The sequence below is a fragment of the Pelodiscus sinensis genome, chromosome 1 (genome assembly GCF_049634645.1).
Source record: "Pelodiscus sinensis isolate JC-2024 chromosome 1, ASM4963464v1, whole genome shotgun sequence".
Taxonomy (NCBI): Eukaryota; Metazoa; Chordata; order Testudines; family Trionychidae; genus Pelodiscus; species Pelodiscus sinensis.
Genome location: NC_134711.1, coordinates 42,192,291 through 42,263,821, shown reverse-complemented (window position 1 = coordinate 42,263,821; position 71,531 = coordinate 42,192,291). Strand labels below are relative to the sequence as shown.

The window sequence follows — 71,531 nt, the reverse complement described above, 5'->3', positions numbered from 1 at the left end:
GAGAGGCTAGGTATACATTCCTAAGTTCTAGATCAGTGGTCTCCAACCTTTGTGCACTCAAGATCACTTAAGGGCAACTCAGAATCTACTTGTCCCTTCCCCAGGGCCCCACCCCTTCCTCAAAGCCCCATCCACTCACTCCATCCACCTGCTGTCCCCCACCCTCACTCACTTTCACCAGGCTGAGGCACGGGGCTAAAGAATCAATTCAAGAGAGGATTAATATATGATTAATTATTATGTCAAATTAAAAACTCAGGAGTAAGGAGAACCCAGCCAGCTTGTCATGAATCACCAACTGTTCTGCCAACCAGTTTTGAAATTTCTAAATGACAGATTCATTCTTTGCTTTCATCTCTTTCCATCTTTCTCGAATATCCACATCCCCTTGTGAACAGACGTCATCCGCCCTGGCCACCATGCTTTTCTTAGCCCTCTTTCTCTTGTTTCCTTCTTTCCTCCCATTTTGTTTTTCCATTTCCCCCTCTATGATAAAGTGTATAAACCCCTCACTGGAAGAGATTAAGAAACAACTTTGGGCTCAGAAGGCCGTGCCTCTGCACCTAAGCTGAGTATGCCCAGGTTGTTGTTGGGCTTGAAAAGGCAGCAAGACAGCTTAGTGTGGACTGACAGGCCAGGGAGAGAAATGTGTTCCATGAGCTTGGGCAAGGCATGGACAGAACTCACACAAAGCCAGGGAATGAATGAACCGCAGGTCTGAGGACCAGCACCAAAGAAGGGAGCCCAGAAGGCAGCCCCCCACATGGATGGCTGGGGTGGCCGACTGAGTGACCCAGAGAATCTGACTTGAGGCTGATGCAAGATCATGCAGGTTAAGTGGATCCAAACCAGTTTTACAAGGCCTGGGGTCAGAACTCAGTGGAAGGAGAAATTATGTGTTCCTCTATCTGCCCCTGAATGGTATCCTCTAGTTGGGGTTGGCATGCTGAACTACACCCATTGGGATAACTGCCATTTTGGGCACTAGCCAGTAGTTTGGAGACCCTCCCTTCTGACCACCACCTCCCAGCTCCTTTTCCCCTAGTTCAATGAGCCAATACATCATTTTAATACAATAAAAATCCTTCTGTTTGCTTACTTCTTCCATGTTACTCAGCTGTGGTGACTAAATGTAGACCTGTCAGATTATCTTTACATTTCTAGCCAGTCCATCATTCTGCTTCACAATGCACTATCACATTGTTCCAAGCACTACTCAGGAATGTTGTTAAATCCAAAGCAAGACCTTCCACTGAATTTGTTTTTAATGTAGCAAAAACATTTGTTTTAAAACTACAAAACTGCCACCTTCAGAAAAACCAACCCCCCCATAAAACCCTTCTGACCCCAAACTAAGATCTAATCCTGCAATAAGAGGCACACAGGTGAACCTATGCAACCCTGTTGATCTCCACTGATGTCAATGAGTCTCCTTGCTAGCTTAGAGTTCCATCTGCATAAATCTCACTGCATGACAAGGGCCTAAAACATTTCAAAGACCCAATAATGAATGGATTATAAAACCTTTGCAGAGTTTTGGAAAAAATACAGGATTCTAGGCCATTCCTCATACAACTTTCTCACATAGAGAAGCCTCCACTCATGGGCCTAGACTTAGGAACAGAGCAGGAAAATGCTGCTCCTGCTTCAGTCCCCTCACACATGGAAAAGCCTCTCTAAAAATAAGTTTAACACAACAAAGCTGGAAGGTAAGAGGTCAGTCAACTTTTGCCAGACTTTTCTCTCCCGGTAACTTGTGGCCCACAGCAGGCTACTTTTTCAATTACTTATTCTACTTGCTCTCCTCCATAGTTTGGAAGCACCCTACAATGAATTTCTTGAGGCATTCTGTGGTCTGGAGTGCCCCTGAAGGCATAGCTCTTCCTGGAGCCATACTACACAATAGGGCCATGTCTACACTAGGAAACTTTCAAAATTATTAAATTCGACTTAACTCCCAGTTTTACAAAATCGAAATAGCGTGTCCCCACTGCAGGGAAACCTCAAAATTAGTCCGAGGCAGGCTCTGTTAATGTGAACATGCTACCTCAACTTAGATCCCTAGGAAACACTGGGGAGTAATTACTTTAAATTACTCTGGGAAATAGTTATTTCAAAATAGCGGCACTGAAGCATCCGCACTAACATTATTTCAAAATAACTATTTTGAAATTAGTGTTATTCCCTGAGAAAAGCAGGAACACAGATTTTGAAATAAGCATCCCCTTATTTCAAAATAATGGGCTTGGTAGTGTGGATGTCTGCTAATACATTTAACCCAAGGGAGGTTATTTTGAAATAAAACCCACTAGGGCACAGTGCAGCAAGATGAGAGATACTGAACAGCAGAAAGAAGGGACTGAACATTTTGTATGGATATCTTTGCCTCCTTTGGATCCCTGAGATTTTTGTGGCAACCTGGGTGACAAAGTGTAGAAAGTGAAACTCTGGCCTCTTTCTGGCTCTTTCTCTGTTGGCAAAATACCACAGAAATTCCATTAATTGAAATTCAAAATGTCCACTCCCCTATAGAGAGGAGAATTTTCCTCTTTACTAGGATAGAAATACATACTTCGGGAATAGCTAACATATTCTGAAGTCTTTTCCTGTCTGTTCATCTTCTTTCTTTGCAGTGCTACTATGGCTATTTTGCCTACCTGTTTCACAGGTGAGGGGAGGATGGAGAGGGTATAACAGAGTCTCCTGAATGCAGCCTGAACTGTGGGAACACTGAGCCCTCTGTCCCACCAACCTGGGGTATCCCTCTAACTCTGTGATGTTGTGTCAAGCTATAAACCTTTGCAAAGTACTAAACTTACAGACAGCCACTGGCAGGGACACACCCAACTAAGTTACTTTAATGCTTTTTCAGATATTCATGATCCAACAATAAAGTGACTCCAGCCATTTTCCCTCATCTTTCCAGCCTAGTATCCCAGACTGTCCTACACTGGCCAGAAGCCTGCGTCCACTCAATAATGAGAGGACACTAATCTTTAGAAATTTAGCTGAGATTTCCCAAGCACATCAACTGAGATGTGCTATTTTATTGTAAAATATAAAACAGATTTATTAACTACAGAAAGATAGAATTTAAGTGATTATAAGTGGCAAGCATAGGCACCAAAGCTAGGTATTTAAGAAACAAACATTAATTTGTAGTCCAAGTTCTACAAACTAAACAGGGTTTGAATCAAGCAGTGTCTCACCCTGATAGATGGTACAAACTGATCACAAATCCTCAATACACAGGTTGGGATTTTTTTCCAACCTAGTACAGGCTGGGCCTCTCTGCTCCAGCACCCTCCGGACCTGATGGGTCCTGGATGAGGGATTTTGCCGGACGAGGGGAGGTCATTTCTGGACCCCTTCCACTGGCTTCCCAGCCCTGCTGGCCTCCTAGCCAGCTCTCCATCTCCTGCTGACCCTGCTACTGTGCCAACCCTGCTCGGCAGACATCACTGTCTGGGGGATTGACTAGTTGACTAGTCCCTAACATCCCTAATCTAGTCCAGACCATGGATATTGCTGGACCAGAGAATCCCAGTTAAGAGAGTTTCAACCTGTATAACCATCCCTCAGTATATAGTCTTTGTCCTCTATATACAGCCACTCCCCAAGTTACGACCACCTTCACTTACAACCATCCGTGCTTACTACCAAAGCAGTCATAAATGCAGATTCAAGTTACGAATGGCGATCCGTGCTTATGAACAGTGCGGTCGCCATGTAACTCTATGGGATCTGAGTTACGGACCAAGTGTTGGTCTGTAACTCGTTCATAACTCAGAGAGCGGCTGTATTCCTCTGGGTGTTGAGTTGGGGGGAGAGGAGAAGAAGTTACTTCTCCTCTTCAGTAGCTTCTGGAATGATCATTTGTTGTGATGTGGAGGTCCATCTGCATTGGTCAAGAGTTCTCCATTATCTACATGCTTTCTCTGAGTTTCTGTGTATAGTTCCTGCGATAGTGGTTTTTTTCTTGATGAGTGTTGAGGACCCATTAACCACTATATGGCTACTCCATTGCTGTACCTGAAAGGCTAGTTGTGGTGTTCCCAGCCTCACAACATATTTCAATAACATATCCAGCAGTACTTCATAGCCTCACATATAACGATTGCACACACAATCGTGCCACCAGATTCCTTGTTGTTTTTGCTGAAACAGACTAACATGGCTACCTCTCTGAAACCAAAAGGATACTGACATTCACCAGGTCAAGAGTTTTAAAATATCTCACAAGGCATATCTGGGACAAAACATATCATAATCATATCCCCATAGCCAATGTGGGGGTTCCCAGGTGCTGCTTTGAGATATAAAGTGTCAGAGAGGACTAGAATTAAACACAGCTATTGAATATTGCATTTACACCATCTAATTGTTCTAGCAGGGACAGTCCTCTCACAGCTTGTTTTTCTCACCCCAGGAAAAGGAGAGGAGGAGTCCTATGATTCTCTTAGCTGTCTGAAGACCTTCTCTTGTCCCCAGGATAGCATGTGGTTCTTAGTAGTTGGGACCAAGTTGAAGGGCTCTGCTTGTGTAATCTGTGCATCTACTAGGGAACTATCTCTTTAAGAGACCCTGGTAGGAGAAGTAGGAGTGAGTTGAATGTTACTGTTGCTGGGCAGATTTAGCACTCCACACCAGAAGATTGTGGAGTTGGGTGTGGTAGTCTGGGGTCAGACTTCATGAGCAAGCAGGCAAGGCAGATGCTTTTCTAAGGCCTATGTGAGCTGGGAGAAGCTGAGCCAGGAGCAGAGAACAGACTGTTGTTCCTCACTCTGCAGCAGGTAATGATGTTGTTAACCCTCTACCAGGGATCATGGGCAATGCTACTTCTAGCAAGGAAAAGCTGGGAGGGAAAATACCTTGTGTTAACCAGGGCCGGCCCGAGCCATTTTGGCGCGCCACCCCCGGGCATATGGCACATACGCGGGCTGGCCCCCCCATGGGTGTGCGGGCCCACCCCGGGGGTGCATGGTGCATACGCGGCCTGGCTACAGCCACTGGTGCACAGCCCGGGGCCTGCCCCCGTGGCGCACGGCACATGCACTGCCCGGCCAAGTCTGGCCACCGCAGCTGGCGCGCGCACCAGGCCATGGGGGGAAGGGAGCTGCTGGACGGCGCCGTGGGGGCTGGCACTGTGGGAGCCGGGCACGCAGCGCCTGATGACAGCTATAAGGGACGCTGCACGCCCCTTACAGCTGCCATCAGGCGCCTCGCATTGGTTGGCGCCCCGGGCAGCTGCCTGGCTCGCCCAGCCCTCAGTCTGGCCTTGGTGTTAACTGTATGCTTCAAATGCTGTTTTGATTTTAGCCTAACTGTTTTCACTTTCTCAGTGTAATTTTTTTCAGCTCCTCTGTAAATGTAGCAATGGGGAAAGAGTCATTTTGTTTTTCTCAGTTTTTATATTTTCTTGTAACAGGGTTTCTTTAAGTCTGTTTACTTGTGAGCTAACTGACTAGTTAATCAGTTAGCTGGCTGCTTAGCAGTGTTCCACAGCAGAAGAAGAGTCTGCTAGACTCCAATTGCAGATTCCCTACAAGCGAGTGGAGAGATGATTCAGGCTCAGCATACGAGGCTGCTGGCAACGTGTCCATGAGACGCAGCAGAGTTCCTAGGGGCAGGTCTGGTTCCATGTTGCAGAGTGCTGTGGTGTCCCGAGTGAGGGCAAGCAGAGCACTCCGAACACAAATGCTTTGCTGTCCCTCAGTGAGGTAGACCAGCAAGCAGAGAAACCTGAGAGCTTTCTGTCTGGGATGGGGGGTAGGGTCCCTTTAAGTACAGACCTCGGATAACCTGAGGCAGCAGCAGCCCCACACCCTAAGTCCGACCCTGATGCCCTGCTGGCACTGGTTCCGGCCAGCCTTACCTTCAATTCAGGATCCACTCAATGTGGTCGCGCTATTTCGAATTAGAAAAACGTTATTTCAAATTAGTTTTTGTGTATACATGCGTTATTTTGAATTAGCTTATTTCAAATTAACTAATTCGAAATGTTAATTCGAAATAGCACTGTAGTGTAGACATACCCTTTCAGAGTAGTCTGTTCTCATCTTCCCTGAGCCCAAAGTAGAAAGAAAAGCTGGGACTGCAATGTGGGGCAGGGAATGAGAGAATGAGCAGTTAATGGGGTTTTTTTTTCCCAAAAAATCTCTTTTGAAAGAATCCTCAAAGGGGAAAACTGGGCAACATTGTTCATTCCTGTCTATTTTGCTCACCAATTAGGCCTAATATCTGTTCATACCAATTTTGGTCCATTAATTTCTTTCAAATCTTCAGTTTTTACTGAGCATAATCTTACCAGTCCTCAAGTTACATCAACAGGTATCATTTGTTTTGACTTATCCTGCTCCTTTATCTGTTTCTCTTACATCTGCTTATAATATTCATTTATTGAAAGTGACTCAACCTGTTTTTCATGATTAATTTTGAAGCAGTCAAAAGCCAGAGGATATTGCAACATCCTGTGAACTTTCATTGTCTTTACACATTTGAGCTTATAACAAGGGCACACTGTGGAGATCTAGTCATCACAAGACGCCCCTCTTAAGGTCAATGTGTTCCTTTCACAAAGAGTGAGCGAAGGTCTGATATCATGGAGCTGATATATGTATTTAGGTGAAATATATGGGCCAAAGGTCGGGCCATAGCCCAACGCTACTCAGCTTCAGAAGCCCCAAGGGCCATAATGATACAGCACATGCCGAGGGCCGCAACTTAAGTGTGGTTGCGTATACATGCAAATATATATGCAAATAGCGTCTTTCACACTGACAGGCATGAATACAAAGTTTAAGGCAAGACTACACAACACACAGGTCCCATGTGAGTCAGTTCTGCTGATACTAATAAAATGAAATATTTACCAGATTTCCACCCATATGACAGCACTTTTAAAGAGCAATGACAGTCCAGGGATTTAAGTACTAAAACACGTATCAACAGAAGGCCATTATATTGACTATTTTTTTGTTTTGGCTTCACAACAGTCCAAGGATTTAATTGCTAAAACACGTATCAACCCAAATCGCATATTGAGTAGCCCTGCCATATCCAGTCACCATCCAGTATTAAACAGGATTTAAACATTAAATAAGGTTTGTAGTTTGCTGTACAGAGACTTCAGCTTGCTTAATACAACGGCAAATAATATTATAAATCTCTTTAATCTTTTAATAAAGATAAAGGAAGGAAAATCAATTAAAGCAGTTGAAATATAAGTCTAATGCAAGGCTTTTGTTCTTAAAACATCACGGCTGTGTCTAGACTGGCAAGTTTTTCTGCAAAAGCAGTTGCTTTTGCGGAAAAACTTGCCAGCTGTTTACACTGACCGCTTGAATGTGTGCAAGAACACTGACAATCTAATGTAAGATTGTCAGTGTTCTTGCGCAAATACTATGCTGCTCCCGTTTGGGGAAAAAGCCCTCTTGTGCAAATGTATTTGCGCAAGAGGGCCAGCGTAGACAGCTAAAAATTGTTTTGCGCAAAAAAGCCCCGATGGTGAAAATGGCGATCGGGACTTTCTGGCGCAAAACTGTGTCTAGATTGGCATGGACACTTTTCCACAAAAAGTGCTTTTGTGCAAAAGCGTCCATGCCAATCTAGACGCTCTTTTCCGCAAATGCTTTTAACGGAAAAACTTTTCCGTTAAAAGCATTTGCGGAAAATCATGCCAGTCTAGACACAGCCCACTTGTTCCCTTTACCTGGAGACAGTTTTTAGAAGGAAAAACCTTCTTGTCTGACAGTCTCTAAGATGGCATCTCAGATGCTAATAACTGTCATTTTTGGGAGAAAGAGAAGTTTGTTGAGATGTGCCATAGCAGTTGTTGCGGCTGTTTTTACAGTCCAATCTTGATTTATTCCAGGTGGCGTCTGGGATTCAGCTAGAGCTAATAAAGGGAGTAGAGGCTTCTAGATCCCTCTGTCTGGCTTTGTGTGTGCCGAACATCTCTCAGGATTAAAACAAAGAGCGTCCTCACTGACATATTCTGCCCCTCACCCATTCCTCATAGAATCATGGGCAGGAGAGGGGCCTGCCTGAGGGAGTAGGTGGTGCCTCGTGCGTGCAGGCATAGCCGTGTGCTATGTGTGGCACTCCTCAGTCTGTGTGGGGTCGTGCATACACCCTTGTGCCCAGCCTGCTTCTGGTGGTGGCTGGCAGGGGGAGGAACGCCCTCGTGGAGTGAGGACATCCCTCCCAGGGGTCGGACAGTGTGGGGCCTCCCCCCAGCCTGTGAGCAGCAGCTCACGTGTGCTCCAGGGCTGGCTCTGTAGACCACGTGGTGCACACCGCCGCTACATGTGCTTGAACATGCACGGACAGCAGTATGCTGTCCAGGCTGAGTAATGATCGCACCCCATCCCCTCTGAGCCTGCCTCCTCCACCCTGTGTGTGTGAAAAACTGAGAGCACTCACCTGATGATCCCTCCCCATCATAAGATGATGCCTGGGAGATCTCCATGGCCTAGTATACCAGCTCCAGGCTGAGGGTGACGACGCTGCCAGTGTCGTCCTTCTTCCGCAGCTGTTGCTCCTCATTGTCATGCTCCTCAAGGAGCTTCGGGTGGGCGAGCACGGGTGTCTCCATGTCCAAGTCCACCAGTACGGGTAGGAAAAGTCCTTTCCCACCTTCAAGGATCTGGTGCAGCTCTTTGTAGTAGGGGCAGGAGTGGGGTCCTGCCCTGGAGCAAGAACTGCGATCCCTGGTCCAGGCATACCCTTGCTGGAGCTCCTTCACTTTGCTCCTTACTTGGTCCAAGGTGCAGGATGTGGTGTCCCTTCTGGGCCAGAGCCTTGGCCATCTGGCCGTAGATGTCAGCATTTTGCCTCCAGAAGTGGAGATCCTGCATTGTTTCCTCCTCCCTCCACAACTCCAGGGGGGACAGGATCTCCATCCTGGATCAGGAAGGCACCTGGAATTTGGTGCCCCGGGGTGGATACTCGGAGCCCTGGTGCTGCTACGTGTGTGGGCCAGAGGGGTCTCGGAGGGGCTTGTGGCTGTGCCAGGGGTCAGCTAGCCTTTAGCACTCAGAGCCGTGTGGTCAAGATGCTGTTGCAAGGCACGCTTCCTGCCACACGGGTAGTTCAGGGTGCCTGCAGCTTTCAGAGCTGGCAGGAGACAGGAACTATAGAGCTGTGATTAGTGTGGACGGAGTGTCCACCAGGGCACCTGTGCTTTTTTCTGTAGGCCTCTTCTTTTGAAAAAACTCTTTCGGAAAAGGCGTTCTTCCTCGTAGAATGAGGTTTACCAAAGTCAGAAAAACTCCTGCATTCTTTTGATTTTCTTTTGAAAGAACGCAATAGCAGTGTGGACGTAAGTGAAGGTTTTTTTTTTTTTTTGAAAAACTGCCATTCCAAAAAACCCCTACAGTTTAGATGCACCCTCAGGTGAAGCTTTCATAGTGTTCAGATTGTTTAATTAGAAAAAGGCTCAAGACAAATTTGAGCAGCACCAACCTTCTTTCTGTCACCATGAAGCAATTGATATTCTTCAAAAGAAAAAAAGAACATTGATGATGTGCTAGCTTTTTAGTACACTCAGATACAAAGAAGAAAAGGAGAAGAGCCTAACAAAAGTTCTAAGTAGTGTGTATTATCTTGCCAAACAAGGACTTGTGCTGTGAGGCCATTTTACTGAACAAGGTAAAAATACGCCTTCAACTGGACAGGTTGACTTTAATCAACTGCTTTGTTTTCAGGCAGAATCTGATCTTGATAGTTTAAAATGGCTGATAAAGATTCAAGACAAAGTCACAATTCAGTTATCCAAAATGAGATAATGGAAATCATGGCTCTTAAAATTATCAAGGATATTCCTGGAAAGTGTTATGAAATTATGGTAGATGAAACAAACTATTCCAACAATAAGCATGTGGTTTTATATCTGTGATATGTAGATGATGGCATGAAGAATTCATTTGATTGTACAGTGCTGCCTGCACATCAGTAGACGTGATCATATCCATAATTAAAAATACAATATTGAGTTTCAATTTGAGGATTGACAACTGCCGTGAACACCGCTGTGACAGTTCCGCTAACATGTCATTCTTAATATCTGGGTTAACAACTAGATTGCAAGAGGAGGACTACAAGTTTCATATACTCATTGCTATAGGTGTGCTTTACTATTGATAGGCTGGGAGGTTAGTTAAAATACTATTATCGGAGATACTAAAAATTTTTGCAAAAATATCATGGAGTTAATTAAAAATATTACTAATTGTGGGAGAAAAATCAAATAACTCCAATTGTGTCTAAAGGGGGGACTGTGCAGGAAATAAAAACTCTCTAAAAGAAAACTGCTGTAAGGGTTAAAAGTTTTCCAGGCCTCTCTCCCTGTAACGGAGAGAAATGAAATTAACTCTAATCAAGACCCTTACAATGCCTATCTCAAGTTCATGAAGACTCCTAGTCTGTCACAATTTGTCATGTAAACTCTCTCATGTGCCTTTGTTCTGTAAAACTTACTTCTAGCACTCCTGGTGTGAACAGAAACATCTCAGAGTACTTCTGCTGAGACTCTGATATGTTAAAGAAAAACAATCAACAACTACTGTCTGAACATACTATATAAAGAATCCCTGAAACTGTCTCTCAGGGCTGGCTGCTAACTCTGGTAGCGGTCAGCCTGCATGCATGCATATAAAGTTTTCCTTCTAGGTTTCTCTCCTGCCTCATGGCTTTGACGTCCAGCCTCAAACCCTTCTGGGGGCTCTGTACCCCAGGGGAGCGAGAGTTCCCCCACACTTATACAAGATGCTGTATTTCAGGACATAATATTTGAACTGTTAAGTATATCATCAAGCATCCGTATTCTCTTTCCAACAAAATGGACTTTCTGTGCAAAGCCACTGGCTTCAGTTTTTGAGAACTACTTTGCTCTGTGTGCAATTTGAGAGGTTGTTTAGAAAGTAATAAGAGACCTTGAAATGAGAGCTGAAGATGGTGGTATATCAGCTAAAAAATTATAACTTCCTTGTTTATATTTAGCTAGTTTGAAAAAACATGGTGTGATATCTGTCAAACTTTGCGAAGTTCATATGTTTCAGCAGTAAAAGGCCAATCTCTTCTGAAAATGATACTTCAATCACTTCAGTCCATCCAATCAGCTGAAAGCTACATCTTTTTGGGAACAAATTCTCCAGAAAAGTCAGGGTACGTCTACACTACAAAGTTAGTTCGAACTAACTTAGTTCGAATTAGTTAATTCGAACTAAGCTAATTCGAACTAACGCGTCTAGAACTAAAAACTAGTTCGAATTAGCGTTTTGCTAATTCGAACTAGCAAGTCCACATTGAGTGGACTCTGAACAGGGCTTAAGGATGGCCGGAAGCAGTGCCGGCAGGGCATAAAAGGAGGACTTAGAGCATGGAGATGCTGTCTCAGGCTAGCCGAGGGCTGCGCTTAAAGGGTCCCGACCCCCACCCCGGACACACAGTTCTCAGGGGTGCCCCGCTTGCAAAGAAGTTCTGGCTTGGAGTGCCCGGAGTACCCACACTGGGCACATCACACCACTCGACCATCAGCCCGGCTGCACTTGCCGCAGGCTGCCATCTGGGGAGAGGGGGCAATTGGGGGGCTGCAGGAGAGCTTCCACCCCCAGAAGCCCACAGAGCCAGCCCAGTCCTCCCCATCGGGGGCTCGTACCCCATTCCTCCCTCACCTCCTTCCACTTACCCTTCCCTAGCCCCCCTTCTTATTGATGTACAAAATAAAGATAACGTTTCTTCCAACATTGACTCTGTCTTTATTGAACAAAACTGGGGGAGACTGGGAAAAGGAGGTGGGAGAGGGGAAGAGAAAGGCTGGGAGAGGGGAGGGCAACTAACATGATCAGGGGTTGGGAACAGGTCCCAAATGAAGAAAGGCTACAGAGACTGGGACTGTTCAGCTTAGAAAAGAGGAGACGGAGGGGGGACAGGATAGAGGTCTCTAAAAGCAGGGGTTGGGTGGAGAGGGTGCATTCAGAAAAGTTCTTCCTGAGTTCCCATAAAGAAGGACTAGAGGACACCAAAGGAAAGGAATGGGTAGCAGGCTTCAAACTAGTAAGAGAAAGTTGTTCTTCTTCCCAAAGCAAATAGTTAACCTGCGGAACTCCTTGCTGCAGGAGGCTGTGAAGGCTGGAACTAGAACAGAGTTGAAAGGGAAGTGAGATCAAGTCATGGAGATTGGGTCCATGGAGTAGTCTTAGCCAGGGGGTAGGAGTGGTGTCCCTGCCCAAAGTTTGTGGAAGGCTGGAGAGGGATGGCACGAGACAAATGGCTTGGTCACTGTCTTCGGTCCATCCCCTCCAGGGTCCCTAGGGTTGGCCGCTGTCGGCAGACAGGCTACTGGGCTAGATGGACCTTTGGTCTGACCCAGGACGGCCATTGTAAGCTCAGGGCTCAGGGTCAGGGGTCTCAGTGGACCCCCTTGATTTTCATGCACACCTGCTCCTGGGTGGCCAGGCTGGCAGCTCTCCTGCCCTAGACGGCCACTTTCCTGTGCCTAGTGCGGAGATCGTGGACGAGGTCCACGATGTCCGCACTAGCCCAGGAAGGTGCCCGCCTCTTGCGGTCCAGGGCAAGTTCCCGGGAGCCGCCAGCCTGGTCCCGGCAAGAGGGGGTGGGCTGGGGGGCATCAGGTGGGTGGCTCTGTGCCGTGCCAGGTGCAGGGTCTGCTGGCTGGGTGCTGGCAGGCTTGCACCTGGCACGGGCACCGTAGCCAGCCCGTGCCCCTTTAAGGGTCCGGGGCCGGGAGGGGGGCATAGAGTTTCCCTGGTGTTGGCCAGAGTGGCCACCAGGGAAACCTGGGGAGGTCTAGCCTCCCACTAGTTCGAACTAAAGGGCTACACAGCCCTTAGTTCGAACTAGCTAGTTCGAACTAGGCGTTAGTCCTCGTAAAATGAGGTTTACCTAGTTCGAACTAAGCGCTCCGCTAGTTCGATTCAAATTCGAACTAGCGGAGCGCTAGTGTAGCACCTATTAAAGTTAGTTCGAACTAACGTCCGTTAGTTCGAACTAACTTTGTAGTGTAGACATACCCTCAGAGAATAGTTGGAATGAGGAAAAGAATAGGAAGAGGAAAATTCCCAACAAAGTGCAAATAGGGACAGCTGAACTTAGATACTCAAATGCCGCAAGGAATTTTGTAAGTGCATCCGCTTCTAAGTAACTGATCTACATATCCAGTATTCAATCAAGATCAGTATCAAAATCAGGAGCAGACATGACTGACAGATCTGTTTTCCCAAAGTGATCAATTTTTGCTGTTTGGGGTTAAAACAAATGTATTACAGGTTCGATCTCTCTGGTCCAGCACCCTCGGGACCTGACCAGTCCCAAATGAGGGAATTTGTTGACCCAGAGGAGGTCCCCTGATACCAGCTCCCCAGACCTACTTCCCTACTCACTGCTTGGCCCAGCTGCCCCCCCATCCCCGACTGGTTGCAGTGCTGCTGTGGCCCCAGCATCCTGGACTGCCTGGCCTCAGCCTTGTTATCAGGGCTGCTGCATCCCTGGCTCCAGGTCTGCTAGGTTGCCCCAGTGCAGTGTCTTCAGCCCCAGACCTTGCTATTGGGGCTGCTGCAGCTGTCGCATCTCCAGCCCTGACTCCACTACCGCAGCTGCTGTGACTGCCACATCCCGAGCCTTGCTGCTGGGCCTGCTGCAGCCCTTGCTGCACTACCAGGGTTTTGGCGCTGGTCCCAGCCCCACTGGGCTCCGAGCCGCCAGCCCTCTTGCCACTGGTGCTCCCAGGCAGGACTCCCTGTTCCACGAACACCCATGGTTCTGCTGGACCACAGATATTGCTGGATGAGGGAGTTCTGGTTTTGGGAGGTACCACCTGTAGTTTTTAGATGCAGAGGCAATGAAATACTGTACAACTAAAGGGGAGCAGCAGAACTGTATGTCTTATGCCCTAATTGAAAGAGGGTCACTCTAAATGTAATTTCACTTGCTAAGAACATAAGAACGGCCGTACTGGGTCAGACCAAAGGTCCTTCTAGCCCAGTATCCTGTCTACAGACAGTGGCCAGCACCAGGTGCCCCAGAGAGGGTGGACCGAAGACAACGATCAAGCGATTTGTCTCCTGCCATCTCTCTCCAGCCTCTGACAGACAGAGGCCAAGGACACCATTTTATCCCCTGGCTAATAGCCTTTTATAGACCTAACCTCCATGAAATCATCTAGCTTCTCTTTAAACTCTATTATAGTCCTAGCCTTCACAACCCTAAGCAGGCAGTAGTAAATCCAAATCTAATTGACTGTGGGAGGAGACAGGTGAGGATAGGACTGGACTGGACAAGATAGGACAGATGTTTTTTACATGGTGACCTAGACTCTGTTCAAAGGGTCTTCGATGCTATTTGACTCTCTCCCTCCAGTGTTTAAAGACAGAGCTAACTTGATTGAGTTGAATCCTTGTGTCTTTTCAGTGATTACTAGAGTTGAAATAAGCTGGTTGAAGGGCTGAGCTGTAGAGCTGGAATAGGGACAATATTGCAGTGAAAGACAATGCAGAAGAAGCAGTGAGATTTCCTATTGCCCAGTGAAATCACTAAGCTCGGGGCTGGGTAGTGGAACCTCAGCCCACAGCTCTGCAGTTAAAGGCAGCAGCAGCAGAGGTGACAGCAATCAGCAGAAACAGGGACAGTAATGGAAAGTCCTGGTGGAGGCAACAATGGCACGTCACAGTCACTAGAAATGGAGGCTCTGCTATCTTGTGAGTAGTGATATGTGTCACTTCACTTGGCTTCAAATGATTGTGAGAATTCCACTTTTCTTATTTTTAAATTAAAGTTGGTAGCCTCAAAGTTGCAGAGGAAAGCTTGAAAAAACCTAAAAGAACCCCAAATGTACTGTGTTTTTAATCATGATTTTCATGCAGGGTTTTGTGACCCAGTCCATGATGTATGAATGCTTTTTGGCAATACTGTTCGTGTGTATGCTTAACCTGGCAGCAGTGGACTATTTGCATACTTAAAAATTAGTATATGTAAACGGTTTGCATGTTTGAGGCCAAAATGAGATTTAAATGAAAAGAAATCTCTGCCGATAATGAAAATTTGGGTACCATTTTTGGATATAGCAGATGATTTTAAGGTCCTATTTCTGCAAACCTTTATCTACATGTATCACTTTATGCCTCTAAGTTAGGACTTGTCTTCACTACCAGCCAGATTGACAGGGCAGTGATAGATCCAGTGGGAATTGATTTATCACATAGATGCAATAAATTGACTGCCTATTGCTCTCCCGTGAACTCCGGTTCTCCACCTCAATGAGAAGAGAAAGGGGAGTCAACGGGAGAGCATATCCCATCGATATACCATAGCAAAGACAGCATGGTAAGTAGATCTAAGTATGTTGATTTTAGCTATGCTATTCATGTAGCTGAAGTTGTGTAACTTCCCCTCTAGTGTAAACCTGCCCTAGAGACAATCATTAGGCCTACTCACACAGGCCTGCTGACGGGGTGGAGGGCAAAGGAGATAATTGCCCTGGGCCCATTGATTCAAAGAGGCCCAGGGCTCCTGGCCACCACCACTGGCAGGTGCCATGCACTCTTTAAATTACTGCCAGAGTGCCAGAATGCCACTCCTCACACTCTGCACAGCTCTGAGAACCAAAGCTTTGGCCTGGACAGCGTTGAGGGTTTTCTGTCTCCACACCTTCTGCCTGAGGTCCCACCCCTTCTGGGGGCATAGAGCTAGCCTCCCTACACCTTGCTTGGGGGCCCATGGAAGCTGACGGCCCCTCTGTATTCACATGGGAAATATTTGCAAGTTTGGGTCAACATGTGCAGTGGTTATTGCACATTCATTCTTAAATCTAGTTGAATTGGCTGATAAACTGCAAATTCAGTGTTTAATCCCTGCATTCTTCATCTGTATGGGTAGCATTTCAGATGTCAGCTCAATTATCTGTTAGTTCAGTTGCTTTGGTCGGTTGTCTCCACTGATTTGAAAATAGCAATTTTCTTAATCTGTAGCTTGTTAACTATGCTTCCTATAATTACCTGTTGTATGATATGCCTGCCTGCAATATCCACTCTGTAATTTAAAATGTTTTCTAAGCTTTTGTGGACTGATCTTCAATATGAGTCCATCCACTATTTTAAAAATGGAGGGTTCTTTTATGCTTGCCTGCTTTCAAAATCATAGTTTGAAAAGAGTCCTTTAATTTTAAAAGACACTAATATATCTAGAATGTATCACACCCCATTTTTTTTAAAACTCAGGAAAGTCTTGAATAAAATACAAATGGTGTTGCATTTTGCTCACTACTTGTACAAATCTCTTACCTACTGGTTAACTTTTCATTTTATAGTTATAATGTTTCTGTTTATTTGAAAAGAAAACAATACCTATTTAATGGCATGTCTATCAGGGATGTTTATGTGGAGAGTTAGGCCTTGTCTACACCGGCACATTTTGTAACCAAAACCTGCCTTTTGTTGACAAAACAGAGCATATACGCTACAGTGCAACTTTTATTGGGAAAAACCCACAGTTTGGGCTACAAAAAACTTCCACTACTGTGAAAGGCTTTTATCTTTCCCCCTCCCTTTATTGTCGACAAAGAGCCAGTGTGGACTGTTTGTTTTGTTGAGAGAACTGTCTTCCACTGGTAACCAACAATGCCTACTCTGATGGCTATGCTCAGTGTTTTGTGACTTCTGCTGCCCCTCCCCTTTCAAAGCTCCAGGAAGTATCTGACAGCTGGGTAAGATGCTCTGTTTTCAGAACAAAGAACAAATCATTGGACTGCTTCTGTTCTGCCCTGCAGTAGAAAGACAGCAGCAGAAAGACTGCCATTATGGGGAGGGCAGGAGAGACCGCAGTGCTGCTTTTATATGCCTCAGTACAGAGAGCTCACAAAGCTAGGAAGGAATCTCAAGAAGCACAAGGATCCTTACCCACAGTGCTTCCTTCCCAGCTGTAGCCCCTGCTCCCCTGCCAGTCCAGCTGCCTCAGCCCTGCCAGGCTGCACTCCCATCTGAGGATAGGGCTGTGCTCCCCACTGCACTGCAGGCACCAAGCCCCACTTTCCCCCGCCCGACCAAGGCTGTGCTCCCTGCTGCCTCTGGTCTGGATGGGGCTGCACTCCCTGGCCGTGTCCACACTCAGGGGTTCTTTCGAAAAAAGTAGCCTTTTTTCGAAAGAACTTCCCCTGCGTCCAGACTCAAGCCGCGTTCTTTCGAAATTAAATCGAAAGAACGCGGCTTTTCTTTTGACGGCGGTAAACCTCGTTTCACGAGGAAGAACGCCTTTTTCGAGGGAGATCCGTCGAAAGAACGTGAGTCTGGACGGGGGGAGCCCTTTCTTTCGAAATTATTGGCCTCCAGGAACAAGCCCTGGTGGACAATCTGGGCCATGGGTTGCACGTCTGTGGTTCCTGGCTGCAGCCATTCCTTAAAGGGACAGGCACCCTCACAGCCACTTGTTGCAGACAAGGAGCCAGAGCACACGGCGACTTTGCTGCAGCATGTCACAGCCCCAAGAGCGTCCTGGCCCTTCCTCCGAGCCTTCTGGGGACCCAGCCAAGGGCTCCAAGCGCCGGGCACCATCCTGGTCCGGCGCAGAGATAAAGAGCCTGCTGGAGCTGTGGGGAGAGGAGGAGGCCTTACAGGCCCTCAAAAGCCGGCGGCGAAACGCCGACATTTATGGCCGCATGGCTGAAGCCCTGGCCCAGAAGGGCCACTACCCCCGCACCCAGGACCAGGTGCGCTCCAAAGTGAAGGAGCTGCGGCAGGGCTACGCCAAAGCCAGGGAGGAGAGCTCCCGGTCTGGGGCAGCCCCCCACTACTGCCCCTACTACTCAGAGCTGGACCAGATCCTGGGTGGCAGTGCAGAAGCACTCACACCACGGAGGTTCGTGCAGTCCGGACTGGCAGACCCGGTGGTGGACGCTCCAGAGCGGGAGCTACAGCAGTCTGGAGACGGGGACATGGGCCCAGAGGAGGAGGACACCGAGGAGACGGCGACCCTCACCCTGGAGCCAGTCACCCAGACCTCTGAGGCCTCCCAGGCGTCATCTGGCGCGGGAGAGGAAGCAGCAGGTGAGTACAGTGAGTTTGTGTCACACCGGGGGGGGGGGGGGGGGAGGTAGGTGGGTGGGTGCACAGTGGGTGATGCACAAGGGAAACCTGTCATGCTCAGGCTGATGCCCAGGTCACACACACACACACACACACACACACACACACACACACACACACACACACAGTGTGACCTTCAGAATGTCTGCTTCCCCTGTCTCAAGGGAGAGGGCATGCCCTTTTGGACAGCTGTTGCACACAGGACTGATTGTGATAGAAATGTAGCCATGTTACTCTGATCTGAGGAAGTGGGTCTGGCCCTGGAAAGCTCATCCCCTAATAAACCATCCTGTTAGTATTGTAAGTGCTACAGAGTCCAGTTTATAGGACTGATTGTGTCTTCTTCTTTTCCTCCACAGCCGGACCAGCCGTGGAAGAGGGCCGCAGCACCCCAGCCCCACCTCCATCTCCATCTCGGAGACATGGGAGCCGCAGACACAGGCGTGTCTACGCCGACATCCTCCGGCAGCACGTCGAGGCTGTGCAGGAGCAGAACGCCATCCTGCTCCAGAGGGCGGAGGCAGAGGAGCGGTGGCGTGATCGGCTCATGAATGAGCTGGTCCTGCAGCGCACGGTGCTGTACGCCACCCTGAGGGAGGTCAGCGGCTTGCCTGCTGCTGTGCCTGGTCCTGCTCCTCCAGCACCCCATGACCCCACCCCACCAAACCCCCCTTCCACAACAGCAGCCCTTTCCCCCCTTGGACCTCCCTCTCCCCCAGCCCACCCAGCTCCCCAGCCCCTCTCTCCCCCTGGCCCTCCTCTCCCCCAGGCTTCCACGTCCCAAGAGCCCCCCAGCAGCCAGCCAACCGACAGGTGCATCACCCGATCCCGTAGCCGGGGAGCACCCCAAACACGAGGCCCAGCCAGGAAAGGGAAATCTGCCAAGCCCCGTTCAACCTGATCCCCTTCCCCCCTCCAGGTTTCCAGGCCCCTTCCCCCCTCCAGGTTTCAATCACCCCCATCACCCCAGTTAAAGCACAAACAAAGGGTTAAAGGAACTGTTTGTTTATTGTATATAGTTTGGCAACAACAAAAATGAAGAAAATTTTTGTTATTTTGCCACATTGTTTGATTATATGTACAAAATTATAAATAAGTAAAGAGAACATTTTATTTTGAAACACACCCTGGTGTAAGTGATGTGTCCAAACTGGGTCAGGAGATGGGTTGTGGAGGGAAGCTTCTATTGGGGTCAGGGCCCAGTCCCCCGGCAGAAGCCCCTCAGTGCACTCAGTGGCCTCCACTGGAGCATTGCTCCCGGAGGGCCTCCCGGATGCCAACTGCAGACCGGTGAGCCTGGCGGATGGCAGCTGTCCAGGGCTGGGCAAAGAGCCTCTCCTGGGCATCAGCAGCTCTCCCCCACCCTGGTAGGAAGGCCTCCCCTTTCCTCTCCACGAGGTTATGGAGGACGCAAAACGCGGCCACCACCTCGGGGATGTTGGTCTCCCCCATGTCGAGGCGTGTGAGCAAGCACCGGAATCTGCCCTTTAAACGGCCAAACGCACATTCCACCTGGTTGCGAGCCCGGTTAAGGCGAGCATTAAACTGCTCCTTGCTCGCATCCAGCTGGCCGGTGTAGGGCTTCATCAGCCACGGCATCAGGGGATAGGCGGCATCAGCCACTATGCACACCGGCATGTGCACATCCCCAAACGCAAACTGGCGATGGGGGAAAAAAGTTCCTGCCTGAAGCCTCCGGTACAGGTACGAGTTCCTGAAGATGCGGGCATCGTGTGCCCGCCCTGACCACCCAACACAAATGTCCGAAAACTGTCCACGATGGTCGACCAGTGCCTAGAGGACCATAGAAAAGTAGCCCTTTCTGTTTATGAATTGGGCTGCTCGATGGGGCAGTGCACGGATGGCAATGTGTGTCCCATCGAGCGCTCCTCCGCAATTGGGGAAGCCGAGGGCAGCAAAGCCGGCCATGATGCTGTCCAGATCCGGTAGACAGATGAGCCTGTTGAGCAGCTCCGAATTGATGGCCCTCACCACCTGCAGAACGAGACAGACAACAAAGTGTTAGAAGGGGTGCCTTATGTTTTAGGAGGAGAACCCACCACCCACCTTCCCTCTCAAACACCCCGGGAATCCCCTCCTCAGAACCCCCCCCCCCACAATTCAGGGTGAGTGGAGGAGCTCCCTCCCACTCCCACTCCACTTGGCCCTTCCTGACAGTCTCCCTTCCCCCCACCCCAAACTGTGACTGTCCCCAGACAATGACTTACCTCCATCAAGACGGCCCCGACAGTAGATCTCCCCACTCCAAATTGGTGTCCCACGGAGCGGTAGCTGTCGGGGGTTGCCAGCTTCCAGAGGGCAATGGCGACCCTCTTTTCCAGGGGGATGGCGGGCCGCAGGTGGGTGTCTTGCCGTTGCAGAGCAGGGGCGAGCCAGGTACACAGCTCCTGGAAAGTGGTCTTTCTCATGCGGAAGTTCCGTAGCCAGTCTTGGTCATCCCAGATCTCCATCACGAGCCGGTCCCACCAGTCAGAGCTGGTGTTAAACCTCCAAACACGCCTGTCCACGAAAAAGTTCGGAGGCAAGGGCAGTGTGGCTGCCGGACGGGGGAACCCCTCGTCCCTCTGGTCTGGGTCCAGCTCGGGAAGGAGCCTCATGATTGTCTCACGAAGATGCAGCAACAGCTGCAGTATGGTGGTGTGGGGCCCTCGCCTGCCCAGGGGCAGCTCTGGCTCCATGCCACAAATAAGGGTCTGCAAGCAGAAAAACCTCAAAAGAAAAAAGCTGCTGGGGTGTCCCAGGAAGCTGAGCACTCCAAAGCAGCACTGCGATGCCTTGCAAAATTCCTCAAGGGACAGCAAAGGCAGCTGCAGGAGCAGAGCAACGGGTGTTCAGGAGTGTCCCTCTCACCACGCGTCTCTGCAAAGGGCAGGCAGGCAGCACCCGGAAGGAAATGCTGCCCCCATGCCCTGGCAGAAGCAGTTCCGGGTGGCTTTCAATTTCGAAAGAGCGTCCGGCAGTCTGGACGCTCTTTTTCGAAATAGCGGATCGATCTTTCGATCCGCGCATTGTAGTCTAGATGCGCTCTTTCGAAAGAGGCTCTTTCGAAAGAAGCCTGCAGTCTAGACACACCCCCTGCTGTGCTGTACTGGCCTTGGCCGGTGCTGCACTGCCAGACTCTGCCAGCCCCACTGCCTTCAGCCTGGGGAGGGCTATGCTCCCCACTCTGCTCGCTTGTCCAGGGCTACACTCCTGGGAGCTGGCTCCACTGCACTACCCACCATCAACCCCAACCAGGGTCTCTGCTCCCCATCAAGCCAGCCTACTGCTGCCAGGGCTGTGCTCCCCACCACCAGTCCATCTTCTGAACCTGGTCAGCCGGGGCTTTTTGATCCAACAATATCTATGGTCTGGATGTTGCTGGACCATAGAGTCCTGAAGTTAGACCTGGAAGAAGGGACAGGTTTCTCACTCAACCTGGACTGGCCAACATTAACCAGTACAGGAGAGAAATGACTTCTGTAATAATGAAAGGGGTGGTGTAACCATAATTAAGGACTTGGTGACAGAGAACTGGTCAGAATATGTTTAGCTGAGGTGTGTGGTGGGGCTGGTGCTTGTTAACTTGAAAAGACTTTGCTCTTTCTTCTAAAGATACACAGTCCTTTCAAAGCCACCCTTCCTCTCTGGACCTTTTCTCCACACACTCTAATCATCACTTCCATTGCAACAAACTTTTAAAGTAAGGAGAGGGTCTCAGAACAAGTAAGGAGATGTGTCTTGGCCATCCTCCTATGTGGCCATTTGCAACCTGAAGCTTGCAATCTAATACTGAATCACTATGGGTCAACATTTTCATAAGTGTAACTAGTCAGCAGTGAGATTTTTGCAGTGTGAAGTGCAGCAGAAGAAACACAGCGTAATATTATTTGGCATATAGAAAGCACTTTTCATCTTCAAAGCATTTCACAGGCAGTAACTCATTAATCCTCTAAAGATACCCATGAGGCAGGCAAGTGAGTGTTATCCCCTCTTATAGATAAGGGCTGAGAGAGTGTCATTTTAAGAGCCAGAATTGTAACTCAGTTATGCTCAACTTTCTGATTTGTGCTTGAGTCTCTAGACCAGTGGTTCTCAAATTTATTTGATCGCATTCCCCTGCTTTGTGTCTGTAATAGTTCACATTCCTCACTCTGCCCCACAAGTACATATACTGATATGTGCAGTAGTGATGCTTCACTTGAATCGGTTTTTTCTTCTTTGTTTTTCACTTGTGTGAGTTTTATTTCTGTTGCACAAATGAGCCAGCAATCCATTGTATTAAGAGCAAAAAGCAAAACTGCTTACAATAAAATGTGCACACCCCCTCCAAGCAAACAGATTAAACTACAGATGGCAATGGCTCTGTATAAAGCTATGCAAACTTAAGCAAAATCCATCAAAATGTACAGTGCCAACTGAGGTCCTGATGTGTTTGGAGGAATAAGCTTTGCTAGTTGTTCATTGCTGTGGGTAAAATGCAATATGTTTTTTCCCCCTAAAGTTCCTCACACCTCCTAGGATACGTTCAATGCCCTCTTCCATGTTTGAGAACCTTTGCTATAAACTGATGTTTTTTCACACCCCTCCATTGCTTCCACATTCAACTAAATCATGCTTACTCTTCCTGTTCAGTGTAATTTTGGACTATCAAAACACTTGTTTAAACCTGAATGATCTGTTATTTGTCTACAGCAGGGCTAGTAATCTATGCCTTGTGAGCCAACTAGGGAGCCAGATATGGCTCTTCTGGAGCCCCACCTCCGCCCCCCTCAGCTTCCCCTACAGCAGGAAGCCAGCGTTGGTGCTACAGCCTTAAGCCCCCTCCCCCTGCAAGATTTGAGCACCAATGCTGGCTTCCTGTGAGGTTTGGGGAAGAAAGACTGGAGCCTCCATGCCAGATCCAGCATGCGGGGAACAAGAGGGAAACATGCACTGCCCTTTTCCTTCCCCCACTGTGTGGGGAACAAGCAGAAACAAAAATGGCTCTACATACTGCCATTTTCCTTCCCCTAGGACACGCTTCTAAGAGGCTTCCCCTGCAGATCCTTCCTGGAGGCTTCCTTCTGGTGAATGGAAGCAGTGGAGGCCATGTTACACGGTTCCTATAATGGCGCGAAAACAAGTAAGTGCCCCCCTTCATGCCCAGACCCTACCCTTTCACTCACCCCCTGGCTAGACACCCTGCCTTCAGCAGTTAAATGTGTGGTGGTGCAGGTAGTGTCAGAGAGAGGGCTTTGGTTTCTTCGACCATGAGACTCTGTTCCGGGCACAAGGATTGCTAGGAAGAGATGGGATCCACCTAACCAAGAGAGGAAAGAGCATCTCTGAGGGCAGGCTTGCAAACCTAGTGAGGAGAGCTTTAAACTAGGTTCGTTGGGGAACAGTGACCTAAGCCCTGAGGTAAGTAGGGAAGTCGGATACCAGGAAGAAACACAAGGAAGAAGGAGCAACAAAGGAGTACCCCTCATTAGAATGGAGAAGGTAGGGCAATCAACTGGTTATCTAAAATCTTTGGACACGAATGCAAGAAGCCTGGAAAACAAACAGGAAGAATTAGAAGCCCTGGCCCAGACAAAGAACTATGATTTGATTGGAATAAAGGAGACTTGGTGGGATGACTCACATGACTGGAGCACTGTCATGGAAGGGTATAAACTGTTCAGGAAGAATAGTTGGGGGAGGAAAAGGAGGAGGAGTGGCACTGCATGTAAGAGAGCAGTATAATTGCTCAGAGCTCCAGTATATAGAGGGAGAAAAGCCTGTTGAAAGTCTATGGTTTAAGTGATAAATCTTATTGATAAACTAGGCAAATATAACTTAGATAGGGCCACGATAAGGTGGGTGCATAATTGGCTGGATAGCCGTAGTCAGAGAGTTGTTTTTAATGGTGCTAAATCCTGCTGGAAAGGGATAACAAGTGGAGTTCCGCAAGGGTCTGTTTTGGGACCCGTACTGTTCAATATCTTCATCAATGATGTAGATATTGGGATAGAAAGTACGCTTATTAAGTTTGCAGATGATACCAAACTGGGTGGGGTTGCAACTTCTTTGGAGGATAGGGACATAATTCAAAATGACCTTAGCAAGTTAGAGAAATGGTCAGAGGTAAACAGGATGAGGTTTAATAAAGAGAAATGCAAAGTGCTCCACTTAGGAAGGAACAATCAGTTCCATACATACAAGATGGGAAGCGATTGTCTAGGAAGGAGCATGGCGGAAAGGGATCTAGGGGTCATAGTGGACCACAAGTTGAATATGAGTCAACAGTGTGATGCTGTTGCAAAAAAAGCAAATATGATTCTAGGTTGTATCAACAGGTGTGTTGTAAGCAAAACTCGTGAAGTCATTTTGCCGCTCTACTCTGCACTAGTTAGGCCTCAGCTGGAGTATTGTGTCCAGTTCTGGGCGCCACATTTCAAGAAAGATGTGGAGAAATTGGAAAGGGTACAGAGAAGAGCGACAAGAATGATTAAAGGTTTAGAGAACATGACCTATGAAGCCAGGCTTCATGAACTGGGCTTGTTTAGTTTGGAAAAAAGAAGATTAAGGGGGGACATGATAGCGGTTTTCAAATATCTAAAAGGGTGTTACAAGGAGGAAGGAGAAAATTTGTTCCTCTTGGTTACTGAGGACAAGACAAGGAGTAATGGGCTTAAAATGCAGCAGGGGAGGTTTAGATTGGACATTAGGAAAAATTCCTAACTGTCAGGGTGGTCAAATATTGGAATAAATTGCCAAGGGAGGTGGTGGAATCTCCCTCTCTGGAGATATTTAAGAACAGGTTAGATAGACATCTGTCAGGGATGGTGTAGACGGAGCTTGGTCCTGCCTTGAGGGTGGGGGGCTGGACTCAATGACCTCTCGAGGTCCCTTCCAGTCCTATTATTCTATGATTCTCAGTGTAGAGGCAGAAGCAACAGGGGTGATGTTGTGGTTGGTGTCTGCTATAGACCACCATATCAAGTAGGAATAAGAAATCCTCCGGAAAAGGGCTTATTTTCCGGAGAATCACGTCTAGACTGGCGCTTTTCTCCGGCTTATCCCCAAGCCGGAAAAAAGCGGCAGCCATGTAAATGCAAATGCCGTGAGGGATATTTAAATCCCCCGCGGAATTTGCAATTCCGAAGTCTACATTAGCATCCCTTTTCCAGAAAGGGGTGCCAATGTAGACACAGCCTAAGAGGGTGGTGAAGTACTGGAATGGGTTACGTAGGAACGTGGTGGAATCTCCATACCTAGAGGTTTTTAAGTTTCAGCTTGACAAAGCCCAGCTGGGTTGATTTAATTGGGATTGGTCCTGCTTTGGGCAGGGGACTGGATTCGATGACTCCTAAGGTCTCTTCCAGCCCTATGATTCTATGAAAGACAGTCTATTCTCAATTTATTATTGTTTACTATTCATATTGTGGGAGTGGCCAGAGGCCCTAACCATGCAGAATCCCATTGTACTACGGGTTGTGCAAACAGATAGTAAAGGACCGTCTCTGCGTCTAATGAGCTAAGCAAGCACACTTGTCTCTCACAAAAAGCATCCCAAGAAATGCACTGTTGTGTGGTTGTGCACAATCAGCTGTTCCAGCAAGAAAGTGTTAATGTTAACTCAGCTATTTACATGCCTGATGACATCAGTATGTGTTCACTCTTGTGGCAATGTAGAAATATGTGTAATGCTCCACATTTTGTCCATCTTTAATTAACTTACACCAGAGACCCTGTTAAAAAAAGAGAAGGGAGAGACAGATTGAGATCAAAGCACAAAATCAATTATTGAATTTCTGCCTTAAGAGACAAGTTTTTTAAAAAAAATTTTAATCTTTACTTTTTACTCCTAGGGTGATGAAGATCATCCTTGCTTGCAAAGTCAAACTTATGTCTACTTTCAACAAACTGGGGTTTTTCTTTGAGTGGAAAATGTGAGCCTTTGGGATGCAGGGGTATAGGCATTTGTTCTCAGGAATTTCCAATATTAGCTCAATTTGTCCTCTAAGAACCAAACCCATTCGAATGATTGTAAAATACTTTGTAGCTATGCAAGTGCACCAACTAGTTTAGTGGGCCAATTGCTCAGCTGATGCAAATCAGCTTAGCACGATCAACCTGAATTGGGCTATGCCAATTTACACCAACGGAGGATCTAGTCTCTTGGGTGATCTAGATGCTGTCTGGGTCCAAATTAGATTTGTTTTCAGTATGTCTAAGAACAGCTTTCTTGTGAACCATGTTGGGATAGACAAGCCTTCTCACACTACCATAAACAGCGTGTTAATGGCCATTTGACATCTCCCGGAATTCATTGCTTTTTGGGAGCTCTGCTAAGAACTGTAAAATAGGTACCCAGACGGCTTTACTATTGAAATGGTTTAGAATAGCACTAGAATAGACGCAGGGCAAAAGTGCAAGTGTTCTTAACTATGTCAGTGTGACTAACAGGAACAGTTTGTTCTGTCCAGTCAGTTCAGCTACAAGCTGTTTAATTCTCTAGTGTACAGACAACATCTCTGTTTCTCTACATTTTGAACAGGAGAAATGTTCCACTCTTTTTGTGAGGCTATGTCTAGACTACGCTCTGTTTTCGAAAGAGGATATGCAAATTGCTTTCGAAAGTGAAAGTAGTCTGGATACATTTTTTTGGGGAAAAAGCCCACTCTTCCTTAAAGTGAGATTTACATGGTTTTTTTGAAAAAGGGTTTCCCCCACCCCCCAAAAAACAAGTCTAGACTACTTTCATTTTCGAAAGCTCTGCTTTTAAAAGTGAGAATGGAAGAAGATATGCAAAACCCTTCTTTTGAAAATAGAGCATAGTTTAGACGTACCCTTAGCGTGCAGGTTTGCATTGCTACTTGTCTTATATTACCGACTAGGCAATTACTCGAATGCTGATTTTTACGGTATGTTTAATGGGGACCCCTGGGTTTAAAAGAAACCGCACACTCTTTGTCTGCACCTCCTTTACAGGGCATGACCTGTGCTTGCTTTCCCTCTTTTATTGGGCTATAAAAAGCCTCAATAAATGCCATACCCTCAGAGTTTTGGCTTTCTACATGTGTATAGAGCTAGACTTGTTCAGAGCCATGCCCTATGTTATTTGGTAAAGGTTTTTAGTTCTTCTTGAAAAGTAAAACAATTAAATGGTCATAAAATAATTTATTGTTTTTAATACATGAAAATTGTCTGTTACACTTACGCTTCATTAGCTTTTCCTTGTCCCCACCAGCCAACTAACTTTAGCATGTATCATCTGTATTGCCAGAATAATGTAACATTCTAAAGAATTCTTCTACTAACACCAGCAGGGAATAAACAGGGACAGAACTTTGAACAGGGCTAGTACAGTCATTTCTGATCCACCACAGTTTCTTACCTATCCTTCTCCAGGAACAATCTAAGTAGGAAGATAGCATTGTTTACAGTCAGTGAGACCTACGTGCCGTGTTGTCTAGTGATTAGAACAAGGTGACAAGGAACTAGGACTCCTGGATTTCTGTTCTTGGATTTGTGGCTGATTCACTGTGTGACCTTAGGGTTAGTTGCTTAGCCACTATCATGCTCATTTTACAAACGAGACACAGAGAAACAATGAATAGTCCTGCAGCACCTTAAAGACCAACAAAAATGTAGATGGTATCATGAGTTTTCATGGGCACAACCCACTTCTTCAGATAAATGAAGTTTAAGGGGTCTAGGTTCAAAATAAATAGCAGAGAAAGAGAGAGGATGGAGAGGGAAAGGAAAGGAGAAAAAATAGGAAAAGAATAGTCTATTACAGTTTCCATGCTAAATTAACCTGGTAGGGTTCTAAGTACTCTTACGTACCACGTGTTTGGCATTTTATGTCATTAGGATGTGGAATGTAGAGGTCTTTGTTTACAACTCTATTGTAGGTATCAAACTTGAAAATGAAATTAAGCTCTGCAGCTTTCCTTTCAAGCTGATTTTTGAAATTGGCTTGTAATAATATGGGCACTTTGAGATCCATTAGTGAGTACCCAGGCAAGCTAAAATGTTCCTGAACAGATTTTTGTGTGTTATCTTTTCAAATATCAGATTTGCCGTAGAGACCTTTCAGTCTGGCCAATATACATAGCAGAGGGGCATTGCTGGCATTTGATGGCATAGATCACATTAGTTATATGAGCCTCTGATGTGATGGTTTATGTGGCTACGTCTTGTGATGATGTCGCTTGTATATATTTGTGGACAGAGTTGGCACCAGAGTTGATTGCAGGGGTGGGTTCCTGGATGAGTATGGTGGAGGTGTGTTGCATGGCCCCAGAGTCCAGGGAATACATGTGGCTTAAAGTAATCATTCCACTCCATCTTCAGCCCTTTATTAGTTCTGGACCTGCCACAACTCATGCCTGGCTGGCCATGATCCCACCAAGCTGCCATAGTAGTGGGGCTCTCAGGAACCCCTTTTCTTAGCCATCCCTCTCTATGCAAACCAGCTGGAGCAGATCTGAAAAATCAAGTTTTTAGTGTGACTTTCTATGCTCCCAGCAAAGAGCTCACTCTTCTGTAACTACAACTGTTATTAGGCCAGACAAACTCACACCCCTGAGAGTATGTCTACACTAGCCCCCTAGTTCAAACTAGGGAGGCTAATGTAGGCATTCAAAGTTGCAAATGAAGCCCAGGATTTAAATATCCCGCGCTTGATTTGCATCTTCCCGGACGGTCGCCATTTTTTAAATTTGCAAGTCCGGACTAACTGCCCGCGTCTACATACAGCAGGGACCTGGAAGATCGAATTAAAGCCCTAGTTCTAACTACCTGTTATTCCTCCTGCAAGGGAGGCTCTGTTGTAAGCTTTCATCTGGTGTATTTTAGCATGTGCCAAAAGCCTGATTAGTCCTCAGGACAAAGAATGCATATGGCTTAAAGTAGCCTTTGCTCTCCAACCTCAGTCCCCAGCTAATTCTGGCCTGAACACAGCATGGCCACACAAGAACAAAGGAGTTACTGTTACAAAATTCGTGTTAAATTTATATAGGCAGGAACCTAAATATGAGGTCTGATCCTCTCCTTCAATGCTTACAACCCACTTTCAGGCATGACACAAGGAGTAAGACAAATACACAGTAATGGGGGAGGAAGTACCAAGGTTCTGTAATACGACCTCATGGTTATTCAGTTATGGTGGCTGTGTATCTTAATGGTTCCACGAATGGTGCCTTTTTTTAATGGTAAAATTAATTCATTTCTTGCAGGCAGAGTGCAAGCAGCGTTTGGCATATGTTACCTTGCAATTTATTGCTAGATCTCTTTCACGCTCTAAGAAAACGAGACCACTCATGACTCATTAATGTGTCAAATCACATTAAGCCACACAGCAATTCAGAGTGGCTGCAGTCACAGCAACATGCCAGCTGATTGTTATTTATTATTTTTGATTTACAGAGATCTTTGGCTGTTCTTGGCACTGTACAAAACACAAAGAGAGACGCACGGTCCCTACCCCATTGAGCCTACAATCTTGAGGACTTTGCCACTTACGTTGCTGTGTTAGGAGCAGTGCAGGGCTGTGTAATCTGAGAGCTCGCTCATTATTAGTCAGAGGGAGCATGCAAACAGTGGCATCTTTCAGAGGGCAAAGTATAAACACACTGGCATACCGGGCCAGCTCTGCCTTACCCCACCACGTGTGGGGCAATGCGTATCCTCACAGCTCCACATGGAAATGCCGACAGGTCCTCGAGCAGGCAAGTGAAGCAGCTCCTTCTGTGCACCTGGCCAGTGTTGTCCCAGTTGTTCAATCAAGCAATTTGAGATGGAAAATACACATGGTAACTAGACTATAACGGCACCTCAAAGTGGTGCAGATGTCACTTTTATGAGTAAATGTATTACAGAGATAATTTCTTCAGGATTATTCCTAGAAAAGTGTGTGCAATGGAAGAATATGGATTGTCTAGCACTAAGGGATAGGCAGGCATTCTAACACAACAGGTGCCGTGGGAGAAGGTGTGAAGACACAATCAGGAGGGTGGTTTGTAGTTTGGGTAGTATAAGGGTACAGAGCAAGATATGAGAGCTAAGATGGAGGTAAGGCCAGGGATGCATGGAGCTTTCAAAATGAGGATCAGAAACTTGAGTTAAAGTCGAAGGGCAGTGGGAAGACTTCAAAGGGGTGGAAGTGAGAAATGACCAGAGTTGGGGCAGAGGAGGAGGCTTTTGGCACTGGGTGGAATAACTGTACCCTGCTCCAGCTACTGAGGCAGTGAAAAGAGCAGAAGAACAAGGGAAGGGCTAGGTCACAAAAATGGGGTATGTCTACACTGCCACCCTAGTTCGAAGTAGGGTGGTAATGTAGGCAACCGGAGTTGCAAACGAAGCCCGGGATTTGAATTTCCTGGGCTTCATTTGCATAAAGCCAGGGGGCCGCCATTTTTAAATGTCCGCTAGTGCGGACTCCGTGCCGCACGGCTACACGCGGCACAGACTAGGTAGTTTGGACTAGGCTTCCTAGGAGTAACGCGGAGTAATGGTAGTTCAGACTAGGAAGCTTAGTCCGAACTACCTAGTCCGTGCGGCACAGAGTCCGCACTAGCGGACATTTAAAAATGGCGGCACCCGGCTTTATGCAAATGAAGCCCGGGAAATTCAAATCCCAGGCTTCATTTGCAACTCCGGTTGCCTACATTACCACCCTAGTTCGAACTAGGGTGGTAGTGTAGACATACCCATGGTGACTAAAGCATTTTAATATCATTCTTATATAAAACATAGCATATTCCATGCTGTTGTCATATCTGTACAACAGGAGCATGAATGTGTCTTGTCCTACATTCCCAGAGTAGAGGCTAAGGAGTTCTGTGACTGGAGCTGGCTTGCCATGTGAAGGGTCAGAGTGTAGGGAGGAAAGGGCAGAGAGCAGTGGAATTTCTGCTTTATCTCCAGTGCAGAAGGGGAGAGTGTCTGCAAGCAGGAGTGCAGAAATGTCAGAAACTTGGCTCCATTTTCTGTGCTCAAAGTGTCTGCTACTGGTGCCTTGCCCATCATGTACGTATAGTATCTGCTGTACTTGTAGCTGATCATTTCCTTCCTGGAGCAAAAGGGAACCAGGTAGGGCATTGTGACCCAGAGTCCTTTTCTGCTCCTGACCATATAAACACATGCATGGCACATGGCACCACTGTACAGCTTAACTCATCTTTAAAAGTGTTGATCCAACCTGATTCATCATTAGATAAGCTGGTTACTTTGTGGTATTCAGAGTCCTTACTCTCACCAAGTAGAGGTAAGTCTGAGGCCAGGATCAGAAATTGGAGTCAGGATCCAGAGCCCCTTGTCAGAATCAGGTTACCTGGAGCTAGGTGAGACAAGAACAGTCCCAGGAACAAGTGCTCTCACAGCCTTGAGCAAATACCAGCAGTAGCTACTAAACTACTGCTGTAGCTGGGCTTAAGAACCAGTCTGCTGACTCTTCCATTCAATCCATCAGTGTAGTCAATCAGGCAGCCTGTTACAGGCCAGCTGCACTTGGTATGTTGCCTGGAGATTGGCTTTGGTGCAGCCATGATTCCTAAATTCTTGATCAATTTCGGTCATGATTTTCCAGAGCAGTTAGTAATTCCTTCACTTGAGACTCATTAAAGGGATCAGATTTTCAGAGGTGTCAGCATCTAAAAATGAAGGCACCCCAAATTTCTAATCGCTGATGGAAAATCTTGGCCTTAGTCTCTATTTCTACTTGCAGAATATCTGAGCAGATTATATGTTACTCCAATGTACTCAGAATTCAAAATGAGTCATTTTTAAGCTATTATTGGATTGGTCATGATGACTATAGTTCACTCATGTATTTAACACGTGCTATTGGAAATCCAAGCAGGGTTGGGATTTCTTGGGTCCATGATAAGACTCCAGTCTAATTCCAGCAGAAGCCAATGGGTGTCTTTTCATTTACTTTGGTGAATACTGGGTTAGGCTCCTGGTGAGAATGGCTTCTGTGATCAGGAGAAGGCTTGATGCAATAATTGTTTTTGACTCTCTCAGGGAGTGTAAGAAAAATTTGTAGCAGGGAAGCAGATATGCAGGATCAGAAATCTGTACAATATTTAAAACCTTTTTCTTCCTGAACCACACAGGTCTTTCCCATAGCATTGCTTCTCACAAATAGGTGACTATAAGATTTATTGGCTTAGTGCATAGTTTAAATTTACTTTTGTCTTATGTTTATTTAAAATGATTGTGTGCATGCACCCGCATGCGCCTACCTGTGAAGGGTATGTTTCAAATCCTTGTTTGGCTTATTTAATTTTCTCTGTACTAGGTGTCTGTAAATGGGTTTGGGGAAACCTGTGCCTCTGTTGAAGTCAACCTGTATCAGAGCTCATATAAAACATATCATTTCATGTGAATACATTTCTGATTAAAATAATGGCATGGTGCAGAATCAATATAATCGCTGTACTTTAATTACATTAAAAACTGGTTGACAGCTAAAAAATATTATACATGGGGAATCATCATTCAGTAAGTATGCAGAGGGGTTCTGCCTGGATCTGTTCTCAGCCCATAGATATTCAATATCTTTATCAATGATCCAGATGAAAATACAAAATCGTTGTAGGTAAAGTTTGAAGATAACACCAAAAAATGGTAGAGTGATAAATAATGATAGATATAGATCAGATATACAGAAAGACTTGGATTGACTGGTAAAGTCAGTTTTATTTGAACAACTATCATTTTTATAAAGCCAAACAAAAGATCATACATATAGGAACAAAGATTGTAAGTCACTCAGAGGATGGGTGATAGTATTCTGGAAAGCAGTGACACTGAAAAAGATTTAGGAGTCATGATGGCTAACCAACAAAACATGTGCTCTCTATATGTGATGTAATATCTAACTGCTAACAGCATCCTTGGATATATAAAAAAATGTGAAAACCAAGTAGGACTAGGGAGATGGCATTACTTCTATATAAAGCGTTAGCAAAACAGATACTGAAATACTGTAATCTGTTCTAGTGTCCACACTTTTAAAAGGATGTTGAAATTCTGGAAAGAATACAGAAAAAGAACTACAGAAAGAATCAAAACTGGAAAACTTGCCTTGCAGTGAAAGACTAAAGGATCTCTACCTATTTAGTTTACCCAAGAGAAAATCTAGCATTGACTTGTTCGCAGTCTGCAGACCTTTACAGCATTGGTAGATTTCTGATAATAAAGGACTCTAATATAGAAGACAAAGCATAACAAGAGCCAAGTGATTCTCTATCACTTAAAGTCTTTAAATGAAGATTAATATTTCTAAATGATATGTTCCAGCTCAGTCAGAAATTATGGGCTTGAAGCAGGCATTACTTGGTGTAATCTTACAGTATTATGCAGCAAGTCAGTGTTTTAGCCTTTTTGGTACCAGCTTGCTGTCTTCCCAAACTGTGTCATAGAGATCTCAGGATCTGGCACCTTTCCATGGACGTGTCATTGAGAAACTGTAGACTAGATGCTCATAATAGCCTCTCCTGGCCTTAAGTTTAATAATTTATGGGAACATAAATGTGTAAACCTAAAACTCCTTTTTGGTGAGCATCTGAGCAAGAACAATTAAATTGCTGTAATGTAAACCATGCCCATCTTAAAAACGAGCAATTGTATTTGACATTTTTATTATTTTTTTTATTATTTTTATTTGGTTAGTTTTCTCAACACAAAGTTCAACATAGAATTTTGTAGAGAAAAATGAAAGAAAAATCATGTTGAATGTTTGTTCCTTCCCCCTTTCCTCTCACTTTTAGCCATCTCTCTGTTTTGCCAGTAAGAGGGAGAAAGAATAGAGAAAAAGTAGAATGAAAGTATGTGAGGGAAATAATATTCTCTCACTTAAAAAGATAAAAAAAGTTTTTAATATTGTGAAGAAAGGAAAAGAATATGAGATTTCCTCCTCCTCAAACTGCCATAAACCCCCAAAATATTTCTAAAATATTCATTTTCCACTGAAAAGTTATATTGACATTGATTGGGATTAAAAAGTTTTTAGAAGTCTAATTTCCACATATTGTTGATTCTGATGTCTCCCCTTCTTTCTTACTACTTACAGAAACATCAGAGAATGCATATTTTAAATAATTATTAAACCTTAAGTTGATGACAAATTTATTAAATGACACAATTTGAAATGCATCCAATTGAGTATCTCAGTGGTCTTACAATATGCCTTCTTTGCTTTGCTTTTTTTCTTTTAGATATTTGAAACATATCCAGTGAGAAATTCTTCTGCTAAGCAGTGTTCAAGCATGAACTATGCCACTCCTTGTCCTATTTAAATATGTTTTTTGCCATAGAGCCAGTCTCCAGTTCCCCATAGCAATTTTCATCAAATGGGGCTTTTGCCTTAACACAGATTTCAGGATCTTTGAAGTTTATAATTGGGTGCCATGCTGAACTGTAATGTCATTCTTCTCAAATATTGGCACTCAACGATTCATGCTGTTCACAGCTGGTTATAAAAACTTGCTTCCCTGTTTCAGAAATGTTCCAAGTGTACTGGTGATGCACTCTGCAGCAGTCATGCTGAGAATGATAACACTACAGTAGCAGTCCAATTCTTACCCTAGCAACCTCTTACTCATTGAAGGCATGACTAAGAGCGTCCATTTGTAGGATTACTTCAGCTTCACCCTGTTTGGTTCTCCATTAGCCCATGTACACTGAGCCATTAAAGAAGCCATTTATTTTGCACAACATTAAAAGCACGGAGTCAGAGTTGCAGGCACTTTTTAGAAATATGTAAAACACGATCCAATAAATTGGTCAGCCTGTCTATCATCATGTTACAGGCCAAAAATAAAGATCAAAGCAATCCCTCCAACCTCCACTCACATGCCTATCCTCATTGCATTCCTCCCACCCCAAGTATAATAAAAGAGATGAGCTTTGCAGCCTAAAAACTCAGTTGATGTGAGCTATTCCAGTTCAATTATGGGAGCAAATTCCTCTCAATGAATTCTTATGAGAAACAGCCTGTCAGTAGCCCTTTTAAACTGAGTGGGCTCCAGTTTGAGTGACTGCACCAGTCACAGCACTGATAAAATTTTGGGGGGGACAAGGTGGGTTGTCATGTAGGTAAGCAGCAAACAAAACCATGGGCTCTTCTTGGCTCCTCCTGGAAAATAAGAGGGACCCAGTACAGCTCATGATACATTGGTGTGATGTGCTTGCACCAAGATACCCTTCTTTGCTTCCCAATGGATTTATGGTATAATCTCATGTAGAACATACTCCATGAGTCTAATTTTGAGGTGATAAGAGCAACTGCCCAGGGCCTGGTGATTCAAAAGAACCCAGGGCTCCTGGCTGCCGCTGCTGCTACTGTGGCAGTGGCAGTGGCAAGAGTCCTGAGAGCTTTAAATTGCTGCTGGAGCACTACACAGTGGCTCTAAGGGCTGGAGGGGGGTGAGCCGCATTCTGGGTGGTGCTGAAGGCTGCGGAGGCGGGGGGAGGGCGAGTCTGTGATGGTATATGCTCACTACCCTGGCCCCACACTTCCTACAGGAATCCTCACCCCTTCCAGGTTTGCAGAGATGCCCCTCCCCACCTTGCCCAGGGGCCCGGTGTGGTTGTCAACTCCCCTGTCTATAGCATATTCATATAGCATCCACTGAGCTTCTTAAGCATAGGACTTAACCCAAGGGCTCCTAAAGGGTTATTTAGTAGGCAAGTATGCTGGGAATCCATTTTATCTGCCTTTTTGGCTCCTTGGTTATCCATAGTCTTCTCATTCTTGGTATGATTCTACCAGCCTTGGTATTTTCAGTGGATTGTTTTTCAACAAATTTATTTCATTTACAGTGTTTTGAAGATTTCAATGGTGAGGCAGAATATGAAACCTAACCTATTCATTAAAAACTCCCAGGGCTTTTCAGCTCTGAAAAGCCTTTCTATTAAGGCTGGCACCGTATGCTAAGCATCCGTTTATTTCAATGCTGTTGCCTTTGGATACCACATAGCATGGTCACAGAAAGACTAAAAGGTATAGAACCAGAAATGCACTAATTAGATCACTGAGTATTCAGGGAAATAGATCTTTCATCTCTACAACGCAATGCAATTAGAAGAGATCCCCCATAGTACACCACCGGCACAGTCAGCTGATACTAATAGCTTTTGTGCAATAATTGAGTAAGCAATTGGCCATTATAGTCACATTAAAATTATTTCATTTGCATGCTTTTTCCAGATGCTGTGCTCTACAGAAAGGTGTTATCTGTACAGTTGTCAGAGTTCATTCATTCTACTCTGTCCCAATCTTATTTCCTTTTCTTACACTTTGGCACTGACTGTGATCTTGTTTACTTAGATTTTACAGTAGTATAATTCTGTTCACATCAGTGGGGCTATTCCTGATTTCCCAAGCAGAAATGAATGTTTAAGGTCAGTGTATATTAAACATCCTGACTACTTGTGCCCAGCCTACAAAGATGTGAGCACATTACAGCCAGCAAATATACAGACTCATGCTTTCAGCTCTGGCGGTCCCTGGTGTTGGCTAAGATAGTGGCGGTCACAAATAGATTTTTTTTTACAACTTATTATACAGTAGGATAACCCTTCCATGCACTTATGGCACCTTTTGTGTGATGGTCTCTAAGCACTCTGTAAATCACTAAGCCTCATTATACTGGTGTATTTTAACTGAAAAAAATCATATAAACTGAGGTAATTTACACACTCAGGGCATAATGCTGCATTCAGATTTACTAGTGTAACTCCAGTGTAACACAGTACAAGTGTAAATGAGGGCAGAATGATCAAAAAAGAGGCTGAAAGAAAGTATAAATAAAACACTAGAGCTGCTCAGAGAAAATGTGACCGAACTGAGTCAAAAATCAAACCATTTTTCTCAACTCAAAATGATTTATTTTCTGGAATTTTCCTTTGTATTCAAAGGAATTTCAAATGTTTGGGAATTTGTTCTGATTCAAAACGAAGCCAAAGTTTGAAATCTTGAAATTGTTCAGAAAACAGAATTTCTATTCTCTTAGACTATCTCAGACTCTACTTTATATTTGTCCCAGAGAGTAAATGGTATCAGTGCTGGCCCTAGGTTTTCCACATGGCAATTTCATGGAAGAATAAAAATCTAATCTTCAAAAATCAATTTAATCTAATCTGGGACCACAGACATGAAAACAACCTAATCCTATGGTTACTACATAGTATCACTAGGGACTCAGAGGGTATGTCTATACTACCCCGCTAGTTCGAACTAGCGGGGTAATGTAGGCATACCGCACTTGCAAATGAAGCCCGGGATTTGAATTTCCCGGGCTTCATTTGCATAAGCGGGGAGCCGCCATTTTTAAAACCCCGCTTGTTCGAACCCCGTGCAGCGCAGCTACACGGGGCACGAACTAGGTAGTTCGGAATAGGAAGCCTAGTCCGAACTACCTAGTTCGAGCCCCGTGTAGCCGCACTGCACGGGGTTCGAACCAGCGGGGTTTTAAAAATGGCGGCTCCCCGCTTATGCAAATGAAGCCCGGGAAATTCAAATCCTGGGCTTCATTTGCAAGTGCGGTATGCCTACATTACCCTCCTAGTTCGAACTAGGAGGGTAGTGTAGACATACCCATATAGACTACATGCAAGTGCCGAAGCGGTGCTTTCGAAAGTGAAAGCAGTCGAAAGTGAAAGCAGTCGGGACGTGGTTTTTTTGGAAACCCCCCTCTTTTCAAAAAGCCGCTCTTCCTCAAAAAATGAGGTTTATGCTTTAGAAAGTGAGGTCGGAAGAAGATATGCAAATTTACGCGGAATTTGCAAATCCTTTCTCGGCACTTCGGTGTATTCTAGACAAGCCCTAGTAGGTAAAGGTGAGGCTTCTTAATTATACATTTCCATTCTTCAACATGTCTATATTTGTTTTTAAATGTAACCTTAAATCTGAATTTCCTGGCCTTAGAATGCTTCTTTTGGAGATAATTATAATTTTGCTGTCATGTATTTTCTCCCACATTATTGGAATATCCTCTCAACATTAATGCCATGTTAGTGTACTTTTTCTGTTGGAACATGTGTGCATACACAGGCAATATTAAAGTTAGTTTCATTGCCTTTGTTTGCATCCAAATTAATTGCTTTCATATGCTTGTTTTTATAAAGGGCATATCCACATGGGAGTTATTCCAGAGTAATTCCATACATGGAGACTCTGATTCCAGAATAAGAATGCCTTTTTCCAAATTAGCTTTATCCACTTTGGAAGGCACTTCTGTTCTGAAATAAAGGTGTCTGTGCATGGCATTATTCCAAAACAGCTGTTCTACTTTAAATTCACAACCCCTCTTATTCCAGAATAACTTTCTAGACATTTCTAGACAAGAGGGTAAGTTAGTGTTACTAAGTTAAACAAACAAACAAAAAATAACAAATAACCCTTTTCCTTGTCATGTGTTTTTTCTTTCCCAATCTTTTCTTCCTGGATCAACCTAACCCTTTCTAAGCAGCAATCTGCCAAACCCAAGTCATTTAACATTCTGAAAGATCCATCAGGCTACACTGACCAGGTACAGGGACAAAAAATGTAATAATGCTCTAGGAGTAAAGAACCTTTCAAATAATTAAGCAGTAGAATCTGTACTATCACTAGGGTTGCCAACATTCTAATAGCACAAAACCAAATGCCCTAGCCCTGCCTCCTCCCCAAGGCTCCACCTCTCTTCATTACATTCCCCCTACTCAGTAGCTCGCTCTCTCCTAATCTCATTTTCATGCAGCTGAGACACTGGATTGGGGTGTCGGAAGGGGTGAGAGTTCTAACAGTGGGTGCAGGCTCTAGGTGAAGCAAGAAATGAGGGGTACACAGTGGAGGAGGGGGCTTTCAGGTTATGGCAGGGGGGTTGAAATCAGGAGGGGATGACTGGTTCTGTGTGGGGTACAGACTCTGAGGTAGATGAGAGGTTTGGGGTGCAGGAAGCTGCTCCAGTTTGGGGATTGGGGCTTAGGGATTCAGAATGCAGGAAAGGATTGTGAGTTGAGGAAGGAGGTTGGGGTTTAGGAGGGGATATAGGTTCTGGGCTGGGGGTGTGGCCTTTAGAGGGACCCAGGATGAGGGGTCCAGAGTATGGGAGGGGGCTCTGGGCTAGGGCAGGGGTTTGGGATGCAGGGGAGTCAGAGTCCAGCTGGAGGTGCAGGCTTGGGAGTAGGAAGAGGGAAGAGGGGGTTGGGGTACACTAGGGGGCTCTGGGTTTGATGGGACTCAAGGCTGGGGTAGGGAATTGGGGCATGGGTTTATCTCAGGATGCTCCCATGGCATGTTGCAGTGGGTCTAGGGCAGGTTCCAGGGCACCCTGGAAACAGCCAGCAGGTCTGGCTATTGAAGGGGGAAAAGGAGGCTGTGTGCACCATTCTCACCTGCAGGCACCACCCCCTCAGTTTCCATTGGTCATGGTTCCTGGCCAATGGGAATGTGGAGCAGGTGCTCACGACAGGGGCAGCATGCAGATCCTCCTCCCAGCCCTCAACCTCTGCCTAAGAGGTCACTTCTGGGGTACATTGCAGAGCCAGGACAAATAGGGACTAGCCTGATTTAGCCCTGAAGCATTACTGGCCACACTTTTAAGGGCCCAGTTGGCACTGTCAATTAAACATTCTGGTAAAAAACCAGATGCTTGGCAGCCCTATCAGACTGAATTGGATATCAGCGTCTTTATTCTTCACCAGTGTGCCTCAAAAACACAGGAGGATTAAACAACCAAGGTTCTAAAGATATAGCCTGGTTACATTACCCCATACACAAAATAAAACAGACCACCTAGGTCAGAGGTCAGCAACCTTTCAGAAGTGGTGTACCTAGATTTAACTTATTCACTTCTATTTACGGATCTGCATGCCCGGGGGGAGGAGATGACATAACAGGTGACCATCTTTTCGGAACCAGCTGCAGGTAGGGAGAACAGTTTAATTTAAATTATTAAACAGATCAAGCATTTTAACTTTTGCATGTTAGTTTATCAAACTTAATTTTAAATAACGTAAAATATTAATTTATTTCCAACACAAAAGGTTTCAATGTTTTCTTTTTTAATGGCAGAGGTGGGGAAACTTTTTTGTGTTGGGGGCCACTGGCCCACAGAAAAATTAGTTGGGGACCACACAAGTGAGAAGCAAAAAAACTCCTTCAAAAACCTTTCAAGCAGGAATAAAAGATCCTCCGGAAAAGGGTTTATTTTCCGGAGAATCACGTCTAGACTGGCGCTTTTCTCCGGCTTATCCCCAAGCCGGAAAAAAGCGGCAGCCATGTTAATGCAAATGCCGCGGGGGATATTTAAATCCCCCGCGGATTTGCCTATTCCAAAGTGTCTGATCTGCATCCCTTTTCCGGAAAAGGGGTGCAGTGTAGACACAGCCCACAGTGGTGGGGCAAGTACATAGATAGAGATTGTGATCAAAGAGGCCAATTGGCCTCTTATGTGATTTAAAATATGTAAATGGCACTGGTTACTTACTATTATTTAGTGTTCTGCCATGCAAATGCCATCTTAAGTATTTACTTTCCAATACACATATAAATAGGGACGTGCCTTCACCCACATTTCATGTAAGTGAGGCTGAGAGAAACAGAGTCTTGCCCAAAATCACACAGAAATTGATCTTCTGTCTTCCAAGCCCCATGCTGGCACCCTCACCACTGGGCCATCCTTCGTTCCCTCTCACTTATACCAGTTTCACACTCATGGTAGTTCATGTTTCATTCTGTGTTGATTTCAGTGAAGTTATTCATTTACCTTAGTGTAAGTGTGAAAAGAATCAGGCCCATCTATACTGTATATGAACAGCTGTCCTCCAGGAGCTAGACTGCCACCTCCAATTTACTTCACCTACATCCTAGAACAGCTGTCATATAATGATGATTTTCTGTTGCTAATGAACCAGGCTGTCATTCAGCCCAGTGACCTGGAGATGAGAAAACATCATACTTTTTTCTATCGCTTTGAGCAGTAGACAGTTTCCCATGCACACCTCCTCCTGGAGCATGACACGCACATGGAATTGGCTACTAAGTGCAATTTCTCAAAGCACCAAGGACCAGATTCTACTCTGAGTTACACCAGTGTGTCATTACCCCAATGCGAGTAAGAGCAGAATCTGCCCAGCACAAGGATCTGAAGGAATCCCAGCTGAGAGGAACACAACACACTCTTTCATTAAATAACTTGAACAGATTTTTAGCTTTGTCTCCCCTCCCCAGTTGTCTTAATTTTTTCAATTTAGTTTTAATGTAAACACTGAAAAAGAGATGGTATTGTATACTATACAGATCCACGAGAGAGAGAGATAGAGAGATTTAATTCTGTGTGTTTAATTTAGTTATGTGAATGAATCACTGGCCTCCTGCTCTTTCTCTATAGGTTATTTTTCTTTTGGTCAGTAAGTAACAAAGTTTCTCCCTATTCTTCCGAAAGCAGGATCTTTATGTTCCAATAACATTCATGTTTCATTTACAGTGGCTATTTTTCTCCTGCAGCCACTCACCTTTAACCCAGGCATTCTTTACATCTTTATTTTAATGGCAGCATCAGCTAATATCACAATATGGCCTCCTGCCTATATGGAACATGACAGGGGACATTTTTTTCTAGATACTAAGATATACTGTATAACATTATAGTGGCAAGAAAGATCCCCTTATCTGGGCTATCACAATAAATATATTCCAGCAGCAACATTTAGATTGTTCCGCTGGACTACTGGAAAATACAGCCTGTTAAAGAACCATCGCTTCCATAATGAATGGCCTATTCCAACAAAAAAAAACCTAGGTAGATGTTGTAACACTATATAGAATAGTACAATACAATATGGAATAAAATACAACACTGATGTGTTGGTGATACAGAAAAAAAGATTAGTGACAGGAGAGAATTGGAACATTTTACTGTAAATATTCTGTCAATAAACATTTTCTGAAGAATCACGATAGCTTGTTCTATAGTTAAGGTTCCAGAATTGTTCTTAGTATAGCCCTGGTTTGGTTTACGCATAACTTTCAATTCATTTTTGTTTTTTGGGGGAAGTAAAATTAAAATGCACATGCCTCATTTCAATCATTGCTCTGGGGTGAGGATGGGGGTGAGGGGTTCATTATGCAAGTTGCTCAAAAGAGAGAGGACTACACCAGCCCTCTCTTACTACAGCATCTTGGGCCAGGTGAGAAGCACCTTTCTATGGCTACTGCAGATCTAGCGTGCACAGCTAGGGAAGGGGTGCATGTCTCCCAGCTAGGGCAGGTCCAGGTTTGTCTGCCCCCTGCACTCCGCAGCCAGAGTGAATAATGCAGCAAACTGTGCACTTCGTTCCTGACAAAGGGGAACAGCCAGCAAGGTCTCTGTATGAATGGAGGGGAGGAGCGTCAGGCCCCCCCCCCAAAAGGTGCTCGGGGGGTGGGAAGCTTGGGGCTGGGCAGTCTTGGAAGGCAGGGGCATGCTGCCAGCCAGCCCTGTTCACCTGCCTGGTGATTCTGTCTCTTTTCTATATGGTTTTATGAAAAGCAATTCCATTCCAGCCACATTCCCATTTTCCACACACAATCAAACCCTTCCTTGCTTTAAGTTATAAGAAGAAGCTGTATATTAAATTTGGTGGTCCTAGCATTTACCGTTTAGGAGGAGTTCTTGAAAAGACAGGGAGATGGACAGACAGACAAATTCTCTCAAATATGTAGTAGATATAAGATTTGACCTCTTCATGTAGTATTCACTAAGGCTGTGTCTAGACTACATGCCTCTGTCGGCAGAGGCATGTAGATTAGACAGATCAGCAAAGGCAAATGAAGCTGCGATTTAAATGATCGCGGCTTCATTTACATTTACATGGCTGCCGCACTGAGCCGACAAACAGCTGATCAGCTGTTTGTCGGCTCGCGCGCTAGTCTGGACGTTCCCCCTGTCGACATCAAAGCCCTTTGTCGGCAGCCCTGTTATTCCTCGTGGAATGAGGTTTACCAGGGCTGCTGACAAAGGGCTTTGATGTCGACAGGGGGAACGTCCAGACTAGCGCGCGAGCCGACAAACAGCTGATCAGCTGTTTGTCGGCTCAGCGCGGCAGCCATGTAAATGTAAATGAAGCCGCGATCATTTAAATCACGGCTTCATTTGCCTTTGCTGAACAAACAAATCTACATGCCTCTGCCGACAGAGGCATGTAGTTTAGACGTACCTTAAGGGTGCATCTATACTAGCCCCCTAGTTTGAACTAGGGAGTTTAATGAGGGTGACTGAAATTACAAATGAAGCGCGGGATTTAAATATCCCACACTTAATTAGCATGTTCCCAGGTGGTCGCCATTTTGGAAACTGACAAGCCTGGAATAACTGCCCGCGTCTACACGTGGCAGAGAAGCGCGATTCCGAGATAAACCCCTTAGTTCAAATGACCAGTTAAACCTTATTCCATGTTCAGATTAACAGTTTAACAGTTAAACCTCATGGAATGGAATGAGTTTTAACTGTTAATTTGAACTAAGGGGTTTATCTCGGAATCACGCTTCTCTGCCGCATTTAGAAGCGGGCAGTTATTCCAGGCTAGTCAGTTTCCAAAATGGTGACCGCCTGGGAACATGCTAATAAAATGCGGGATATTTAAATCCCGCGCTTCATTTGCAATTTCGGTCACCCTCATTAGCCTCCCTAGTTCGAACTAGGGGGCTAGTGTAGACGTACCCTAAGAGCAGTTGTCTAATCTTTCTCCTTATTGGCTTCTATTCAGGCAAGTCTGAGTACAGTAAACTTCCGATAATCCGGCAACTTTAGGACCCAGCGGGTGCTGGATTAACAGATATGCCAGACTATCGGAAGTGGGGGCTATGGGCGGTCTGGGGTGGGAGGGGGATGCCACCCCAGACCCGTCATAGCCCCTCCTTCCGATCATCCGGTTCTGCCCCAGGTGTCACTGATTCAGCCACTGCTGGTCAGTTTCATCAGCAGCTGAATTGAGGACGCCTGCAGCAGAGCAGCTGGAGTGCTGCCGGGTTGGTCCAGTAGCGCCGACCCTTGGTGCTGCGAGACCAACCCAGCAGCACCCCAGCTGCTCTTGGGGACCCCAGCTGCTCTGTCCCAGGTGTCCCGATTCAGCTGCTTCTGAAACTGATCAGAGGCTGATTCTAGGAAGCCGGGGCAGAGCAGCTTTGCCTCGGGCTTCCTGGAGTCAGCCGCTGGTCAGTTTCAGCAGCGGCTGAATTGGGGATAGCTTGGGTGCTGCCGGGTTGGTCCCGCAGCCCCGAGGGGAGCACTACGGGACCTACCCGGCAGCACCCCAGATGCTCTGCCCCCGGCTTCCCCGATTCAGCCGCTGGTCAGTGGTTTAGCAACGGCTGAATCAGGGAAGCTGGGGGCAGAGCAGCTCCAATGGTCCGGCTGTCCGGAGCACTTCCGGGTTCCTGATGGTGCCGGACCATCAGGAGTGCCGGACCATCAGAAGCCGGACCAATGGAGTTTTACTGTACCATGATCTGATACTGTGGTTCTCGACCATGGGGATGCAAGTATCTTCCAGGAGGTACATCCACTGATCTAGATATTCTTAGTTTTACAACAGGCTACATTAAAAATACTAGCAAAATCTAGTATGACTTGTTTATACTGCTCTATATATTATACACTGAAATGTAAGTACAGTATTAATACACCAATTGATTTATTTTATAATTATATGTAAAATGAAAAAGTAAACAATTTTTCAGCAATAATATCTGACTCACTTAAAATACTTTTTCAATTATAACATATTTTGACTTTGCCCATTCACTTCTTGCAATCACACTTTAAAGATCTGAATTAATAGTGAGCTTCAGCATATTATCAGTGGCATAGGTTACAGTAGTTTTAGACAGAGGTGAATCATCTGGATCTAGTCCATTTCCTACTTTTTATCTCTTGACAACTGCTTCCAAAGGCACCTGTCATTTAGCTAGATGTGATCTCAGTGTAACTTCTGTATGGCTACATCTACCCTGCAAAAACTTCTTGAGCAAAAGTGTGTCCATACTACAAAAGTCCATGGCAAAAGCCATGCACTTTTGCACAAGAGAGCATCCACATTGCATGGACGCTCTTGTGCATGAAAGTTCTGATGGCCATTCACAGAAAGTAGGAATAAGAGATCATCCGGAAAACGCTTTATTTTCCAGAGAATCACGTCTAGACTGGCTCTTTTCTCCGGCTTATCTCCAAGCCGGAAAAAAGCGGCAGCCATGTTAATGCAAATACCGTGGGGGATATTTAAATCCCCTGCGGATTTGCCTATTCCAAAGTGCTACATTAGCATCCCTTTTCTGGAAGGGATGCCAGTGTAGACACAGCCTGAGTGTTGCAGGAGTCAGAGTAAGAGGTACTCCAGCTTGGCAGTATTTCAATATTACAGGCAGTCCCCGACTTACGCGATCCAACTTACGTCAGATCCGCACTTACGAATGGGGCTTTCCTCACCCCGGAGCTCGCGGGCGGCGGGACCGCCCAGAGAGCACTGGTCCCGCCACCGCGTCCTCTGGGGCGAGAAAAGCTGCTACGGGTCTCCCTGGTGTGCTGGGGGGGACTCCCCAGCACAGCAGGGAGACCGGAGCAAAGCAGCACAGGCGGCGGGACCCCGGTGCCCGTGCGGCTTTGCTCCTTTGCCCCGGAGCAAAGCCGCACAGGCGGCGGGGTCCCCCGCCTCTGCGGCTTTGCTCCTGTCTCCCTGCTGTGCTGGGGGGAAATCCCCCCCAGCACAGCAGGGAGACCCGAGCAAAGCCGCACAGGTGGCGGGACCCCGCTGCCCGTGTGGCTTTGCTCCTTTGCCCCGGAGCAAAGCCGCACAGGCGGCGGGTCCTCTGGGGGGTGAGGGGGCGCAGCTCGTGTGCCCCCCCCCTCCAGCAGACCAGGCTTTTCTTGCGGGATGCCTGGGGTAGAGCAGCTGGGGTGCTGCCGGGTTGGTCCTGCGGGGACCTACCCGGCAGCGCCCCAGCTGTTCTGTCCCAGGAGTCCAGATTCAGCCGCTGTTGAAACTGATCAGCAGCTGATTCCAGGAAGCCGGGGGCAGAGCAACTCTGCCTAGGGCTTCCTGTAGTCAGCCGCTGATCAGTTTCAGCAGCGGCTGAATCTGGAGCCAGTTCCGACTTACATACAAATTCAACTTAAGAACAAACCTATAGTCCCTATCTTGTACGTAACCCGGGGACTGCCTGTATTGCGAAGTAACTACCTGCTGTGTAGACGCAGACTAAGTTATTTTGAAATAATGTTGCTATGTAGATGTACCCTTAAGGGCCCAGCCTAATTCTGGATGCTGTAAAAGTTAATAATATTCAGTGAACAGTCAGAAAGCACAAAGGCATTTAAATATGATGAAGCCATAAAACAATTGGGATTAGGCTACTATCATGATACAGTGTACAACATTATTTTTGTTGGAGGTATTCAGAAATATCCATCAAAGTATAAAAATTGAGACCAATGTTTTGTTTATATGGCAGTTAGTTAAAAGAGTCTAATTCTTTTGTAGAGTATAAACTTGGGTCTAACAGTGGAGTCTTTTTATTGCTTTCACTGAGATTTGCATTAAGTCCCAGTTACACTAACGTTTTGTTGCAGAACACCTTGAACTGGAGTTGGTCTCAATAATACTGATGTTCATTTTTATGAAGTTGATGCAGTTTAATTTTGGTGTAACTGAGATTAGAATTTGGCTTTTTATGCCTAGAATTTTTGCCTGCAGTCTAGAAATGAAAGCAAGCCAGAATGTTTTCATAATAAAATATTGTGTAATGCTATTACATGGTTGCTAATTAATGTAATTACATCTAAGAACCCACAAATCAGTATTTGTTCTATATAACTGAGTAGGCATGCAAATTTAATTCAGTAATATATGAAGGAAGCATATAAGTAAAAAGGGTATTTTCCCAGGCTATGTAAGCATTAATTGTTCATGTATCCTAAGACTAACTCTGAGACCTTTTGGTAACTTTATTCAATGGGAAATAAGGAGTGTTACATGCAAACCGAAAAGTTCTTACAATAAAACATGCAGTATGTTTCACAATAATAAGCATGCCATTACTGTGGGCTACTCATATGCTTTTTTTTAAATCTGCTTTCATGCTCTAGTTTTGATCCTATAAAATATATCCCACGTGATATTTTCTCTGTGAGCAAATGCCATAGGCAAGACCACACATAGGGGAAAATAAAATCTTGACTTTATATAAAAACAGATTATTAACGAGTCTAGAGAATTTCTTCTGTTTCATTGACAGAGTGCAGTGCAAGTTCAATATGATTTTTTAAAGAAAGACTACTTGAGAAGACCCTGGCTCTGAGTTTAGTGATTTCAATGAGTTAATAATTTCTAAATATTATATTGTACATATATAATTAACCTGAAAAGACCTTTTGTAAAACTAGTTTAGACACCAGTAGCACAGAATCTCAGTAAGAATTGGTGATTTTATACAAACATGCAACCAATATGAATCAGTAGTTCAGTATATAGTTACCAGCAAACATACTTGAAATAAATGTCTTATTGAAACACTAGCATTGTCTTTTTAACTTTCAGCATAATCTTTTGTTTTTTCAAACTATGGATAGACATTTGCCGTTTTAAAATGGTGTCAGGTATGAATGCGAAGATCCTTGTGTTATCTCACCACCATCAATAAGGCCAGGACTTCCCCTTGTTCTTCTCACATATTTTAAAAGGGCTCTTTGGACAAGATTTTAAAAAGTATTTAGGTTCTTAACTTTGATTAAGTTAGACATCTGAATGCTTTTAAAAACCTGTCCTTTTGTGCGTATTTCATTATACTTTCATATTTCAAGATTTGGACGGGAAAAAAATTCGATTGGACTTATCTCTGTTAAAAAAAATGGAATAGAACCATCATATTTTTGAAAACACCAAAATGAAGTAACCACATATTTAATAACTATAACCTTGTTCTTCAATTAATTTTTCCATTGTTTGTTACTCTTTGTCATCACAATGGCTGTGTCTAGACTGGCCAGTTTTTCCGGAAAATCGGCCGCTTTTCCAGAAAATCTTGCCAGCTATCTACACTGGCCGCTTGAATTTCCACAAAAGCACTGACTATCTCATGTAAGATTGTCAGTGTTCTTGCAGAAATACTATGCTGCTCCCATTCAGGCAAATGTCCCTTTTGCACAAAGCTTTTACGCAAAAGGGCCAGTGTAGACAGCTCAGATTTGTTTTGCGCAAAAAAGCCCCGATCATGAAAATGGCGATTGGGGCTTTTTTGTGCAAAACCGCGTCTAGATTGACCATGCACGCTTTTCCGCAAAAAGTGCTTTTGCAGAAAAGCGTCCGTGCCAATCTAGACGCTCTTTTCCGCAAATGCTTTTAACGGAAAACTTTTCGTGCCAGTCTAGACATAGCCCAGGAGTACAAGTTTTCTGGCATGAGGGCCTTAAAACATCATCTCTTGTCACTTAATGTAAGGAGGCAATTTCCATATGTTGAAAAATGATGTACAACTCCTTTCCACGGATGAACAGGGATGTGCCATATGATGAGAGGAAGTCTGGCTTTCAGAATCACATTCTAGAGAAATGGTTGAGATCTGGCTTGCCATTGTACTGCTCAAAACTCATTTTGCGGATCTCTATGTGCAGGAGAGAGGAGTCCCTTTGATAGAAGAGGCACGTTAAAGAACCATTTCATTCATACAATCTTGATGCACAAACCAATTCAACTTACATTTCTTGGGTTTGCATCCCAAGAAGTATTACCAGAAAACAGCAATTATTTCACTCATTGGGCCTGATCCAAAGTGCAGTTCACATTGACTTCATTGGGCTTTGGGAGGTCCAACTGTAGAACTGGATGAATAATTAAATACATTTTTGCGGATAGCTGTTACAAAACAACAAAGACCTGACTTGACTTTGCCTGATTCTTTTTACATTCATTTCTCATGAATATTCTAAACTCAGTTTCAGGCAGGAATACTAACCGAAACTGCACATTTTAAGTGAATCTGAGATAAAAGAGCAAAGCAAATTTTCAGCTTGTAAGTACCAGAAAACTGATTCTAATTTACACTCATCCAGTTAGGGAACAGAAACAATATCATGTAATCAATATGTTCAGTCAAAACCAATCAGCACAGTTCAAGTTTTGGATACCTTCAACAACGTGCTCTTAAATAATTTACAGATAATGAATTTTTTTATAGAAGTCATTAGGCCAATAATTTTGAACAACAAAAATTTATTTTTAAGAAAATCATACACAACTCTCAGGAAATTTGAACAGAAAAAAATTCGAAACTAGTCACATTATTCACTGGGAATTAGTTGTTCATCTCTACTCAACATATTCTTCGTAGGCAATCTTAAACAAGGTTGTAAGTCTTCCTTTCAAATATGAAACAAACTAGCAGGGGAAAGAGTTAGTTGTATTAAATGGCCAAATTATGAAGACATCCATTGATTTTCTCAGGGACCGTTATTCTGCTAAAAAATGTCAGAGGCCTATTGAGTTGCTTTATTATTATGTATTATGATGTAAGCATGATAATGATTATTACTTTTCAAGGGAATTAAAAGTTGATTTTATACATAAAATAATTGCTTATAAAATAATGGTCTAAGAGGTAACTCCACAATTAAGATAGCCATTAAATGATAACTCCTCTGCATCTTTGCTTTGGGTTGAGTTACACTCATAGGTTTTCCACTCTCAATCTGGTCCAGCAACTTTCTTCTTTTGTTTTAAAATGCCTAAATTAGCAGATTTTCTTGTGCTGGGCTCTAAATGATGGTGTTATTTTCATGTGCAAAGAGCTAGCATTATATCTTAATCAATTGTAAAACTGACAGACTGTGGTCGTGGGAGGGTGGGATTGAACTGGAGATCTCTGAATCTTGGTGTAGGATCCTCTAAACATGAACTAAAAGCTATATGCCTGTCATCCAAAGCTGTAGCAGACTCATCAATCGCTAGCTGGGTTAGGTGTCACTTGAGAGGGACAGAACCCCATACCAAGCAGGAAGAGATTATACTAGAAGTGGGCAAATACCAAAGGCCATATATGGTTCCCCAAGGCTATATTTACCTGAGCCTCCACCAGTACAGGAAATTGTAGCTCCAATTGGCTGCAGATTGCCATTCCTGGCTAATGGGAGCTACGGGAAGCATTGTTCCAGTCCACACCACTTTCTGCAGCTCCCATTGGCCAGGAATGGCTATCACCCATACCTATGGAGGCACAGGTATGGGTGATAGGGGCTAACCCTGGAAAACAGCTGCCATTTTAGGTGTGTTTACACAGCAGAGCTTAATTTGGAATAAGCTATGAAAATTGAGCTACATCAATTGTGTAGCTTAATTCAAAACTGGGTACACAGCACTTATTTCAAAATAGAACACTCTTCCTCTGAGTGCTCTTACTCTTCGTAAAATGAGGGTTACAGGAGTCCAAGTAAGAACTCCTCTAGCTTGACAGTATTTCAACATTATTTTGAAATAACTGCCTCCTGTGTAGACACAGACTAAGTTATTCTGAAATAATGTTGCTATGTAGATGTACCCTTATTGCCTACCCCTGGGTTATACAATGCATTTGTTTCACCAATTGCGTCAGAAAAATGATAATGCTCCATCCTCTTCTAACATGGAGATCCAATGATACAATGTAATACACATATTGCTATCCAGCTGGATGTTTACAATAAACTGTTTCATATCTAATCATAAATCACACTACATGTTAAAAGCATGGGATATTTATCACGTCTAGATATAGAGGAAATATGAAATGGATCACTTCAATATTTTCTGATTGCTATGAATAAAAAATTACTTCTTCAAAAAGAGGTAAATATCTCACTTGTGGGACTTATTTTCCCAAATAGGGATGGCTTTCAGACAAGTCCACAAAAGGACTTAGGCACATAAAGCCCAGGTTGGGCACCTAGATTTCCGTTTTAGATACCACTACAATGCATAAACCCCTCACTCTGCTACCACTTAACCCTGTAGGTGTATAAACTCACTTGACAACCATTTTTTGGCTATATAAGTCCTCTAAGAACCTGTATTTCTGTCTCTTGGGCGTGCATGCTACTACATCAATTGCTTTCTTGCATCTAAGCCCCAGTATGACATTCATACCAGAGGAAGAGATGTGTTGTCCTGCCTGTTTTGCCTGTGAGGCCCAATCTAGTAGATGTGCTCAGAGCATGCCACACAAAATGGCAAGAAGAAATCTCTTTGTGGACATGGGCCTTCACATAGAAGTGCTTTTTACACTTTTCCATAGTAATGGCCACATTTCAATAGCATGATTATCTTATGATTCACCTCCCTGCCAGTTATGATCATATATAGTGCCTTACCAAAGTCACAATCCATTTTGGTAAATTTCACTATCATAGGATTTTAAAACTCATACATTTCATGATGTCACCTATTTACATCTGAAACTTCATGGTGCTGTATTTGTAGGGGGTTCTGACCCAAAAAGAAGTTGTGGGTGGAGGATCACAAGTTTTTTGTATGAGTGGGGTTTGCAGTACTGCTACCTTTACCTTTAATGACATTATTCTGACATCATGCTGCTGTGTCCTATTTGAAAACATGGGAGAGTGGGCGGGTGAAGCCAGAGCTCTGCCACTACAGCCTGGCTGAAAAGGCCAACTGGAAACCAGCTGAGCAAGCCCCTGCCTAAAGGTCTAATGGAAACAGCTGAGGGCCTCATTAGCCACAGGGCTATATAAGACAGCCAGAGGAGAAATGAAAGGGGAGGAGCTAGGGAGTGTGCCTAAGCCAGAAGGAGAAGCTGGCTGAGTTTGCTGTGAAAAAGCTCTGTATATAGAAGGGTGGTAGGAAATTTGCATGACAATAAAAGGCATAGGTGACTGCACCAGAAAGGGTCTCTGGTTGATTTGTGACACAAGAAAAGGTCCGAAGGCAAGGGGTGGGATCCAGCACCAGCAAATCTGGTTGGTAGCCCAGAGATGGAAAAGACCCTGCAGTGGCTCGTCAAGCAGCAAGGACAGGAGCAGCAGGCCCTGCATAATTTTCACCAGGCAGAGAGACAGGCCTGGCTAACCTGGCAAGCAGAGCAGCAGCAAAGCTTGTAGGACTTTATTAAGATACAGAGCAAAGTGCAGCAGCAACTCCTGCAAAAAGTGGTGAATCTTGAGGGAGGGAATAGTACCCAACCATCAGGCCTGGGACTCTGTAAAATAGGGCCAGCAGATGACCTGGATGCTTTTTTGGGGACGTTTGAGAAGGTAACCATTAGTGCCAGATGGGAGAGGGCTACCTAGGCCCTGCGTCTGGCTCTCTACTTGGCAAGAGAGGCTCATGCGGCTTACGTGGCCTTGGGGGATGATCAAGCCTACAACTATGAGGCAGTGAGAGTGGCCATTTTGGGCCAGGTAGGTCTATCAATGGAAAAGTACTGGCAGAAGTTTCAGTCAGCTTGATGGACAGCAGCAGTGAGGCCCTAAGCGTTTGCCCAAAAGTTAATAGACTGGGCAACCCACTGGCTGAAGCTGGAGACACGAACAGTGCAGAAAATAATGGACTTGCTTATCCTCAAGCAGTTGCTGCAAGTTCTGCCAGAGAATATCCATGTGTGGATCCGGCGCCACCCGCTTGACACGGTGGATGCAGCGGTCAGGCTGGTAGAGTAGTATACCAAGGTGATGATTCCCCAGAGAGAAGGCCGATGCTACAGAGACAAGGAACGAGGAAGCTGGAGGAGTCCCTTTCTGGGAAAGGCCTGGGAAGGAAGGAGGTGCCCGAGAAGCACCTGTGGGGGCTGGCACAATGAGCTGCTGGCAATGCGGGAGGGAAGGGCATAGGAAGCAGGAGTGCCCAGACAGTATGGATTGAGGGTATGTGGTGTTCTGTGGGTTGACTCAGATGACCTGACAGAGGCAAAGACTGTCCTGATAGAAGTGGGGAGAAAGGCCCAGTGAGGGTTAATGGACTCCACGTCAGCCCACTTGCCAATGCAGAAGGAGCTGGTGAGGCCATACTGGATAGTCCTGGGAGCACAGATGACACGAGAATTCATCCATAGGGACAAGAGGGCCTACTCAGTAGCCCAGGTACTGCTGGAAGTGAGGGGCAGACTCCAGTGGAAGTGGGAGGAGGTAGTGCACCAGCTATTGTACTCTGTGGTGGTATGTTGGGACTGGGACTGGCCTGCCAGAGAGAGAGAAGAGAGCATCAGGGAAAAGCAAGAGATCCCCTCCCCTCAAAAATGATAGAGAAGCATAGCAGTCAGTGCTACAGGTGTGGGGATCTAGGGCACAGAGCAGAGCGGTGTCCTCATCCTGTGGCAACAGACAGATGGGAAGTGTGTCTGGGGGTGATGAGTGGTCCTAGCGCTTCCCAAGGAGAGGAGGTGCAATTGGATTGCTCTCCAGAGCAGCCCCCAGAAAAGGAGTCATCAACCCTGGTTGGAGAGATGAGGAAAACTGAGGCACAGTTAGTGCCTCACAAAGTGGGATGGGGTCCCCTACCCCTCACCCACCCTACCCCCAGTGTAGGTTGAAGTGGTATTTGAGGAAGGGCCCCAATGGGGGTGAATTTGGTGTGTGTACCAACAGACAAGGCCTGAATTTTATGGGCTAGACCTCTTCCACTATAACTGTTGTGGGGAGAGAATGAAGGAGCCTCCTGGGGAAGCCCCGAGGGAGTGCTTGGGTACAAGTTGGGATTTGTCCCAAAGGGACCCCTTTAGCAAGGACCGGAGTTGCCCAGAAAAGGTGTAACCTCAGAGCAGGGTCTCCAAGAGTAAGGGACAGCTCATCAGGGAGGACCCCAAAGAAAAGGGGGGCAAGCCACCCCCAGGAGCAAAGAGTTTTAAGGACTGGCAGGCTGCCCTATGCACTCAGCTGTGGGAGATGCTGAGTGTCAGGGTAAGGGACCCCAAGAGGGCCAGGGCAAACTAACATAGCAGTTCATAAGTGGGAAGGTGTGTGACAGACTGCTGGCTAAGCCAGAGCTCTGCCACTACAGCCTGGCCAAATGGAAGCCAGCTGAACAAGCACTGGTCTGAAGGGCTAATGGAAACATCTGTGGGCCTCATTAGCCACAGGGCTATACAAGGCAGCTAGAGATGGTGGGAAACTGGCACTGACAATAAAAGGCATGGGTGACTGCACCAGAAAGGGTCTCTGGTTGATCTGTGACCCAGGAAGGGGTCCCAGGGCAAGTAGTCTGGGCAAGGACCTTGCTCCAGTAGACATAGCCCCAGTGATTAGTTTGCATCCATTACAGATCAAGGGTTCAATATGAGGAAAAGAGCTAGAAACATACTAAAACTACAAGCAGAGGGATTCTCCTCTGCATTTCTATGTTCCTGAAATAGGAGTAGGGGGAAATGCCATGAACTCGATGGACCCGCAAAGGCCAATTCTAACCCAGTTCTCACAATTATGAAATACAGAAGAAAAAGAAACAGTTTGTTTACAGCCTGTGAATCTGTGTGAGGCATGTTTAAATGAAATGCTGGATATGACAAAGGGAAATATCTGCTTTGAATCATTTTTCACAAGGTCAAAACACGAGATTTTCATAGAGGAATTGTTCAGTGGAGTATTATGCTGCTCCTCATGCCTTCCACAAGGAATAAAAGAAAATGATTTGTATATAGTTAGTAACATCCACATAAAACATGTGCTCCCTGTAGCCCTGCATGCACCCTTTCTCAATTGCCATCCTTTCCTGCATTTATCACCTCCCACCCCATGCCCACTCTAATAAGATTTTAACAGCGAAAAGAAAAAGAGAAAAGTATGAACTGGCTAGAGGAATTAGGAAATGCTATCAATTTAAAACAGAAAAAATGTATTTTCTCTTCAACACATATTTAATTATTCTCAAGAATAGAGAAGAGCAGAGAGACATGACACATTTGAGTCTGTTTCTTTTAGGAAGTACTTTCAAGTAGGTTAAATCTCATATGATTTGGCAGAATCATTTACTTTTTTCTTTATGTAGTGGATACGGGGAGGAATTAAACATTCTAGTTGTATAAAACTCACAATAGGCTATAGAAAGTAGGTTAGAGCAACACTGGGATTGCAGTATTTCATCCACCTTCTTTTTTCAATTAATTTTCAAAGCTTTTCAATACGAGTTGCTGCCTTGTAAATTCTTGTTCTAGCTCTTGTTAGTGCCTCATGACCTCTGCATTATATAATTTTCTCATCCACTCCTACATACTGGGCTTAGATTCATTTAAATTACTTTTATGCCAAGGTAATTGCACCATATTGCAATATTAATAGTTTGTACTTTCCATTCCATGCAAGGATTTAAAAGTGATATACAATTACTAATGTCTTAAAAATCCCCAAACTCCTGCATTATATTATTCTACCCATTGTACAGAAGGAGAAACTTAACAAAGGTTAAGAACCAACTATCTCCACATTGGTGCTTTACTACAAGTTGGAATCCTCAAGTTGGAATGCTTTGGCCTAAGAGACTTGCCATAGATGACAGAAGAAATCTGATGCAAAGCTGAGAATGCAGTCCAGATCTCCGGAATCCCAGGTCTGTGCTTTAGCCACAATATTGTCTTTTAAAAAACCCAGGAAATTCCATCATAGTGCTTTTTAGTGGAACAGAGATATAACTCTATCTATGTAACTCTTCTATTTATACTCAAAATTTTGTTACTGGAGTTTTAAAGCTTTCACAAACAGCAGTACTATTAATAGTACTCAGCACTAGTTAATTAGTAGTACTTGTCACTTTCATCTGCAGAACAGTTTACAAACATAAGGGCCAAGAGTTTCAAATGCAACTACTGATTTTTTTTTTGGGGGGGGGGGAGAGGAGGGAATCAAGTTGAGATACTTAAAGCACAAGTGCCAGCTTCCTTCCCAAGCCTCCACCCTACCTCTGCTCTACCCCAAACCCTGACCTACCCACCGCTTCTCTCAAGCCTCTACCCCAGCTTTTACCATCCAGCCCCACCTCTTACAACCCCCTCTTTACCCCTGCCTTGCCTCTTCCCACCCAGTTCCAATCCCTTGCCTGAACAGGCTCCATCCCTGCTGATCCTCAGCTGTGGAACAGCTGATTGTGGCAGGTAAGAGGCACTGGGAAGAAGGGGAGGAACGGATCAGCAGGGATGCCTGCAGACAACAGGGATCTGGCTGTCACTGGATGCTAAGCACCCAATAATAATTTTTCATGGGTGCTGCAGCCTTGAAGCACTCACAGAATCTGTGTCTAAGGGTTAGTTCTCTGAAAATTAAGGAGTCTCAAGATGGCATCCAAAAACATTACAAAAGCTTGGCTTAAATCACTAAAAGTAAAACATATCTAAATTACAGCTGGGGTACATGGGCTAAAGCATACAAATGACTTTTAGGTCAGAGAGAGAAGTTAATATCAGAAGTGAGAGAACATAGTTCACTGCCTTTCAGTACTGTGCTTTTCAATACTTAAACAACATGGTTGCTCAGAACAAAGTAACCGTGAAGAGCTGCATTCCATAGACATTCAGAGCCTCAGGTGATAAGACATAGAATGTTATCTGATTTCCACAGCTTTGTGCCTGAATAGATATAAGAAACTATTATTATTAATTGACTGCTGACTGTGCTCATGGCATGTGCAGACATAAATATGATCCCTGCCTCAGGGAGCAGTTTACACACACAAACAGTTCAGACATGTATAAAATAAAGGTAAGAATGTGAAGAGGTTTGGGAGACACTGTTTTTAAGGTTTCATGGAAGAAGTGTGCAGAGGGGTTCCTGAAGGAGGAAAAGGAAAACATTTGGTGCGTAAGAAAGGGGTGTCTTCCATGTATAAAAGCCTGGAGGGAAGCAGGTGTCTAGATGAGTAAAAGGCAAATAAAACTAAGGGAGCAGGACACAAAAGTGAAATCCGGACTGTGGTAATTTTCAAAAGGCAGAGCTTGGATGTTAGCTTTGTGTCCTGCCCAGTTTTGATTTGGCTAGTTGCAGTTTCCTTTCGTTTCAGTTACAAAACTTAGAAATGAGCAAGGCAGTTTATCGCTGGACACTGTGTAAATCCCCATAACAACATCTAGACAACTCTAGAATCCTTCCACTCATGAAAAAGACTTACCACCATAGGTCAGAGGGAGCGAGGGGCCATGTGGTGATTGGTGCTGCAGGCAGGAGGTGGGAGCCTGGCGGGGAGCAGGTTGCTGAGTAGCTTTGGTGCTGGGACCGAAAGGCTGAGAATCAGACTAAAAAATGGCTTGCTGCTGGGATAGGGGTTAGTGGTAATCAGAACAAATAGGTATGTGGGAGAGGGCCTTCAAACAGAGCAGTCGGGTCTGGACTTTGCCTGGGGGATTTACATGCCAGTATGTGACTGCCTGCAGGAGAGCAGTGGCCTGCAATGAGTATTTTTGGTACCATGGGCTGACTTAGGGATTGTTGGTTTATCTTGTCAACACATGAGAGTTCAGTTCCAGTGCCTTAGTGTGAATGTAGTTATGCTGGTATAAATGTGCCTATACCAGCACAGCATTCCACTATATCCCTTTGGACTAGTACAAGTACATCTATGCCAGGGCTTACGCTGGGATAAATATAGGCAGTCCCTGAGTTACGTGGATCCGACTTATGTCGGATCCGCAGTTACGAACAGGGTTTTTCTCGCCCCGGAGGACGGGAGCGGTGGGGCACCCAGATGCGCCGCGGTCCCGCCGCCCGCGTCCTCCGGGGCAAAAAAAGCCACTCTGCGTCTCCCTGGTCTGCTGGGGGGGGGGGGGAGCCCTCCCCCCCCAGCAGACCAGGGAGACACTGAGCAAAGCCGTGGAGCACGCGGGCAGCGGGACAGCCCAGACGCGCCACAGCTGTCTTTGCTCCCCGTCTCCCTGGTCTGCTGAGGTGTGGGGGGGGGCGCAGCTAGTACGCGCCCCCCCCCCCCCAGCAGACCAGGCTTTTCTCCGGACGCCTGTGGTAGAGCAGCTGGGGCGCTGCCGTTTGGTCCCACAGCGCCGCTCTGGGTGCTACTGGACCAACCCGGCAGCACCCCAGCTGCTCTGCCCCAGGCGTCCCCAAGTCAGCCACTGCTGAAACTGACCAGCGGCTGATTCCAGGAAGCCCGGGGCAGAGCAACTCTGCCTTGGGCTTCCTGTAGTCAGCGCTGGTCAGTTTCAGCAGTGTCTGACTTGGGGACACCTGGGGTTCTTAAGTTGAATCTGTATGTAAGTCGGAACTGGCGTCCAGATTCAGCCTGTTGAAACTGATCAGCAGCTGATTCCAGGAAGCCCGGAGCAGAGCAACTCTGCCTCGGGCTTCCTGTAGTCAGCCGCTGGTCAGTTTCAGCAGCGGCTGAATCGGGACGCCAGTTCCGACTTACATACAGATTCAACTTAAGAACAAACCTATAGTCCCTATCTTGTACGTAACCTGGGGACTGCCTGTATAGCCATAGAAACACCATTCTCCTAAGTGACATAGTTATACTGGTGCAGGAACTAGTCCATAAAGTAATCATGAATTGTCCCATATATTGCTGGCAGCCCTAGTAAAGAATTTGTTAATATTTATCAGGTTCAGTATTTGTGGGAAAACACCAAGGACTACAGACAAAAAGGCCTAGTGCTTGGAGCATCTGCAACACTTATCTCTGAGTATGCAGTTCACCCATCATACTACACTGCTTTTGAACACAGGAGGAGTCAGACAGGAAGACATAGTTACTTTGCCCACAGTTCCAAGCTTCTTTCCAGACAGCACTTAGCCCCAAAGCTTCATCTCTAGCCTTTTCTCAGAGCCTCATCCCTAGTGCTGCTTTTGGGTGTGTCTAGTTCTCTGCTGATTTTCTTTTCCCGTCTCTCTCTCTCTCTCAAACACACAACTCTTTTCATATAAAACAGTACCCAGTGAAACTCCTTTGCCCACCGTTCCTTTCATGTGCCTTTGTTTTGGACGGTGACATGCCTGTGTTCAGATTCACTGACAGGAGGGACAAACGGGGCAACTGTCCTGGGGCCTGGTGATACAAAAGGGACAGGAGCTCCAGGCTGCTGCAGGAATAGTGGCAGCTGGAGCCCCAGACCCTTTAAATTGCCCACGGAGCTCCACACAACTCATTCCAAGCAGCACTGAGGGATGCCTGGGGGAGGAGTGGCAGGTGGCACTGAAGGTTGCCTAGCCTGAGCCCTGCCCCTTCTGCCTGAGGCCCCAGCCCATCCAGGGGTGTGGAGCAAGGTTTCCTTCCTATCTTTCCCAGGGGCCCTATGAGGCTGTCAGCCCTGCTGCCTGTGTAATGAGTGGAGGATTTCTAGTTCCATACCTACAGGTTCCCAAACTGGGGGCAGCTGGTCCTGGACCTGCCCCATGGCAAGGGGAGAGGCGGTGGAAGCATTATCCAGCCCCTCTCTGCTCCCAGCTCTACTCCAGCCCAGCCATGGTCCTAGTTCCCAACCCTGCCCCCATCTTTAGTGCCTGACCATGGCTCTGCCTCCTGCTCTGGTCCCATCCCCAATTATAGCCCAATCCCTGGTCCCTTGCCTCTCCCACCTGGCCCTGGCCCCAGCTCTAGAGGGGGCCATAGATGAGGTAAATAGAGATGTGATGCTGAAAAGTTTGGGGACCACTAACTTAATTGTTTCTTACATTTTTCCCAAATGAGGTTTGGCTGTTACATCCATCAGTTTCAATGAGGTTTAACCCAACCCGTAACAATACCAAGGGGGTTCTAAGGAGCAGGAAATTCTCATGACAGAACAAGGATGAGAGCTCTCTGGAGCAGAACTATAGAAAGCTAGTTGCCATGGCAGCTGTGAATCATCTTAAACCATAGTCATTTTAGAAGTTAAAAATGATAAAAGTGGCCTTCGTTGTATCTCAGGTACTTATTGAAATCAGAAAGACGCAATGAACTATGCTGACCATCTGTGGGCAGCCACTGGGGAATTACTTGTGCCTTTAGTTGAAGTAACCTGCTACAGAGTGAATTGTGGTTTGGCTTTCCTCTGCTGAGAGGAAATTCACATGTAGGAAGGAGCGTTCAGTGGCATTGCCAAGATTTACAGTTTCTTTTGTATCTTCCAGAGCCTTGTGCAGCACAGAAGGCCTGAGGCCTTTTCCAGCATAAAGAGTTTAAAATATGTAAAGACTGTGCATGCTACGGGAGCTTCTGGGAACGGTTTCAGCACTTTGTATTTTCTCCCCATTTTGTGCTTGTTCATCAAAGGGTAAACATTTCAAGCTAAATTATTCAGAAGGGATTTAAGATGTGTTTTCCTCACGTTCTGCTGAATACAAATGTGAAGAGAGAAAAATATATCAAGTGTCCTGCTTTGTTTTTGTTCACTGATTAAATTGGGATTTTTCAGGAAGGGGATTGTGCAGCTCTACGGCCACCTCCCCCTTCACCAGAACAGGATCTCGACAGAAGGCCACTGCTGCTTTGGTTTGGAAAAGGCTACATCATAGACAGAAAAGAGAAAGATGGGCAGGGCCTGGAACAACATTGAAATTATGGATGGCTCCACTGCTAGACCTGGTACACAAGTGGTATTTCATCAGTAAGATGGAGCAAAAAGTAATGGTTACAATATGTTAGAAAGAAACAAAGTGGTATATTTGGACAGTAATTTTCCAACATCGCAATAAAGAACACAGGCTAAACTATTAGTAATAAACACTCCTTTGACAAAAATGTTCCTTAAAAGGGACTAAAAAAATCTGGCCTGGGAGTCCCAGCAGCACTGTCCTGTCCCTAGGATGATTCAGGGTGGCTGTGGGGTAACCGCCTCAACCGTCCTATGGACAGGATGGACCCAGGGAATTACAGGGGCCTTGCAGGCTGGTAGGGGGACCTATCTGTCCCATACCTCAAGCTCCACCCTCTCTCATTCATAGAACCCTATTCTCAGGCTTGCCAACAGAGGGGGCAAAGGGGCAATTGCCAAAGGGCTCAATGATTCAAGAGGCCCAGGGCAGTGGTGCCTGGAGCCCATTAAATTGCCACCAGAGTGCTGTGTGCCTTGCTCTGGGTAGCTGTTAGGGCTGCCTGGAGAGGTGGGGCGCAACACACTCCAGGCAGCGCTTGGGGAGTGCCGTGGTCTGGGCTGCACTGATGTCCAGGGGCCCTTGGCCCCGCCCCTTCTGCCTAAGGCCATGCCTCTTCCGGGAATGTGAGGCCAATCCCCCCGGCACCTTGCCTAGGGGACCAACATGACTGTCAGCTCCTATACCCATAGCCCAAGGGATGCAGCCTTGGGTATTACTGAGGTGGGGCCTGGTGTGATTAAAATGATGTTAAAATAGAAACATCAACAGTAAATTTTTCTTTATATATGTCAGTAATATCAAACATTTCTGCTTGGGATGAACTGAGACCAGATGGGAACTCCTGGAAGTGCTTTTTTGATATTTTGAGTTTGTACTCATGCACTGTGTTGCCAGCTCTATATACTATTTAAGGAAACATTTTTTTAAAAAGAGGTGGAATAAAAAAATGGGTACACTGTGTAGTAAAATAAAGAACTGCTATTGCCACTCTAGATCATTCAGTCAATTTTTTTATTCTGTAGTGCCAATGATGGAAACACCTCATATATTGTTAATAATGATAAACACAAACTAGATTTCAAACAGAATAAAAGTAAGTAAAAAGAAAACTTATGAGTGAAGCCATAATCTTGTTTTAAGAGAGTTGAGGACACTTCCAAGTCCTAAGGGGAAGTAATTCCACCGATGAGAAATATAACAAGTGAAAAGACAGCATGAAATAAGAGCCCAAGTATGTGGTACCTATAAAGATCCTGTTTAGGCAGAAGTACAAAAATTTCTCAAGGACAAATATTACTTAAAGAACCTGGAGAATGACAATGCAATTGAGAAAACATTAAATCAATATGTTGTCAAACCAGTAATGGGTCAGGTTAGTTCATAAACTTAAAGGATTTTTTTTCCAAACAAAATCTAAATTGCATTCACGATATATATTTGTACACAGAATACGTGCATACTCACTGAACCTAGGTAGTTTCACTTACAAAAAAGAATCACATCTTTGTATCTGTTCATTGCATGGGAGCTAGTTAGACCACTTCTATTTAAAAATGTGACCCAAAGGAAAGTGCTTGGGTGCTGTGTATTGCTAATAATTGAAAAAGGTGCACTGAAGCCTGCATAACTAACTGTAGCAGAAGGAGTCACACAGATGCCTGCAAGCAACCGAGAACAACAAATGAGAACACTGAACTGTGAAAAATAGTTCAAAGTTCTCTTTCTAAATGCCTGATTCTTGTGATCCTGATGCAAGTACAGCTGCCATGGTCAGGATAACAGAATTGCTCTACTAATGTAAAATTACAAGGCCAAATTCTGTCAAGGGCCTAAATAAGGGCAGAATTTGTACTTTATTTCTGGAAACCTTGTAATTTTTAAAAACTGAGTTAATATAGTTTCAAATTCTTACCCCTACACTGGAGTCCCTACGTCAATATTTGTGCTTAAAGACCCATTTATTTGTTTATTTTTCAAAATCTGTTCTTCTATTCTGTTGATGGGAGAGAAGACATACCAATCACAGAGAAAAATACTGAGTGCTAGATTGAGAATTTCTTAGTCACAGTGACAAGCAGTTACTCATCCATGTACTCTCATTGTTTAATGGAGAATAACCCCCCGCCAGTGAAAGGGGTTCACAATCATTAGTCAGGGGATACAGGGAAATGTACTATACACAAAGTGCCATCAATTGCACAAGTAAATACACTGACAAACAGAAAAGTCTGCATTCTCTAAAAGTGTTATAGTAATCTCAGGTATTTCTTGAAATAAAAGGGCTTTCAATCAGTTTAAGATTCACTTATATCTGAAAATTGGTATCACTTCAACCAAATATATATATATTTGTTTCAGCTAAACTCGTTTAAATTCATTTTCTCATTGCATTTACTCATGTGCTGTAGCCATCATATAACTAGTTTGAAAACCTAAGTGAAATTCAGACTTCGCTTTCTTATCCAAGTTGGCTGTAAGCTACATGGCCATGTAGGTGTCTAGTTAGCATCTCACAGGTGTTCAAGGCTCCTGACCAAAGAGGGAAGGAGGGGTGCCCTGCCTCCAAGTTGGTCTGGCTTCCAGCCTATTGCAGTGGGGGAAGGAACAGGCTGAACCCACCACCTCTCCCCTGGCCTAAACACAACTACAGCCTGGGCACTCCAGCCCCAGAGTGCCTCTGCCATGCCATACCCGGATCAATCCAGTCTGACCCCGCAGCCTCCCATGGGCCCCAGAGCCCCTAGTGCAACCTAGGCAGCCCTGCTGTGGCCTGGGTGGCTCAGCTCTGCCCCCCTCCCCACATCCTTCCATCCCAACCTTCTGTCCCCTTCATCTCCAGCTTTAGATTATGCACCCCCAGATGGAGCCCTCACCCTCCAACACCTGAACCCTCTGTGCTAGGCCTGAGCCTCTTCCGACACTCAGAACATCTTTGCACCACTCCCACCACCTGAATTTTGTTATGCGCACCAATGCGAAGGCGATGTGTTGCACATCATCTCCATATCGGTGCACGTAACAAAATTCAGTCTGCTCTGGGGTGGGAAAAATTAGAGGGAACTTTGCACCTCACCCAGTTATTTATCTATCACCAAGAATTAGGTGTTAGCTCACATTTGTTGGGCATAAAAGATCCACAGGCATGATAATCCTAGTAATAGAATTATAAATCATTCTAATTAAATTTATATTTTTTGTACAATGATATGGTAGTAAAATAGAGCTACAACATTTGTCTCCATTTGAACTTTCCCAGAGTTTGAAGTTGTTCAGAAGAGATGCAAGTTCATTTGTCCTCATAGGGTATGTCTATAATGCAATTAGAAACCAGTGGCTGGCTTGTGCCAACTGATTCAGGCTAAAGGGCTGGTGAATTGTGGCATCGCTCAAGCACAGTGAACTCAAGTCAGCCTGCAAGTGCCAGCTGTAGATTTTAAACTGCAGTGTAGACATACTTGGAAAGAGTAGATGTAGCTTAGGTGAGTCACTTGGACATATTGTTAAGTGTATTTTAGTGGCTCTGTCACATGATGTGAGTCGTGATTTACAAGACTTTTGTCTAGGTTATGTAACACAAGTCATTTTTTATTAACTTCATTGGTTACTTTTACAAGGACCAGCTGCCGCATTTGGACGGAGAGTTCCCAACGTCCAAGATGTTGGAATCTATGTTGGTTTATGCTCAGTTCTACAGACAAGGTAGGCATGAGTTGGTGACTGCTTTTTTTCATATGAAACTGCTAATTCCTTCAGCCCCCTGACACCCACAGGAACATTTTTGCCCTCTATAATAAACATTTGTGATATTGCTTCAAGAATTTAATTATAAACATATTCATGTGGCTTTGGAAGACAAGGCTCTTGGTCAATGAATTATCAGGCTAAATAATCACAGTGTAAACCTGGATACAAGAGAGCATAACTGTATAACCACCAGTTTTCACACACAACATTCACTACATATATAAGATATGAGGCTGGGGTATCAGAGGGGAAATAAATAATATGTTCTTTGTTTCTTCAACGGTCTACAACAATTTATTACATGAATGGTAAAGATCATAGAACGTAACTAGGACAAAGCAGATCTAGGGTATGTCTACACTTGCACCCTCTTTCGAGAGAGGGATGCAAATGAAGACATTTGAAATTGCAAATGAAGCCAGGATTTAAATATTCCATGCTTCATTTGCATATTCGCGTTATGGCGCTATTTCAAAATAGCGCTATCTCGAAATAACAGACACTGTTAAGATGTGGTTATTTCGAGAGAAAACTCTTCTCTCAAAATAACCCTTATTCCTCATACAATGAGGTTTACTAGTTATTTTGAGAGAAGAGTTTTCTCTCGAAATAACTATGTCTTAACAGCATCTGTTATTTCAAAATATCGCTATTTTGAAATAGTGCCATAACGCGAATATACAAATGAAGCACGGGATATTTAAATCACGGTTTCATTTGCAATTTTGAATGTCTTCATTTGCATCCCTCTCTCGAAAGAGGATGCAAGTGTAGACATACCCCTATACTAAAACAAGAGACTTAAGAACAAAGCCTTTTGGGATACTAGCAACAGTGGGTCGAGTGCAAAAGTTGGCACCTCATTAAAAACAAATTACTTGCAACTGGATAGGTCAAAAGATACATTTTAATCTTAAAGCTATTTATTCAAATCCAGGTCAACATCAAGAATATAGCCATTTGATGGCCTTTGAGAGCCATGGTCTCAATCGATTTACCAGTGCACAGGTAAATTCCAGCAAAACCCAACATCACAATGGACACTTATTAGGTTCCTTGTTTACAGTCATGGAAGTGATGCCAAGGAATTAATGAGCCTAAAAACTAGTCACTAAATTATTTGCACATTCTGGCAGATAGATTCTGGGTCAGGCATAAAGCACATTGACTGTGCAACATGGAGAAGTGGTCACAGACACTGCCACCTTGTATCTGCTCAGTAGGTAAATGCACACCTTCAATCTCAAGGGTTGTCAGTCTGGTACCATTCCCCAGCAATCAATTCACTTCAAACTCAGTAAATGAGGAGGGAGTTGTACCAAGAGAGAACAATCTATAGACTCAAGGAGAGATGATGGATAATTTCTGTCAAAAATGTTGGTGGTGTGTGAAAGGACAATTGCAGATGGCATCTGAGGATCAGCATTTTGCCACAAGCTACAGAGCTCTTCGTGTGTGGGAAATGTACCCAGAAAAGTTGACATTCCAGAGGGCTGGGGTGGGAGGTGAGGGAGATGGTGAGAAGCCTCATTGATGACACTTTTGAGAAATAAGGAGGCACTGTTCCTGCAATGAGGACTTTATAAATGAAGAGCTGTTATTGTTGTCAGGACTTAAAAGACAAGCATCAAAATGCAGCTAGCTCTCAAAGAAAGTGGTAGAGAAGGGAGGGACAAGGATTAAAACAATAAATAAAAGGCTGCGAGTCATAGCTTATTGTTCTTGAAGCTCTGATATTTTTGTCAGTCATCGCTGACGTTAGGTTGCTTGGGATAAATGGTTGCTTGGGATTTTCAGGAGGTCAAAGGGCACCAGATTAATTTCTGGGAGTAATTGTTGAGGGAACACTGTGGGGCAGGTTCTGCACCTAGTGCTGAACTTGCATCCTGCTACACTGGCCTGTGTGTCCTTGAAGTAGTGATGGCACATGTCTGTCCATCTTGAGACTTCAGAACATCCCAAAGCTGGGCCAGTGGCTCCTGCCAAGGGCACGTAGTTCCTGAAATATCCCCTGCTGGGATGGTGGAGGGGGACAGATATTCAACAGTGTGATGCTGTTGCAAAAAAAGCAAATATGATTCTAGGTTGTATTAACAGGTGTGTTGTAAACAAAACTCGTGAAGTCATTCTGCCGCTCTACTCTGCACTAGTTAGGCCTCAGCTGGAGTACTGTGTCCAGTTCTGGGCGCCACATTTCAAGAAAGATGTGGAGAAATTGGAAAGGGTACAGAGAAGAGTGACAAGAATGATTAAAGGTCTAGAGAACATGACCTATGAAGCCAGGCTTCAGGAACTGGGCTTGTTTAGTTTGGAAAAAAGAAGATTAAGGGGGGACATGATAGCGGTTTTCAAATATCTAAAAGGGTGTCACAAGGAGGAAGGAGAAAATTTGTTCCTCTTGGTTACTGAGGACAGGACAAGGAGTAATGGGCTTAAAGTGCAGCAGGGGAGGTTTACATTGGACATTAGGAAAAAATTCCTAACTGTCAGGGTGATCAAATATTGGAATAAATTGCCAAGGGAGGTGGTGGAATCTCCCTCTCTGGAGATATTTAAGAACAGGTTAGATAGACATCTGTCAGGGATGGTGTAGATGGAGCTTGGTCCTGCCTTGAGGGCGGGGGGCTGGACTCGATGACCTCTCGAGGTCCCTTCCAGTCCTATTATTCTATGATTCTATGATTCTAACCCTTCGCTGCAACAGCAGGAAGAAACAGCTAAAACACTCTCAGGGTACGTCAACACTACAGCGTTATTTCAAAATAAGTTATTTTGGAATAATAACACCCAAAATAACTATTTTGAAATAGCACGTCCACACTACAAATCCCCATTAAAATAGAGCAGAGCTATATCGAAATTGCTCATCCACTCTTATTGGAGCCTGAATTGCATATAAGGGCCCCCCAGAAGCACTCCGGGCGGGTCATCAGGACAGCACCCACATCTTGGAGCTACTGCCTGAGGTTGAAGCTCGTGCTTAAACCCCTCTACGGCTGCATCTCTGAACCTTCTCCATTGCCTACCTCATTGAGGGACAGCAAACACCACATTGCATGCTCTGGTTGCCTTGTGGATGCCACAGCACTCCTACCATGGAGCCAGACCTGCTGCAAAGCAGTCACTGGCTCAGCCCTGCTGCTATACCTCCTGGCACAGTTTATGCAGGCTGCCCTCATGCCACTGCTTGAGGATGATGACCAGCCTGTAATGGGGGATTCCCTCATCCAGACCTGGGCATTCTTCATGCACCACAGTCCCTCTCACCCTGTCCCCCACCCCATACCATGCACTGCTGCTTCTGGCAACCGGAGACCAGTACCGACTGGTGAGACTGGATCTTCATGGAGGGTGGGACAACCAGCAGTGGCTCCAGAACTTCTGCATGTGGATGGGCACCTTTCGGGAGCTCTGCAAGTGGCTCGCCCCTGCCCTCTGGCAAAGGGACACCCATATACGACCTGCCATCCCCCTCCAGAAGTGTGTTACCATCATTATTTGGAAGCTCATTATCTGGACAGCTACCACTCTGTCAGAAACCAGTTCAGTGTGGGGAGATCGACCGTTGGGGCTATGCTCATGTAGGTTTGACTCTCTTGTTATTGTCCCAGAATGGCAGTGAACTACTGGAATGGGGTTCCCTGGGGAAGGGAGGTGGTAGACTCTCCTTCCCTAAAGGTTTTTCAGTCCCAGCTTCACAAAGACCTGCCAGGGATGGAGTACTTGGGGTTGTTCTTACTGTGGGAAGGGGTTTGGGCTCAGGGAACTCTCTGTGATCAGTGGTCCCTCTAAGCTGACTGACTGGGCAGGGCTGATTAGCTACCTGTGAAGCTGTACTGCCACACAGCTTAAAGGGAACACTGCTTCTAATTCTCTGTTTGTATTCTTCTACAGGTGGTACGGGCCATCCATACCACTCTGCTGTGTAGGGTTGTCAACCTGTACCACCAAGGTCAGGGAGGTGGACATTCCGATGTGCACTGTGGGTGATACATCCTACCCCTTTCTCTCCTGGCTAATGAAGCTCTACATGGGACACCTGGACCCCACCACAGAACAATTCAATGCCAAGTTCAGAAGATGCCTCATCATGGCAGAGGGTGCTTTTGGCTGCCTCAGAGGAAGGTTCCTGTGTCTCCTCACCCACCTGGAACCTGGCAACTGGAACAACCCCCAGGTGGTGGTAGCCTGCTGTGTCCTTCACAACCTGGGTGAGAACAAGGGGGATATGTTCCCATCAGGATGGGGGGCAAAGACTGAGTGGCTTGCTAGAGCTTTTGAGCAACCATGCACTGCTGCCATCCGACAAACCCAGGGGGCCTGTGCGCATCTGGGAGGCCCTGAGGGAGAGTTTCAGCCAAGGCCAGCTGTGACACTCTTCCCTTGGGCCTCCCCATAAGAGGCCTCTGCATAGCTCCTGTGTGCCTTTCCTCTCCCACCCCTTCCATCCCCTCCCTGCTGCACTCCACCCTCCCCTGCACACCAAATAAAAAAAGACTTTTTGTTTGAAACAATAAACTCTCTGATGTTTATTTGAGGGAATTTAGAACTGGGGAGGTACTGGAGAAAGAACCTGGGAAGGGGGAGGAGGGGAAAAGAGGGGGGAAGAGTGACTCAGGGATGGGACTGAGAATTACACCTGCCTCAGGTAGTGGGGCTAGGAGAAGAAGCTGGGATGCAGGAGCAGGGGTGGTTGCTGGGGGGACGTGGGAAAAAATGGGTGCTGAGGTGTGGCTGCTAGACTGTTCCATGGTGTCAAACAAGGCCATCTGTGACCTAGGCAGTGGGTAATGCCCTGCAAGGGCACAATGTTCTGGGGGAGCCTTGCTACCTCCATCCCCCAGATGCAAGCTGGCATGGGAAGATGCTGGCCATGGAGGGGTGACGGGCCAGTTTGTCATCCCCTCCTCTGTGATGTGTACACACTGGGTCTGGCAGTGGCCGTATCCCACAGAGAGAGAAATTCTATCCCTACCTGCTGGAGGAGATGGGGAAGGGTGTTGGGGGAGGTGTGTGTGAGCGGCAGACACTGCTTGCCAGGGAGTGTGCTACTGGGGTCCCCTTCTCTTCCTGTCCCCTCTCCCCCTGCAGATTCCCCTGCTGGGGATCAGTGTCCCTCTTTTTTGTCACGCTTGACCAGGAGCAGATGCTGTCCTAAGAGTGCAGGCATGACTGTGTGCTGGGGGCAGCACTGCTGTGTTTTTTCCTGTTCCTAGTCTCCTTAGTGATGGCTTGTGGTGGGAAGGTGTCCCACCACAAAGTCCAGAGAAAAACAGGCCTGTGCAGGAACCTTGTGAGAAGGAGCAACCAGTTCCTGTGTGGCAGCCTCATGCGGCTGTCTGCTCCAGACTGCTGTTCCATGTGCACCAACATGCACAGGCTGTGGTGTAATCCCCCAGCCAAAAAGGCTAAGTGAGGAGAGCACAACCCCTTGCCATTTGCCGCCTCTCCCCACGTGTGTCTATGGAAACTAATGGAACTCACCTCCTCCATCATCTCCTCATTTTCCTTGTCCACAGCCCCTCTCACCTGGAGGCTGACAACAGGTGTTTCTAGGATGGAGCCAATGACAAAGGGGGAATGGACTGACCCCCCCTCCTAGGATGCAATGCAGATGTTCAAAGTAGTGACATGACTGGGGTGCCGCACCTGATCAGAAACTTTGTTCCCTGGACTTTGTGTTGTCCTAGCACAGCTCTTTTATTTTCATGTGCACCTGCTCCTGGGTGCACCTGCTCCTGGGTGCACATGTGGCCCTTCTGGGCTAGGCTGGCAGTCATCCAGCTGTAGACTTCGGCACTCTTGCACCTGCTGTGGAGATCCTGTAGGGTTAGCCTCCTCTCCCCAGACCTCAATGAGATCCAGGATCTCTGCACCAGACCAGGAATGGGCCCCCTTCTTCTGCCCTGGGCCAGGGACTTCAGAGTTGGCTACTGGCTCACTTTCAGCCCTGGGGTTGCAATGGCAGTGTTGGAGTCACTTATGGCTGCACTGATGGATGCTGCTCTGTGGCGCATGGTCAGTGTGGTACCACAAACCCTTTCTCTCCTATCTGTACCTTTAACCGGTGTGGATAGAATGGCCACTAGGGCGACTGTGAGAAGCCCTAGAGGCTAAATATTTTGAAATAAGCACAGCTGCATCATCCACACTCACGCTATTTCAAAATAGCTATTTCAAAATAAACGTTATTACTTGTGAAATGAGGGTTTACTATTTTGAAATAAGAAGTCTGTTATTTTGAAATGATTTTTAAATAACATGCATGCTGTGTGGATGCTTATCTTGTTATTTCAAAATAACTCCTGTAGTGTAGACATACACTCAGGGACCAGGAAGAAATTGATAAAAAGATACTAAAAGTTTCAGGGGGGAAATCTTTTGATGTCAGTACAAATTGACACCAGGATACAGTGAGGCAAAAGAGTTAGCAGGAGAATTAATAATGAAAAAGGCAAGAAAAAGAACAGACAACTTAACAGGGAAATGCTTAAAGATAAATTTCTCAGGAGAAGAACTGGAGGAGAAAGATGTTTTGAAAAGGATAGCTATCTTCCCTATATTGATTGGTCAGATCAGGGGAAAAGAGGAGGCATTCTTGTTCTAAAACACGTCTAATATAAGAGCCTCTTCTATTTATAAAAGTGGGAACAAATCTGAAATTTATTAAGTAGTTAGTCTGTAACTTTAAAAGCAACAGGTAGTCCTGTGTCACCCTTGAGACTAAAACATATACATAGTATCATGAGCTTTAGTGGGCAAAACCCACTTCTTCAAATGAGATGATCTTGAATGGAGAAAAAAAGGGGGCCCTTCAGAATAAGAAGGGAGAGGGGAAAAAATTACTTGTCAATTGTAGTCCCAGTGCTAATGAGGCTAATTGAGTGGGCTGGAAGCAACCCATACCTAGCTTTTATGTCAATAGGGTGTTGAATGTACGGAAAGCTGGTTTTATAATATGTTAACCAGTTCAAGTCTTTGTTCAGGCTAAGTGAGAGGGTGACAGATTTGCATATGAAGGTTAATTCTATACACATTCTCTCTGTAGCTGGCTTGTGAAATTCCTTTGTAGAAGAAGGGCTACTTTTAAGTCCACTAATGAGTGCCCAGGCAGTTAAAATGTTGCCCTACAGGTTTCTGTGTGTTACCATTTCTAATATCTGTTTTGTGTCCATTAATCCTTTACCTTAGACGCTGTCCAGTTTGG

At 45.4% G+C, this 71,531-nt stretch overlaps 2 protein-coding genes and 1 long non-coding RNA gene across 3 annotated transcripts; 2 read left to right on the top strand and 1 right to left on the bottom strand.

Moving 5' to 3' along the window:
• Positions 1 to 17,798: 17,798 nt before the first annotated feature.
• On the top strand, positions 17,799 to 19,090 carry LOC142829354 (uncharacterized). The gene is made up of 2 exons (XM_075928856.1): positions 17,799 to 18,056; positions 18,455 to 19,090. The coding sequence occupies exons 1-2, from the start codon at positions 17,945 to 17,947 to the stop codon at positions 18,994 to 18,996; spliced, it is 654 nt and encodes a 217-aa protein (XP_075784971.1). The 5' UTR covers positions 17,799 to 17,944; the 3' UTR covers positions 18,997 to 19,090.
• Positions 19,091 to 19,146: 56 nt separating this feature from the next.
• LOC142829351 (uncharacterized) lies at positions 19,147 to 21,130 on the bottom strand. The gene is made up of 2 exons (XM_075928844.1): positions 20,324 to 21,130; positions 19,147 to 20,090 (listed from the first exon to the last, which is right to left on the bottom strand). The coding sequence occupies exons 1-2, from the start codon at positions 20,792 to 20,794 to the stop codon at positions 19,890 to 19,892; spliced, it is 672 nt and encodes a 223-aa protein (XP_075784959.1). The 5' UTR covers positions 20,795 to 21,130; the 3' UTR covers positions 19,147 to 19,889.
• A 1,981-nt stretch (positions 21,131 to 23,111) lies between these two features.
• Positions 23,112 to 68,799, top strand: LOC102453409 (uncharacterized). The gene is made up of 5 exons (XR_012900726.1): positions 23,112 to 23,220; positions 55,452 to 55,616; positions 60,400 to 60,569; positions 64,195 to 64,279; positions 68,219 to 68,799. It is a non-coding gene; the product is annotated as an uncharacterized LOC102453409 (long non-coding RNA).
• Positions 68,800 to 71,531: the final 2,732 nt, after the last annotated feature.

Excerpts from the sequence above, each read along its gene's own strand:
- LOC142829354 (XM_075928856.1), top strand. The coding sequence starts at position 17,945 with ATGGGCCCAGAGGAGGAGGACACCGAGGAGACGGCGACCCTCACCCTG. Across the intron at positions 18,057-18,454 it reads CGCGGGAGAGGAAGCAGCAG|CCGGACCAGCCGTGGAAGAG; the intron begins GTGAGTACAGTG and ends TTTCCTCCACAG.
- LOC142829351 (XM_075928844.1), bottom strand. The coding sequence starts at position 20,794 with ATGGAGCCAGAGCTGCCCCTGGGCAGGCGAGGGCCCCACACCACCATA. Across the intron at positions 20,091-20,323 it reads TCGGGGCCGTCTTGATGGAG|GTGGTGAGGGCCATCAATTC; the intron begins GTAAGTCATTGT and ends CTCGTTCTGCAG.